At 34.9% G+C, this 72,089-nt stretch overlaps 2 protein-coding genes and 1 pseudogene across 2 annotated transcripts; 1 reads left to right on the plus strand and 2 right to left on the minus strand.

Moving 5' to 3' along the window:
* Positions 1 to 17,654: 17,654 nt before the first annotated feature.
* Positions 17,655 to 18,122, minus strand: LOC120251342 (Golgi SNAP receptor complex member 1-2-like). The gene has a single exon (XM_039259881.1). The coding sequence runs from the start codon at positions 18,120 to 18,122 to the stop codon at positions 17,655 to 17,657; it is 468 nt and encodes a 155-aa protein (XP_039115815.1).
* Positions 18,123 to 38,762: 20,640 nt separating this feature from the next.
* Positions 38,763 to 39,900, plus strand: LOC120251687 (heavy metal-associated isoprenylated plant protein 26-like). The gene is made up of 3 exons (XM_039260302.1): positions 38,763 to 38,953; positions 39,051 to 39,126; positions 39,230 to 39,900. The coding sequence occupies exons 1-3, from the start codon at positions 38,876 to 38,878 to the stop codon at positions 39,538 to 39,540; spliced, it is 465 nt and encodes a 154-aa protein (XP_039116236.1). The 5' UTR covers positions 38,763 to 38,875; the 3' UTR covers positions 39,541 to 39,900.
* Positions 39,901 to 62,928: 23,028 nt separating this feature from the next.
* On the minus strand, positions 62,929 to 65,102 carry LOC120251343 (annotated as a pseudogene).
* Positions 65,103 to 72,089: the final 6,987 nt, after the last annotated feature.

The following is a 72,089-nucleotide window of genomic DNA, read 5'->3' on the forward strand; positions in this document are numbered from 1 at the left end:
TAGTGATGAATTATTGCTAGATTCTGACATCGATTCTCTAATTGAGCACAACATTGACAATCAAATGAAAGTTTAGTGTTCTCGGCCATTACTTGGCCTTTTTTGTGTGTGGGTGAGGGTTTTTGTGTGTGGGGGATATGCATGTATACACATGAGTAGGAGTGTATGTCTATAGGTATGTATGAGTGTGTATGAGTATATGTATGTAAGTATGAATGAGTTTCCCACCTGCTTGGGAGGTTACTTAGAATATTGTCAAATACTATACCCTAGATAAGGGTTCTTATGTTTTGATTTTTAAGCCTTTGTAAAATATTTAAATGTATTATTAGTCAGAACCTACACTTAGGTAGGATGACTTAGTTACATGACTTGTCATATCTAGCATAGTAGTGGCAATACTCTATCCGGACCCACCGGTTCGGTTCTGTCCGACACAAAACAAAACAGGTTTGGACAAAAATTGTGTTAACGCGGGTCGGGTCAGGATATGGCTTGCTTGTCTGGATTTAAATTCAGGCCAGGCCTGGACATGAAAATTCAGATAACCTGGCCACAATCTAAAATTATTTTCCATTAACTTGAAACATATATTGTTTTTCCATGAAGACTTATACTTTTGTATGATTTGAGGTGAGTTTTGGATTGTTGGCATTGTTTTTTTTTTGTGTTTAATGTGAATTAAATTATTTTTGTATAATTTAATATTTGAGTGAACATAAATGTAGTTTATAGAATTCGGACTAATTTGGACATCTGGACAACCCCATTTTAAAATAAACCAGGTTTGGACAAGTTAAGTTTTCCCAGATTTAAAACCGGGCTGGGTCCAAACAACAAATTATCTATTTATACTAGTAGTTGTTTGAACTAGGTTTTATCCAAACCTGAAATTTTTCCACCCCTAAAGGAGACCCCATGTAACCATTTTTGGATATGAAATGAAAGTTAAGAAAAGCATTAGCTTTTGGTAAATAGCTTTGTGTTCTTGTTTTTGCTCTCATCCTTTCCATCTCCCAAACATTCTTTCCTTGCTTCCCTTGCTTCACTCTGATAACTCTCACAACCCTGTCGTCTACAAAAAAAATAATGATTAGCTTGGGATAATTCCTCAGCTAAAATGCTAAAATCCCTGGGTAATATTTGTTAGCAAGGGTTTTCCCAAGAATTGACATCCCTGGGTAAAAGCCTCGTAAGTAATAATTACCCAAAGATTTTATAATCACTCGCTAAATAGCAACAAATTATTCTGTTGATAAATAATAAATTTTCTAGATAACTTATGTTAATTAATTCATCAAAGACAAGGAATTTGCTTCGGAATATTTCCTAGGCAATCTCTGGATAATTTATGTTAATTGATTCATCAAAGACAAGGAATTTTCTTCGCAACATTTCCTGGGAAATCTCTTAGTAATTTTAGTAAGGTATTTTTCATCGGCAATCCGTTGATAAATTTTCAAAAAATTGAAATGTTAAATCCCTGGTTATTCCCTAGATAATATTTCCTAAGGATTGTTTCCTGGGTAATTCATTAGTATTTGGATGGAGCAGCAATGAAATATAGCCTTGGTAATCCTTGGGTAATAAAATTTGAAAATAGGATTATTCCCTGTGTAAACCCTTCCTAATATAAAACAAAGTTTTAATTATTTATTTTAAAATTATATTATAAATTATAATACAAAAATATATATTAAATTATTCAATTAGAATAATCAATAAATTTTAATACAATATGCTAAAAATAACAATTGCAATCTATCATAACCAAATATGAAAGATTATATTAAATATTGGCAATGGAATTAAAAAAACAACACAATTCATATTCTAAATAAGTGCACGCACACATAGCTAACATAAGTGGCAAGTACTAAAACTCAAAAGTATCACAAACAAGCAACAAATACAAGAAATAAGTGACAACATAAGAATAACAATTATTAAGATGGTGGAATAGGATCAACATCTTCATCATGACCTCCTAGATTTATTTGAGAAGGTGCTTCATTTTGAGATATAAATAATTGTAGCATTCTCCTCATTTCCACCAACTATGTCCGTGTGTAAGACTATTATACATCCACTCCCGATCAGTTCCCATTTATATTCTGGTAACATATTACTATATAATTTTTATAATTAACACATGTATATAGATTAAAAACATATTCCAAACACATACACTATATATGCTCACATGAATACTATTGAAAACATATATTTTAAGAGGTAAAAAAATTGCAAATTCAAAATAATATCTCTTTTTACGTAAAATTTTTTTAAAATCATAGCCAAAATAATGTTACATACATTAAAATACATAAATGAACCTACTAATAACAATATAATGAGATAGATTAGGTGAATAGGTAAATAGGTCTACAGGTAAATTGAGATAAGTTAGGTGAACAAGGCATAACTCTATGGTTGAAAAGTACAAACAAATCTTAAAGCTTTTTGTTTCATAAGACAGAATTCACCAAGCACATCACAATGCAACAAATCATTCATAATTATTTTGATGAAATCTGGTGTGAAAAATTCGGAAAGGAACTCTATACATATAGAAACATCATTTTCTTTGTAGTTATATCCCAATGCAGGTGAGTTTAGCTACTCTTTTATTATCATGATAATATATAATTAATCATTTTCAATGGTTAATTACAACTTTGTGCTATATATAATAATATTTAATGGCATGGTCTATATATATCTTATGTAACTAGGCTTTAGTCAATGACCATAGCTTTGTATCTCGTATATAAATCATTTGGATATCAAGATAGTGTGAGTAAATATCTCCATCATTATAAATTTCTTCTTCCCCTTGTTTATTTCTTCAGTGTTTATAGTTGTTTATTTAAAGTTTAATTCAAAATCATCACATGGTACTTTCAAAATCATATAAAAATATATATCAAATATTTGTGTTTGTTCCAAAATCATGGGGAGAGTGATGTGAGAAATATATATATATATATATATAGATAATAGTTATAACTTAAGACGGTTTATTTTTTCCTTTTAATGTTTACAATACCAATACAAGAACACATTAATTCTTAATATCATATAAAAAAACTAAAATTATGTACTAGTTATTATTAAAAATAGAATGACCATCTATATGAACTAAAGGTCTAATAATAATGGCACCAAACCATTCAACTCCTAATACTATATTAAAAAGAGAATACTAGTTAATACTATACTTAATATAGAGATCATACTTCAATAAGTGGAAGTCCAAGATATATATATTATGATGGTTAAAAGAAATGCTCACCCTATACTATGTTAGAATCAGTAACATCATCATTTCAACTTCACTTAAATAAACATTGTCGATAGTTTACACAATGTATGCAGAGAATAATTAAGGAAAAACCAACATGATTTAAATTCATTAATCCAACCCCCCAACTAAAAATGCCAAATAATTCAAATTCAAGTATGTATATATAAAAATAGGAAACAAATTTAAGAATGGGAGAGAAGACCCAGAAGATCCGACCTCTTGGACATATGTATACGTGAATTGAGTTTGCAGGGGAGGAATGATGGCAGATTTCTCATATGAGTTAGTAACTGGGAAGGGATGGCCCACTTCCAAATATAAACAGCTACTTAAATTCTTAGAAAGCGCGCATTCAACGGTGTTCAGCCCTTAAATCTAGAAATACCACCATAAGACAAAAACAGTTACGTACTTGAATTCCTTCATAAAAAGGCCTAATAACAAGCACCAAAGGCAAACATCTGAAAATAACATGCCTACCCAAAATAACAAGCAAAGTTTAAAAGCTGCAATTCAGATGAGACAAGATATGACCACACAAGAATTCTGATGTTATGAAATATCAAACAGTGTCGTAGATGGTTCTTGTCTGCCCAATGGATTAGCATATTGACAAGTCTCTCGCATAAAAGGCAAGGAGTGGATACTCGAAGATCAAAATTATTTGCAATAGAGTTATTTGCAATATATTATTAACATGTTCCAAACAAAGACAAATGGCAAGCCTAAACCCTATCAAGAGCCACTCAAATAAACAACCAGGAGTTCACCGAATTGAAAAAATAGATAAATGAAAACAAAAAAAGAATGAAAACCCTAATCATAATAGGGGAATCTGGAGAAACATATGAATAATCTTCAATAGTTTGAACAGGAAAAAGATTGAACTACTTTAATCAAACTAAATATCCATGAAATTAAGAATCTCGTCCATAAATGTACCATTTAAATCAAATAAAAAGAGAGGATTAGGGATTAGGGTTTTGAAACAACCCCTATTTTCAAGAAATTCTTTTCAAAATCATAAATAAAACCCACGAAAATTCCGCCTACATCTAAACAAGGAGAAAGATCAAAATTCTCCAACCTCAAATTCCATGTAATTTCAAAACCCAGATGGAGATTATTCCAAATTAAGGTGATAAATAAACAAATGATGGACTGGGGATAAGAATTCACAACATCAAACCTTATTTGAGAGGCGAACAGTGAGATCTCCGGTGAAGGAACAACAAAGACTCAAGAAATGAACAACGAGATCTCCTGTGAAGGAACAATGAAGACTCAAGATGGGGCCGGTGAAAAGCCATTCACTCAGCTAACAATCTTGATGGTATCAAACTCGTTTAACTTCTGATGATTAATGCTAGTCGTGTCACAACAATAAGAACTTCGACTAACAATCTCTCCACTGTTCAATCGTCGGAGCGCTCTCTGCCACTGGATCTGCCTCAGAAATAGTGGATGGAGGCCAACTTTGCTGAGGAAGGAGCAGCGAGAGAGAAAAGTTAGGGTTTAGAATGACTTGTGAATATGGGTAGGATCCGATAGCACAACACGTTGACTTTCAAAATAGGATAGCCATAAATCACCACCACACTTTTGAACACCGAGCAAGATTATGAACCCCCTCCGTAGAACTTAACATTCACACAACCCACTTCTATCTTCGTAAAAATCCTATATAAATATTTTTTTAATCAGAAATTTGACAAATATATATATATATATATAATTTTAGTTTATATTTATATTAACACTTGAGAGAGATTAAGATTTTTATTTATGGTTTGGCTTAATGTAGTTACGTTAACAAGCCTCATATCTTATCATCATCACAAAACTCACTCATTCATCACCATTATTATTATTATTATTATTATTATTATTATTATTATTATTATTATTGTTATTGTTATTTTTATTATTATTGTAATTAGGGAATTGGCTTTTAACTAAGAAAATAGAAAACTACCCTTGCATAAATGATATAACAAATGCAAATTTACCAACAATGATACGATTTTTTCCCCTTTTTGTTTTGATTCATATATGACAAAATGAATGTTTTGAAAATGCAAAGACCAAAATTATATCAATGGCATTGCCACTTGGCAAATGACTACCAAGTTTCCAACAAAAATATGACTTATTTTCATTTTTAGTATTTGTGGGATCGAAAATACATGTCTTGGCATCGTGTTGGTGAAGAGACACCAGGCGATATATCGAATCACAAATGTTATTTTATTTTTTCATCTTTGTGGGCTCTTCCATTCCTAATAGAGGCAAGCCTCTATTATTAATTACCCAAGACTGAAATCTCAGGAACATCCCATTAAGGGCTCAAGTACAAGTAAAGGCAAGAAAATGTGTTATTATATATATATATATATATTCATAACATCATTTATATATCAACATATAACTTTCTTTATATATATATATATATATCATATATCATTGGCGCTGCCTGTGTCTTGTCACCGCGTTGCATGCCTTATTGTCGCCTTAAAATATATATCTCGTTATTGCCTTGAAATTTATATATTTATTTTAGAAATTGCCGCTGCCTCGAAATGAGCTTTCTTGCCATTGCTTTGGAATGAGTTCATTGCATTGGATCGCTAATGTATCAATTTTACATAGCTCCAATTTGAGACATCTTGAATTTGAGACATTTTAAATTGGGTTAATATTTGGTAAGATCCAAAGTTGCAAAGCATGTGCAACAGTACATCAATGTAGTCCAGGAATATAAATAAAGGAATCAACCAGTCCATACGCCCTCAAATTTATATAAACGTTAATTATAGGCACCCATCTCACACATGATCACTTTAATACATCATTTCTCAAATATATATATATATATATATATATATTAATCCATGCTTATCCGGTTATCCCATATGCCTCTTTTGAATGGTGGAGCCCACCTTTGGATTCTTCTCTTTAGTCCACGTACACATGCATGCACACAATGGCATGTTTTTTTTTTCATTTTCCTTTTATTTCTCTTTTTTTAGTTTATTTCATTTTATTTATTTTCATATGTGAATATATATATATATATAATTGAAATTATAGGGCTTTCATCATTTCATATATACAATGGTTCTCACATGAGTATATATCCAATGCATGGACAATGGTGGGTACTATGTTCCTTGAATGCAAGCTACTTTTTGTTAGTGTAGTATGTGTGAATAATTGTGAATAGTTTAGTCCCACATCGGATAAAGAGAAAAACGAACATATGTTTATATAATACAATATAATAAAGAAATTAAATAATTGAATTTGAGAAAAGTGCAAGTAGGCCCTCTAATATATATATTTATATATATATTTATTTAATCTATGAATGAGCACTTGGGCATCTTGGGTTGAATTAAATAATTTATTATTTTTTTTAATGAAGAGATGTCAGTCATTTTCTCTAATAGACAAATCCAACCGTTGTTCACACCTCTTCATCTTTTTTAAATACAAAAAAGTTCTCACAGAAGATCATTACTTTTTCTGCAAAGTTTGATCTTCGGATTTTGTTGTATCCTGAGGGAATTGTTGCAAAACCTAGTGCAGATCTGAGGGCGATAAATTCCTAAAAGATAGTGTTCCTACACGCCTCAAAATCCACTAAATCCTACTACTTCATTCTCTGCTTTCACTAACAATTTCTAGGAATTTATATACTGTTTTTTACAATGGAGAAACACCCTAAAACATCCTTCAAGGTGATGAACCAAGACTTCATGAAGCTTGATCGTTTTGATGGTACCAACTATACTCACTGGAAGGACAAGATGATGTTTTTTCTCACTGCTTTGAAGATTTGGTAGGTGCTTGATCCAAGTCTGCCAGAAGTTCCAATCGCTACTTTTGATGAATCTGCAAAAGCTAAGGAAGAGCGTGTCAAACATCAAGAAGATGAGTTGCTTTGTCGTGGTCACATTCAAAACACTCTTTCGGACCGTCTGTACGATCTCTTCACTTCTGTTCAATCACCAAGAGAAATCTGGAAAGCTTTAGAATTCAAGTACAACCATGAGAAACAAGGAGCAGGTAAGTTCATTATTCTGAAATTCTTTGAGTTTACCATGTTCAATCATGTTTCTGTATTGGATCAAGTGCATGAACTACAAATCCTAGTCTCTAAATTGAAGTACTTGAATGTTGAAGTCAGTGAAGCATTACAAGTTGGGGTTGTCATAGCCAAACTTCCTCCAAGTTGGAATGATTACAGAAAGAAATTGTTACATTCTTCTGAAAGTTTCTCTCTAGAACAACTCCACAAGCATCTCAGAATTGAAGAAGAAACTAGAATTCGAGATGGAAAGAGATTCGGAAAAGAATCCGACTCCAATGTGAATTTCATTGATGTGAACAAGTCTAACAGATTTGGAAAGAAGAGGAAATTCATGGACGTCAATTCAAACTCAAATAATTCTGGTTCCAAGAATAACAAGACATGTTTTCATTTCAAGAAGAAAGGGCATTTCAAGAAGGAGTGCAGGTTTTGGAAGAAAATGAAGAAGGATCATGTTGCTATTGGTTCAAAAACAAAGTTAGCATTGTTGAAGAACAAGTAAAAGACCTTGTGGCTATGGTTTCAGATTTACATATCTCTATGATAACAAAAGTTAACATGGCTACGTTTTCAAACACATGGACATGAAGTGTTAATGGGCAACCATAATGCTGTTAAAGTTTCATGAAAAAGGGACTTTAGAGCTTTTCTTCACTTCTGGAAAGAAACTCAATTTGATCAATGTTCTTCATGTTCTTGAAGTTAGGAAAAACTTTGTGTCTGGAAATTTACTTTGTAAGGGAGGATTTAAGATTGTATTAGAAGCTGATAACCTTATCCTCTCAAAGAATTTAAAAGGATATGCTTGTGATTGAATGTTTAAACTTTCTGTAACTTCAAATATTAATAATAGTGAAAACGTTTCTGCTTATATGATTGATTCATCAATTACTTTATGGCATTCACATTTAGCACATGTTAATTCTAAATCATTAAAGTTTATGGCAAAACATGGATATATATCTTATGAAAATAGAGATCATGATAAATGTGAAATTTACATTCAAGCAAAAATGACTAAGTTACCTTTTCCTAGAATAGAAAAAAATTCTGAATTGTTACAAATTGTACATTCGGATATATGTGAGTTAAATGGACATTTGACTAGAGGAGGGAATAGGTACTTCCCCACTTTTATTGATGACTACTCTAAATACACTCATGTTTATCTTATGAAACATAAAGATGAAGTCTTTGATAAATTTAAATTATTTAAAGCTAATGTTGAAAATCAGAAAGAAAAACGAATTAAAATTTTTAGAAGTGACAGAGGTGGAGAATATTTTCCAACAGAATTTAATTCCTTTTGTGAACAACATGGAATAATTCATCAAAGAAGTGCACCCTACATTCCACAACAGAATGGATTGGCTGAAAGAAAGAATAGAACCCTTGTTGATATGGTAAATGCAATGTTGTTAAGTGCTAAATTATCTTATTCTCTTTGGGGAGAGGCATTATTAAGTGCTTGTCATGTGCATAATAGAATTCCCTCAAAAGTGACAAAGACATCTCCATATGAATTATGGAATGGTAGAAAACCAAATTTAAGTTATTTTCGTGCATGAGGTTGTCTAGTATTTTATAGAGTAACAGATCCTAAAAGGACTAAATTAAGGCCACGAGATATAAAGAGTGTTTTTATAGGGTATGCCGAAAATTCTAAAGCCTATAGATTATTAGACTTAGAATCTAATGTCATTGTGGAATCCAGAGATGTTTATTTTATTAAAAATAAATTTTGTCATAATTCCACAAGTGAGTTAACTCCAAATACAGCATTAGATGATCATAACAAGAAAATTAAAAGAACTAGCACAATCAAAGAAGTTGAACCAAGGAAAAGTCAAAGAACTAGAAAAGAAAAGAATCTTCATTCAGATATTATTTCTTCTCAAGCTTTAGTCTTTTTAGTCGAAGGTACAAGAACTGAAATAACAAATAAAATTCCTATTTTATTAAATATAGAAGAAGATCAAACTCCTAAAACTAATAAAGAAGCTCTTACTTCAAGAGGCTCAGCATTTTGGAAAGGATCTATTAATGATGAAATGGATTCTCTAATGTCTAATGGAACATGGGTTTCAGTTGATCCACCTCCTGGTTGTAAGCCAATTGGATGCAAATGGGTATTCAAAATTAAAGATGGAAATATTTTTAAATCTAGATTAGTGGCAAAAGGGTTTAAACAAAAGGAAGGAATTGATTATTTTGACACATATGCTCCTATTGCTAGAATTACTTCTATCAGAGTGTTATTTGCATTAGCATTTATTTATAATTTACAAGTTCATCAAATGGATGTTAAGACAGCATTTTTAAATGGTGAGATTAATGAAGAGGTATATATGAAACAACCCAAAGGTTTTATTCTACCAGGAAATGAACAGAAAGTGTGCAAATTAACAAAATCCTTGTATGGACTAAAACAAGCACCAAAGCAATGGCGTGAAAAATTTGATTCTGTAATTCTAAAATATGGCTTTAAGCATAATAGTGCTGATAGATGCATTTATTCTAAGTTCACTAATAATTTTGGTATAATACTATGTCTCTATGTTGATGATATGCTAATCATTAGTACTAATATGGAAGGAATAGATGACACTAAGGCATAGCTATCCTCAAATTTTCAAATGAAAGATTTAGGTGAGGTAGATACAATCTTAGGTGTCCAAGTAAAAAGACATAGTGGGGGTTTTGCACTCTGTCAATCTCATTACATTATGAAAGTGTTAATTAAGTTCAATCATTTGAATATTAAAGAAGCAAATACTACTTATGATGTTTCCATTAATTTGACTGAAAATCCTGAAAGAGCAATAGCTCAACTAGAATATCCTAGTGCTATAGGGAGTCTTATGTATGTTATGCATTGTACTAGACCTGATATAGCTTTTGCAGTTTGTAAATTATCACGATTTACTAAAAATCCAGGTGTGTTACATTGTAATGCAATTAAAAGAGTTTTAGGATTCCTTAAGAGGACAAAAGACTTGGGCTTATTCTATGATAGTTGGATAAGAAGTACTTGTGACAAAATGTCAACTAGTGGATGGATTTTTAGATTAGGTGGCGGGGCTGTCTCCTGGGCATCAAAGAAGCAAACATATATTACACATTCCACAATGGAGTATGAATTTATTGCCTTAGTAGCAGCAGGCAAGGAAGGAGAGTGGTTGAGAAACTGGTTATTAGACATAAAGTTTTGGCCACAACCAATGCCAGCCATTTCTTTGCACTGTGATAGTCAAGCAATTATGTCAAGAGCGCTCAATAAAATATATAATGGTAAGTCAAGACATATAACTCTAAGGCATGAATTTGTGAAACAATTGATAACTGATGGTATTATTACCATAACTTATGTGAGATATTGCAAGAATCTAGCAGATCCATTAACTAAAGCTCTACTAAGAGATTTAGTGCGAAATACTGCTGCTGAGATGGGTCTACAACCTTTTAGCTAAACTTATCATTAATAGGAACCCAACTTTTGTTTTAGCATTACCACTAATTTAGAAGTTTAAAGGGTAATAACAAGTTAGTGATAAGTGTTTTGAGTACTAGGTTTTGCTGATAAGCAAATTAGTACCATGGTCATCCAGAGGGTGAGTGTAGAAATTAAACACTCTTAATGAAACAAAACTTTGCCTATATAAAATTGAGAAGTGGTGCCACTTCTATCAAAGTTATGTACACTTTGTAAAATTCTATGAAGTCAGGATGGAGCACATGACCTTAATAGTGTTGTTTTTTCATTTGATAGAGAACTTCTGTTTGAATGTTATTAATAGCAAAACATGTGTGATAATTTTGATTTGGAAGATAGAATCACAGATTAAGCTTCAACCACTTGTGATTTTGCTAAATTCTTAAATTACTTACACTACATAAAGGTTTAAACCGAAAGTTACCTTTATAAATGTATTTAGCTATAATATGACTATATCAATTTCACGCATACTAAGTGGGGGATTGTTAGTGTAGTATGTGTGAATAATTATGAATAGTTTAGTCCCACATCGGATAAAGAGAAAAACGAACATATGTTTATATAATACAAGATAATAAAGAAATTAAATAATTGAATTTGAGAAAAGAGCAAGTAGGCCCTCTAATATATATATATATATATATATTATTATAATTATGTATTTATTTCTTTAATCTATGAATGACACTTGGGCATCTTGGGTTGAATTAAATAATTTATTATTTTTTTTTAATGAAGAGATGTCAGTCATTTTCTCTAACAGACAAATCCAACCGTTGTTCACACCTCTTCATCTTCTTTAAATACAGAAAAGTTTTCATAGAAGATTATTACTTTTTCTGCAAAGTTTGATCTTGGGATTTTGTTGTATCTTGAGAGAATTGTTGTAAAATCTGGTGCAGATCTGAGGGTGATAAATTCCTAAAAGATAGTGTTCCTAAACACCTCAAAATCCACTAAATCCTACTTCTTCACTCTCTGCTTTCACTAACACTTTTTGCCATGAATACATCATCCATTTTAGTGAATCTGGCCGCATAAACCTTCTTTGGCTCATGTTCTAATTATGTACTTGATTTAATAAGATTTTAGCTCATCATTATTATTGAGAGCCATATCTTAGGATCATTCTTCATATTTTATTTTATTTTATTTTAATGTGACACCATAAGCAAACATCATCATTAGAAATAAATACCCCTAGCTTAAAACCACATAGCCAAAGGCTTCAAATCATCACCATCGGTTCTTATATTTAGCCGTCACTTTATCAATTCTCCAATCTTCATTCATTTCCATTAAAACAATGGTTTCTGCATGTCTTTCAATGTTATATATATATTACATTAAAATTGATTCTAAAACCATGCAATGATGGGCCCCACATTCCTTGATTTTTTTGAAACAACCCTAAAACCATGCACGTCATGCATGGATAGTGGTGGGTCCCTCTTATACATAATTATAAATGATATTGGATTTTTTTTTCCTTCAGATAAGAGCCTTTAGATTCTTCTTTTAATGCACGTAAGTGTGCATGCTTCTCATATATATATATATATATATATATATATATATGTATATATTTTGTCACACAAATAGACTAGGCTCTCTCAGAAATGGCTGTCAGTATGGATGGTTATATGTATACATCCTTTTATCACAGCGGAGAGAATAAGCGTGTCTTTTGGTTTCTTGTGCTTGATAGCCCACAGGGGATTTTGGACCATTGGAAATCTCTCACTCAAATGCTTTACTTTCCCTCGTATGTCACTGAAGGTATGCCTTTGAGCCGCCAATCTGAGTAATACTTGTTGAAGAAGTGATTGAAGATGGCGAGCAGGTGGAAGATCACGGCTTGATCATGATGGAGAGACAGCATGGTGTGAAGAAGGGCGGTCGGCATGGGTGCCGGGATGGCACTATTCTGGTCCAGAATGGTTCTCTGAAGAAGTAAAGAGAAGAGCATGGTTTGACTGAATACAAACTGAAGTAGTTGAAGAGTGTTTTTGAATGAATGGATATTGTAATCAGTCAATGTCTGGGTGTTAGTGAACATCCAATACTGGTTCAATTTAAAGATTTTAAAGTGACCAATGGGAAGTTAGATTGTATGTTAACCAATGCTAGTGCTTGTTTTGGATTGGCTCCTGAAATACTTTTCTCCTTTCCTTGACTGTTTGACCCTTTGACCACGCCAGAGAACAACTCAAGCATTTCATGAAACACTTGGGATTTCTCTGCACATATCATCGAACACCCTCCTTCTTCCTCACAACCGGTGTCTGCTTCTCATCAATATGGTATCAGAGATTCTCTATGGCAACCAGTAGCTCGTTAGTGTCTGCCAACGCACTAGTGTGTCTCTCTCAGCTATCGGTTCCCGAGTTCACTTGCCAGGAGTATGGGCAGTGGAACTTGTGGATGAAGACCGACTTCAGGTCCTAGGAGCTGTGGGACTTGGTGGAGAATGGCTTGACGGAGTCGAAGGATGAAGCTGTCGAGAGGGAGAACCGGAAGTGAGACACGAACATGCTGTGTCTGATCCAGCAAGACGTGGACAGTCCAAACCTCGACCGGATCGCTGAAGCCAAGTCAGTGCACGATGCATGGGAGATCCTGAGAAAGCACTACCTTAGTATCTTCAAGGTGTTGTCGGTGAGAATCCAAGCTCTCCAGCAAGAGTTTGAGACGTTACAGATGGGAGACGATGACGGGGTTCATGGATACATCTCACGAGTCATCACTATCACCAACTAGATCAAGGCCCTTGGGGAACAAGCTCAAGGAACCCGACGTCGTGTCCAAGGTGCTTCGGAGTTTAGCACCAAAATTTGACTAGGTTGTTGTCGCGATTGAGGAGTCAAAGGAGATCACCAAGCTCACGGTGGACGACCTCTGCGGCACACTACAAGCACACGAGGTGAAAGTGAACCGTGCGGTGGGGAAAGCAGTTGAGAAAGCTCTCCATGTCAAGGGAGAGCAACCGATCACCAGTTACAGCAAAGGGGGTTATGTTGAAAGCTCATGGGGTGACGGTAGGGACTGAGGGAGGTCGTTCACTCACGGGAGAGGTAGAGCACGAGGCGGTCATGGAAGGGGCATTGACAACAAAAGCCATATCCAATGTTTTCAATGCAAGAAGTTTGGGCACATGAAAGTGAAGTGTCGAGCGCCAGAGAAGAAGCTAAAGAAGGGTGCTGGTCTTGTAGCAGAAGAAGGAAATACTAAAAATCTCTTCATGGCTAGTAGCTAGACAGGTACTCACTCAACCACAGTCTGGTTAATTGATTCGGGATGTTCGAATCACATAACCGGTGATAATATACTGTTCAGTGATCTCGATGATTCTCTAAGTATCTCTGTAAGGCTAGGAGATGACAAAGAGATGAAGGTATGTGCAGTGGGAACGGTTGCTGCTAACACACAATCGGGAACACATAAGAGACTGCAAGGTGTCCAATTTGTGCCGGGACTCATACACAATCTCTTGAGTGTGGGGCAACTGCTCATCAAGGGATATTCAGTGGTGTTTGAGAATAATCAGTGCATCATCAGTGACAATCAAGAGAAGAATTGGATGATCTCAATATCTAGATCAAGCAATAACATGTTCCCATTAGACATTACAAAGATGGAGAATCTAGTGTTAGCTATGAGGAGTCAAACTGTTGATGAATTATGGCACCTAAGACTCGGGCATTTAAACTATAAGAGTCTCACGTCCATGGCCCACATAAAGATGGTGAGAGGAATTCCTGAGCTGAAGAAGAAGACACAGTGCGAAGATTGTGTAATGGCAAAGTAGGCACGTTCCCCAGTGGAGTAGCAAGAAGAGCAAGTTCATGTCTTGAACTTGTGCACATGGACCTCTAAGGTCCTATGAGTGAAGACACTCTGGGAGGTAACAGATACTTCTATCTATTGGTCGATGACTACTGCAGGTAGTGCTCAGTTTACTTCATCAAGAATAAGTCTGAAGCCTCTGCAAAGTTCCAAATTTTTCACACTCTTATGGAGCGACAGACGGGTTTGAAGCTTAAGACTGTGAAAAATGATCGAGGTGGGGAATTCTCATCAAATGAATTCCTGGAGTACTGTAATAGGTTTGGAATCAAGAGAGAGTTCACTACTTCCTACTCACCTCAGCAGAACGGAGTTGTAGAGTGAAAGATTAGGACGGTGGTTGAATTGGCAAGAGGTTTATTAAAGAGTGGAGAGTTACCAGTGAAATTTTGGGGAGAAGCAGTGTTCACTGGTGTGCATCTTGTGAACAGATGCCCAACTCTTGCACTGCACAACAAGACACCTTATGAATCCCTGAATGGAGTCAAACCCACTGTGAGTTACTTTCGTGTATTTGGATGTATTGCATTTGCTCTAATCCCTTCATTGAAGCTGCAGAAGCTCAGTGGTAAGTCTAAGAAGTGTGTGTTTGTTGGGTACTGCCCTGATGCTAAGGCATATAGACTATACAACCCCAATACCGGCAAGATCATTGTGAGTCGAGATGTGGTGTTTCATGAGGACTCGAGGTGGAACTGGGGAGCAAGAAGTGATCAAAGCCCAGAACTTTTGATTGAAGACATGATAGGAGCCCCCACTAATGAAGTAACAGACATTGTTACAAGTAATGAAACATCTATACAAAGGCATGATCCTCAGGCTGCACAGACAGGAGATACAACACCAAAGAAGACACGATTGTTATCTGATATATATAGTACATTTACATTTGCTCTATGTGCAGGTGATCCACATGATTTCAATGAAGTAGTGAAGTACAAGGAGTGGTAAGAGGCAATGAATTCCGAAATTGCTTCAATTGAGAAGAACAACACCTGGGAGCTATGTCAGTTACCTCCAGGGAAGCATGTAGTGGGACTAAAATGGATCTACAGGTCAAAGGTGAATACTCAAGGCCAAGTGGTGAAGCTGAAGGCCAGATTGGTGGCCAAGGGATACTCACAGAAGTACGGAGTGGATTATGAGGAGGTATTCTCACCTGTGGCTCGATTAGAGACAGAGAGGCTGCTGTTGGCTCTAGTTGTGCATGCTGGATGGCCTGTGTTTCACTATGATGTCAAGTCTGCGTTCTTGAATGGAAACATCTAAGAAGAGGTGTATGTAATGCAACCTGAAAGGTATGTAATAGAAGGAAGCGAGCATCTAGTCTATAGATTGAGGAAAGCACTCTACGGCTTGAAACAAGCCCCTCATGCGTGGTATGGTAGAATTGACAATCATTTTTGAGAGCATAGTTATACAAGGAGTGAGTGTGAACACACATTATACATAAAAGAGCTGGAAAATGGTGATAGGCTGCTGCTGAGTTTGTATGTGGATGACATCATTTACACAAGTTCATCCAGTGCTTTCATTGATCAATTCAAGCTAGAAATGATGAAGACATTTGATATGTCAGATTTGGGTGAATTAAACTACTTTCTCAGGCTAGAAGTTATACAAAACTCTGATGGTATTTTCATTAGACAAAAGAGATACATTGAGGTGCTATTACATCAATTGAATATGATGAATTGCAAGCCAGTGCTAACACTAATGAGTGTGAATGATAGATCACAAGGAGTCTCTGAAGAAGAATTTGGTGATCCAAGGATGTATCGCAGCCTTGTTGGGAAGCTTTTGTATCTCACTCACTCACGACCAGACATATGTTTCTCTATAACCTATCTCTCACGTTTCATGAATTGTCCTAATGTGTTTCACTTCTCTACAGCAAAGCGAGTGGTGAGGTACTTGGCAGGAACCAAGGAGCTTGTACTGTGTTTCTCTTGAGGTGATGAGGGGATACTTGAAGCCTTCTTAGATAGTGATTGGGGAGGTTCCCTACCTGACCGCAAGAGCACCACTGGTATGCTAATTCGATTGGTATTGAGCACAATATCATCGAGCACGAAGAAGCAGGAGATAGTGGCTCTGTCGACAATGGAAGCAGAATACATAGCTGCAACTTCCATAGCGTGTTAGGTTGTCTGGTTTAGAAGATTGTTGCTAGAATCCGGGCACCCGATCAGCAACTCTACTAGACTGTGGTGTGATAATCAATCAGCAATTGCCGTGGCGAAGAACCCCCCGTACCATGGGAGGACCAATAACATAGATGTGCGCTATCACTTTATCAGAGAGCTAATACAGACATGTTTACGAAGTTTTTTCCACCTGAAAAACATACGGTCATGAAAGGCTTAATTGGAGTTCACACACTTCAATCAAGAGGGAGTGTTGAAGAAGTGATTGAAGATGGCGAGCAGGTGGAAGATCACGGCTTGATCATGATGGAGAGGCAGCATAGTGTGAAGAAGGGTGGTCGGCATGGGTGTCGCGATGGCACTATTCTGGTCGGGAATGGTTCTTTGAAGAAGTAAGGAGAAGAGCATGGTTTGACTGAATACAAGCTGAAGTAGTTGAAGAGTCTTTTTGAATGAAATGGATATTATATTCAGTCAATGTCTAGGTGTTAGTAAACATCCAATGCTAGTTCTTTTTAAAGATTTTAAAGTGACAAATGGGAAGTTACATTGTATGTTAACCAATGGAAGTTATCCTTTTTGTCTAATGGTCTGTAATAGAATAATATATAAGGAAATGCTAGTGCTTGTATTTGATTGGCTCCTAAAAAACATTCCTCCTTTCCTTGACTGTTTGACCCCTTGACCAAGCCAGAGAACAACTCAGGCATTTCATCAAACACTTGGGTTTTCTCTGCGCATTTCATCGAACACCATCCTTCTCCCTCACATCCAGTGTCTGCTTCTCATCAATCTTTCATGTATGGCTACACGCTCTCTCAATAGACTTGGCACAAGATGTGCACCACTCGATGCCTTGTGCTCATTTATGTCATTGCGAACTGAAGTAAGAAGCTCAGCATGTTCCCTCATGGATAATATGTTTCCTTTGGTGCGCTTGAATTCCTGGGTGAACTCGTGTAGGATGTCATGGTGGCGGGTGAGCTTCTGAGCTACAGTAGTGGCAGGTGTGGCGGCAGGAGTGCAGCGACTCATGGCCTCATTAACATCAAGTAGCAGCTCCAAGAGGTTCTCAATCTCCATCTCCATCGACTTCCAGTGAAACCTACTCACCAGAGCCCTCGCATTGGCATAACCCGCTCCAAGCTTAGCGTAGGAGGAGAGGCGGACGTCGAGGTCACCCCCGAGGTGGCGAGCTTCGAGGCAGAGGTCGTCCCAGTCACCGGAATCCATGGCAGCAAGGGATCTGGGTTTCTTTGATCTTCAAAAGTTTGGTGTTGACAATAGACTTTCGAGACCTACATCTTAAAAATAGAGATCAGTCATGGATGGAAGGCTTGCGATTGGAATCTGGTGGAAATCTACTATGTGAATATAGAGATTTCTGTCAGATTAGAGAGGGAGAATGACATCGTGAACGTGAGATTGATCTATGCCCGGTATAAGGTAATCTCCGTTGAATGCATTTGTTAATTGACCTATCTTCTTCTGGAAATAAGATAAGTTTGCCTCGTCTGTGGCGTTAGTCTTTTGTATTTTCATAGGTACCGGCAGTGTCATCTTCTTCGCATTAGCTGCAACTATCATTGTTTGGATATCTCTGGTGCCTTCAGGGACTAATGTCACATTCTCATCATCTTGTTCCTTCAGACGTCTCCAAGGACTTCGTCAATCTTCTCTCTCTCCGACAACATGTTGGCGAGGAGCATCGAGATAGCGTGGAGATAGTTCCAGGAGTCACAGACATCACCATCTCCGTTCTCTCTATGTGATAGCTACTGTTGTCTCATTCCTTCAGGTGTCTTGGGGAACTAGTATCACCTTCTTCGACAACCCTTCTCTCTTTCTGGTAGCGTCAGCAGTGGCGGCATCAACTTCAAGCAACAGCGACAAGCAATGGCGTTAATGTTAACAGGCAACGTCGGCAAGCAGCATCCACAAGCAACATTGGCAAACAACAATAGTAGCAGCGACAATGATTCTTTTCACTCTTTATATATATATATATATATGGGGAAGATAAACCGTGAGCACATTCTTCTTTTTCTTCTTTTTTTTTTTCTTCTTCTTCTTCTTCTTCTTCTTCTTCTTCCTCGCTTGTTGCCTCTCTGTTCTTCTTTCGCTTTCTTCTCTCCTTCTTTCATTCATACTCCTATACCCCTTTTATAAACTTTCCTTGTAACTGATCATAGGGCGTGACTGATCGTGGGGTTTGATTGTGAGGCGTTTGCATTGACTGTGAAGACAGTTGCGTCGTGAGGAAGTTATATCGTGAAGCAGTTGCATTGGACCACGCGCTCCCACAGCGAATGGATTATTATTATTATTATTATTATTATTATTATTATTATTATTATTATTATTATTATTATTATTATTCTATTATTTATTATTTTCATTATATTTATTATTATATTATATTTCTTTATTTGCCAATATTATTATTATTATTCTTATTTTATTATATATATGTATATATTTTGTTCTATTGTTATGAGTTTATTTATTTATTCATTTTTTAATTAATTAATTTTTTTAATTATTTTATTATTATTATTATTTTCTCTTTTTTATATTTTTTGTATTTTTTATATTTTTTTATATTTTTTATATTTTTATTTGTTTTATCATTATTATTATATATTATCTTATCTTGATTTGATTTTATTATTATATACTTATTTATTTTTATTTGATTTGATTTGATTTGATTTGATTTTTATTATATATATATATATTTGATTCATTGATGTTTTTTGAAAATTTTTTAATTATTTATTTCATCATCATCATCATCATCATCATCATCATCACCATCATCATCATCATTATCATTATTATTATTATTATTATTTGATTTTATTATTATTATTATTATTTTTTGCCTCGTGGTTTATATTCATGGTTGATCTTGGGATTTAGATCGCCTCTAGATATGTGCTCTTGGCTGATCTTCAAATTTAAGCATTTAAGTTCGCTTCGAGATCTATGCTCTCGGCCAATCTTGAGATTTTGGATGCTTTAGACTGCCTTGAGATATGTACTCTCGGCATATCTAAGGATTTGAATATTTAAGATTGTCTCAAGATCTGTGCACTTGGCTAATCTTGAGATTTGAGTATTTTAAACTGCCTCGAGATTTATGCTCGTAGTTGGTCTTGAGATTTGTGTATTTTGAATATTTTGGATCGCCTTGAGATTAGTGCTCTCGGCTGATCTTGAGATTTGAGTATTTTAGACCGTCTCGAGATCGGTGGTCTCGGCTGATCATGAGATTTGTGTATTTTGAATATTTTGGATCACCTCGAGATCGGTCCTCTCGGCTGATCCTGAGATTTGAGTATTTTAGACCATATCGAGATCAGTGCTCTCAGTTGATCTATGGATTTGAATATCTTATAATTTTGATTTTGATTTAAATTAGGGCATGTATATATATATATATATATATTATATAAACAGGATTTATTCGCATTAAAATGAAAATTTTGAAAATAGAAAAACTGAAATTATATCAATTTGAACATTCTTCATCACCTGAGCGCAATCCCGTTTAATCTTCTTGTTTTTTTTAAATAAATGATACAATTTATACAACATTTTATTTTTAAAACATAAAATAATATCTATTTACATTAAGTTATTTACAGAAATAAAAGTATTATTTACAATGATCATTGAGTTCTTGTGAGTAGTAGATTCAGTTTTCCGTGTAGTAGACTCAGCGGTGCGCGCCGACGACTCGACGCTACGGGCTGCTACCACAACCAATGCTTTAAATTTTGGGCCAACCATATTTACGAAATCCTAAAAATTTGTAGAAATTCAGTCCATTGTTGGGTCCTTAGCTACAACACTCCCTTTTTTGACACCTAGATGTTGTTGAGGTGTTGTTATCATATGGGATAGGTGATGGAGCCTATATTGGTCCTTGAGTGGGCATGGATAGGTCCTCAAAAGGCATTTGGGATAAACCTGTACCTTCTTCAAGTGAGATGTTATCATCTTGTTTATATTGGCTGCATCTTTCCCAATATCACCCCTATTATTGCCAAAAGCTCTATCATTGGTGAAGACCGATGTGAGATCATTGAAAAATGGAAAGGATTTTCCACACAGTATGGCGGCTTCTTTGTGAGTCTGCATTGTATAAACACCCCATAATTAATAAAATCTTTAAGATAGTGCTATTTTCACACGAGTAAATATGAGTCTTGTTTTTTATGTTTTACTTTGACATACTCATCATATGTGCTTTCGTCACATATGATAGTGTTGTTTTCAAAGTTCCAATCAAAACCACTCAGTTGTAAGATATCGTAAATGACATTCGTCTTACTCCTTAAGAGTTTCACACGAGACTAGATCTTCGGTACTACCTTCAGTTTGGTTTGTAAAATCTTTTGTTATATCATACTTTCTAACTACATGAGATGTCCACTCCGGAAGCCATTTTCAGCCCGCCATACAGCGATTGTGCAAAGTATAACCAAAGCATCAATGGCGGTTTTATCTTCCTCAGGGGGTCCAATATTGTTTGTTCTATCCCCTCCCTTTTTGTTGTTGTTCTGTCTCCATACTTAAAAAACAAATGTGGAATTATTTACATTAAACAACATGAACATGACTAAATTGAATAAGTACATAATTCACAACATGAACAAGTTTTATATTCAACATGACATTTCAACATTATTCAACCCCAAAAGATTATGTACAAATGATTATAACATCAGCAAAATAGCAAACATGGCTGGAAAAGTAATAGACAATTCAACATAGATCTAATATTACAGGAACAAGCTTTCATAAATGTATCAAAGTCGCTAATCAGAAAAGAGAACTACAAAGAATAGTCACAAGAAAGTGCTAAGGGCCTACACAATCCTTTCACTTCAACCCTACCCCTTCCATATTATGGTCTTCAAATCATGTGAATGAAACTCACATCTTGAATTTCCTATTGTAACAAGACAATTACACTCAAGCCACATCTCATAAACATCCCCATCAAGAGAAAGTACCAAACAATTAGCATCATAAAAATGGAAAACTTTGAAACTAGTGGTATCGTTGGCCACTAAGTAACTTAATAGGTATAAATGAAATCTATTAAATTAGAAATACGATATCAGAATGGTTCCATGGTTATATAAACATGTAATTAAATTGCCAGCAACTCAATAGAAATTTATTTAATCTTCATGACATTGCTTCCATATTTTTCTGTTGATTCCCTTCAGTATTTATCTTTATATCTAAGCAAAAAATAGTAACTGAAGTCTCATTCATAAATGTAAATTATTTTCCTTGAAGATTTCCACAATTCATATATACTATATATGATTTCCTTCAACCAAAACACAAACAATTCAACACAAAACCAATATTCTCAAGATAAATGTAACCAGTTTTCACATGAAAACTAGTACTGTCTAACCAAATAGTACATAGCGATCTAACAATCCAAAAGGAAGCGCAACACATAAAAATGTTGAGTACATAATGATCCAATAACTATATCAACTTGATTGCCATTGTTAAACATATCTATGGCCATCTCGTCTAAATTGGGTACATTCATCCGTTGGTTGTAAGGCTATTATGTTGTTGGTGTCATCTTCCACACTCTCATCGAAAGATGGAACACCAACTCTTCTTCTTCTGCAAGATCTTCCGCTATCTCCCTCCTAATGAAATTGTGGAGTAAAGAATGCGCACTAATAATATGCCGTTGAGTGGTTATGCTATAGAAACTTGGACTGGCTAGAATTTTCTAATGGATTTTCAAAAGGCTAAACGTTCTCTCAATAAAGTTCCTAGTGCTAGCATGTTTCATGTTGAAAACTCTTCAGGTGTTTCCGGGTGAAGCCCATCGGGCCATGAACTTAAGTGATACCGTTGGCTTTGAAAAGGTGCAAGGAATCTGGGGCAATTTGCATATCCGACATCAACTAAGTAATAGAAACCTAGATATGGATTTGTTGTTAGATGTGTAAGCAGAAAGAATGACAACATTAAAAACAACATTGAATATATAACTCACCATTTGAAACTTTTAAACCATTTGGTTTTGTAACGGCATCCCTTAGCACTCGGGCATCATGTGATGAACCTTCCCAACCTGATAGGATGTATATAAACTGCATATCTTGTTCGCAAACGGAAAGTACATTGGTGGTAATTTCAGATTTTCATGATCTAAGTCTTGGACGATCAGCGTTGGGTACATTCAGTTGTATATGTGTCCCATCTAATGCTCTAAGGCGATTCTATGTCAGATACAAGAAAACATTATTGTTTATTTGTTCATGTAATATCCCCACTAAAAAAATTAAAAAATAACCTACTAAATTTTATTTTTTAACTCAAACCATTTCGACTTAGGATCATTTGAATTTTTTAGGACTTCAATTTCTATAGGAGAACACCATAGCAAAGAATAATAGACCGCAACATAGCATGAAAAATACTAAGTAACTATTTCAGCCAATTGTACAAAATCAAACTTGATTATTCTATTTTTAACATGGTAGGCTACAATATTATGGAAACAACGTCGATCCATCCGTAGCTTATTAATACATGTTATGTCACTTTCATAAATCACTTGCCTCAAATAATCATGTTGTTTCTGCCACCTACTCGATGTTGACTCAATCTTGTATTGAATTAATCGACTTCCACCACAACGTTGTCTTTTCTCACATACAGCAATTATGAGGTTTAAAACATAAAAGTAACACATGTACATTAGGAAATATAGTTTCACTTCATCAACAATGTCCATATCTAGAATTACATATCCATGTGTCAAATTGCTGAAAACCTAAATTCATAAGTTAATAAAAAAAAAGCAATAACCTCATTCTAAAGCATATGGTTGAGCAAACCTCATTTATGAAACCGAATCAAATAGATCCATAATAATGCACATTCATTGATATCTTCTATATAAATACTAAAAATTAAAAAGTTATCTTGATGAACAATAAAATATAGAAAAAACATGTAATTATATAATAATGCACATTGATTTTATAGAGTTTTTTTGCTAGTTGTTTACCTCTCCACTGAATTGAACCGTACTATACTTGTTGTTAATTCCAGAAGTTCCTTCAAACACTTGAATGTAAAAGTAGCACATTAACTTATATTGATAAAAATAAAAAGGAAGCAGCATAAGTTCAAAATAAGAACTTTCCAATAAATAAATAAAGAATTTCCTGCACAATGAGCCATATTATGGGGGAAATTGTTTTTCAAACCAAAGTAATTGAGAGAGGGTCACATAGAATCTAAAACTCTTGGTGGGTACACTAGCAAAAACTTTAAACCTCAAGAAAAGTGTTATGCAACTGTATAATCATGAATTATATAAACAAAATAAGAATGCACTTTCAACTATGAATCAGAAATACAAGATCAGAATGTACTTTTAACTGCCATGATTATATAGCCATGTAATTAAATTGGTAGTAGCTCAGTAGAGTTCCTTTTTAATTTTTTTAATATTCATGGCATTGTTAATTAATTGAACATGTAATTTTTTTTTAGAAAAAAACTCCATAAATTAGCAAATTGCATTCCAAATGAAACACATGAGAAAAATACAAAATAGTTTTAAAGCATAGCATCAAGGAGTTCATGTAACAACCTCATTAACAAATCCACTAAGATAATTGCGATCTAAATAAAACATTAGTAACTTTTACACCTTTATGTACCTCCAAAAGAAATCTAAAAAAAAAAAGAAAAAAAAATCAATCACAAACTCTGATCAAATAACCATGTAAGATAGCTTAATTACCAATTGAAGGGAGGAGCTCCGGTGATGGCGGCATTGTTGATGCTGACGTTAGACGGACACGCGCCAACGACGATGATGATTTCAAGAAGGAGCTCACGGAAGTTGAATGATCACAATGAGGAGAGCTCACTGATGATGATTGCAAGGTTTTGATGGGGGCTAGGGTTTCATTATAATTTTTTATATGAGTCTTTTATTTTTATTTTTTTTGTTTTTTACAAGGGAAAAACAATCATTTCCATGGAGAGAATGAACCATTTCCTCCATTAACCCCCCCTCTCCTCCTCCCCCAAGACTAATGGTTACATCCCAGAAAGCCCATCCAAACATGGGTATCGGAATCTGTAATCAATGACTCCCCAAAGGGGGAAACCATTACTGCCATCCAAACGTCCCATTACAGCACTCCCACACCAACCTTTTCACTTATTTTGCTTGTCGGACGCATGAGACACCTTCGATCCTCCGCCTCCAGCCATTCCACAGCTTGGTTAACCCAAGTGACACCTCCGATCTTCCTCATCCGGCTACCACTCAACACCCCTAATCCCTCACCTATAACTACCTCCATAGCTTGGTTAATGCACACGACACCTCCGATCCTCCACCTTCAGCTACTTCCGTAGCTTGGTTGACCCACACAACACCTCTGATCCTTTACCTTCCGATTATCCTATGCCATGTATATGATCTTCTTTGATCTAAACTTAGTTAAGATGGATATGTTTAGGATTAATTTTTAGATTGAGCTTTTTGATTTGAACTTAGTTAAAATGGATATGTTTAGGATTAGGTTTCAGATTGATCTTCTTTAATTTAAGATAGTTGTGTTTAAGATGGGTATGTCCATGATAATTAGGTTACAGGTTGATGATGTGTGGCATTCATTGTATAGGTTAAATCTTGTAACAATTTTAATTGTATTGATAAATCACATGAATGAAGGAAAGTAGAGAAAAGTAAGATAGAAAAATGGTTCATGATTTCTATATTTATTAACCCAGTCATTGGCGCTAGTAACCGATGCTGGGTTGCTGGGTTACAAGAGTTTCTTTTCCTTTATTTCATGCAATGTGGTGATTGTAGTTCTTATATCAAAATAATGTTATTCTTTTTACAATTTAATTTTGTGATATAGCATTATAAAAAAAATACCATTTGTTATTCAAATTTAATCGTAAAAAATATTTTTTAAAAATATTAAATAATTTTAAATTTAATAAATAATATATTAAATTAAACTACTTAAATTATTTTAGTTTAAATTAATTTATATGAAGAGTATTAAATAATCATAATTAGTAGTGATAAAAAATAATGGGATATTCTCACCATCCTATTTATATAGTGATTAGACCTGTTAAGTTATATTAAACCTAACAAAAAAAGGTAAATACATAATTGACAAATCCAAGATGTACTTCTACATGTAAAAAGGGGTTCAATTTCAGAGGAAGTGAAGGGACGGAGATAACCTTATCCTAATAATATATATATATATATATATATTATAAGGATGTTTTCTAGGGGAAACAAAATAATTCAAATAAGAGCATAAATTTACGACTATTTAAAATGATAAAAAAAAAAACTTTTGTATTCCATTTGTATGGACTGAACTTTCTTTTATGATCAAAGTTCATGTTTTATTTATATTTTACTTGTCATATTTTTTCCTTTTGTTTAGTCGGTTGATATTTCTGTTTGGAGTAAAAAAAAAAAATGTTGTACAAGTTAAGAGTTTGGAGGGGTGAATCCAAGAAGAATTATTTGATAAGGGCATAGAAGATCAATACGTTGAAAACATAAAGTTAAATTAAAAAGAAAAAGTTGAGTTTTAAGAAACTCTTAAGGTAAAATAATACTTTAAAGTCTATCATATTAATGGCACAAAATTTTTTCTAATATTTTAAAACTCAATTTGATCTAACCAATTCTACTCTGTTCAACCCGATTTGGCTATAGCACCATATTAGGTCCTATAAAAATCCGCCATATGGAATTGGCTGTCTAGACCTAATCAAGTATTTGGTTAAACTGATTGATTCGGTCTGATCAAGTTAGGTCAACATGAGAATTATATATAAAATTTATTTTATATTCTTTTATTTTGTGTTTTGCTTGAATATCATATTTTAAATTATATTAAATTATCATAGTATTTGTTGAATTTTATTTAATATATTATATTGATATTTATAAATTATTGCAGTTATTAATTTATAAAAATATATTTTAAACTAAAACAACTTTATGAGGGGGGTTTTTTTAATAATGAAAATATTATTTTTAGTTATAAAAAAACTAGGTATAATTTTAATTATTTACTAATCTAGGTAAACCGGTAACCAAGTTCCCGTTTTTCAAGTTTTTATATGAAACCGGGATCGTTTTTCCCGTTTTCCATGACATGCACAGAAAACGGGAAAGATGATACCGTTATCAGCCTTTAACTTTTATTTTTTATTTTTTTATTTTACGTCACCTCACATCATGATTGATCCAAGTGAGTCATCTAACACACAATCAGAAAATTACTGTTTACTCCTTGTGAATTTCAAATATTCCTAAACAGCCCCTCTAACTTTGCCAAACCCCAGATACCCCTTCCGTTATTGTTTAAGTTCCATTTTACCCCCTACCGTTCACTTGAAATGGGTCCATGTTATAAAATTTCATTTTTGCCCTTGAAAATGGTGAGGAAAAAAATGCCCAATCACATCATGTGTTTGCTTTTAGTCAAATCTTCCTCTTCTTCTTCTTCTTCTTCTTCTTCTTCTTCTTCTTCTTCTTCTTCTTCTTCTTCCTCTCCTCATTTGGTTTGTTCGATTTGAATTCTTCCGGTTTCCTAATAAGTTGAGAATTTCTTCGATTCGAGTGCTAATTTTCACGGCGTTGACTTCTTGAAAATCGGTGTTAGCTTAGCTGAGAAATGTGAGCGATAGGATCTCGATGTTTCCCGTGTCAGAGTGAAGTTTATCACACCCGATGGATATAAAATGGTTTGTCCAACAAAAAACAATGTCGACTTCCAGCGGATGTGTCACATGTACTCCATCTTCAAATGCACCGTAGTCGATCTTTTCGAGACAGACGATGTGCCATTATCGAATCCTACCGAAAACAAGTTTTTCTCATTGTAAGATTCTTCTCTTTTATGTTTATCTAGTTGTATAAGTTCATTACTGTTTAACTGTGCCATTCTCTATTTAAATATATTACCTTTTCATTTAAACATTGCCTTCTTCGTTTAATATAATTGTCAGTATGTAACTATTTGAATTAACATTTAAATTTATAATTTACTATTTAAGAACTTTATGTCTATGCTTAAAATATTAATCTTCTCCATTTAAACTGAAGTGTTGGTAGGTGACAGATGGCAAGTTTATGGTATCCCATGCACAAGAATTAATGACGCTAGTAAATGTTCTTAAATTTAACATAAATATCGGAAAACCCCTTCCTCATTAATGAGAAAAGCTCGGTCCCCCGTGCATTTCCCTTTTTTCTCAGATCTGAAGCGTCAACCAGCTTGTGGGCTTCACACCATAAATGAAAAGGAAGACCCCTTTCCCTAGACACCCCCTCCTCCTCCTCCTCCTCTGCTTCTTCTTGGATGAGTTTCTTCTTCATGTGTCCAGGATTTTCGCTTCAGCCAGACCACATTCTTGAATGAGTTTCTTCTTCATGTGTCCAGGATTCTACAACAAAGGATGACGGGGAAGCAATTAAGCGGGCGTTTCGACTTGGGCAAGATAAGAAAGTTTTCACTTATTGCTTTATTGCGGAGGATTCTCCAAAGGAGGATGACCGTGACACATCCTTTAAGATGAAGTTGATATTTATCACTTGAGAATTGTTCTTATATTTTAAAATCTTTTCTATACTATGCAAACATCATTGTCGGCGTTTAAATATCTCGCTCTTCGTTTAAATATACTTTTTCCTATGTAATTATCAGTGTCTTTGTTTAACATTGTTTAAGTGTTCGTGTTCTACGTTGTATAGGTTCAAGTTGATGCACATGTTATGCAACCGCCATGAGCATTAGAAGGTAGGGATACTTGATGAGGAAAGCCGAAATCTTCATGCTGGCCTTGGTGTCGATGATCTTAATAGACGAAAGAGGATCGAGTCGTAAGTGTCCGAGGTCCGACTAAGCATTGTAAATGTTTAAATATTTAAATGAAACACGCTTAATTGAGTGTCAGCTTTTGATATTTAAAAAAAGGGCATTGTAAATGTGTAAATTATCTTAAATGAAACAAACTTATTTGAGTGCCAACTTTTGATTTTTAAACAGAGACATTCTCTGTTAACGTTTTACTTAAACATTTTGTTTAAACAGAGACAATGTTTTTCAACAGATAAAGTTAGAAATCAAACAATGAAAATGATATTTAAACAACGTCGGGGACGCATTCAATTTAATTAATAACATTAAACAGTTAAATCAAAATATTTGACGGATTACTTATGTGTTTAAACGATATCGAAACTAGTTAAATAGAGAACAAGCTGCTCAAGTGTTCGCTTGATAGAGGTTCTGTTAGTGAACACAATTTCAATAAAAGCATTCAGTTTAAACAATAACATATATTTTTAAACAGTAAAATGATAATATTTAAACACAATTTCAATATGTGTTTAAACGATATAAAAAAGTTATAAATAGTGGACCAATATTTCAAACACTAAATCACATTTGTTAAACATAAAATCTTCACGTTTAAATAGAGACTTGTGGGGCATCCTCCATCAGCCACTTGTGCGTCTCTTGCGCCCATGCATATCGTCCTATGGCAGGTAGGTTATCGACATAGTCAACTATCCCTTTCCGAACCGAGCAGGATGTATTTGGGAAGACGATTGTAACCATGAGGTACACTAACAAGAGCTTGACAAAGTTTTCTTCTTCTCCCGCTGCTGATGGAGGTTCTGTCTCTCGTAGGTTTTGGAAAAAAAATCCACCTTGAACACAATGTCATTGAAAGCATGCAATTTAAATGATAACATATATTTTTAAATAGTTAAATGATAATATTTAAAGGTTTTCCATATGTGTTTAAATGATATAAAATGGTTTTAAACAGTGGACCAATAGTTTAAACACTAAATCACATTTGTTAAACATAGTAGTGTGACATGTCAACAGAGACTCATGATAAGGTGAGAACTTTCCTTCGAGCGATGACAATATGGCTTCTATCGTTGCTTGCTTTCTTCCTGGCGCATCTCGCTTGCACTCAAGCGATCGCTTGTGGGACGTCGTCCATCAACCACTTATGCGTCGCTTGCAAGGACTTCACACTGCAAACTGATGAAATGCCAACTAATTTTCCCAGACAATGGTGGAAAGCGAAGCCAAGGATGTCCGGCAGAAAAGAAAAGCTGAAGTGTTGGAAAGAGAAAGAAATGTATAACCGGTGGCAGTAATAATTATCTATAGGGATTACCCCTTTTTGATCACTTCAAGTGTGTCCATGTTATAAAATACCTTTTTTGCCCTTGAAAATGATGGGAAAAATATCGCCTAATCACATCATGTCTGACCTTTATGCATACAATTGTGTACTTTTTCTTGTTTGCCTTTTTGCTTGCTTTTTGTAAAACAAAGTTTAGACGGCTATTTACATCATCTTATTATTATTATTATTATTATTATTATTATTATTATTATTATTATTCTTATTCTTCTCCTCATTTGGTTTGTTTGATTTGAGTTCTGTTGTTATATTATGGAGAGTTTTTGTGGTATTGCTAGATACAACGGGGAGGGAAGAGTGCTAATGTTCACGACGCTGACTGCTTGGGAGTTGGTGTTAGCTGAGATATGTTAGCGATGGGGTCTCGATGTTTCTCGTATGAGATTGAAGTTCATCACACCCGATGGATATAAAATGGTTTGTCCAGTAGAAAATGATGTCGACTTCCAGCGGATGTGTCACGTGTACTCCATCTTCAAATGCACTGTAGTCGATATTGTTGTCGAGACAGATGATGTGCCATTGTCGAATCCTACTGAAAATGAGTTTTTCTAGTTGTAAGATTCTCCTCTGTTATGTTTATCTAGTTGTATAAGTTCATTAGTGTTTAACTTTTCTAATCTCTGTTTAAATATATTGCGTTTTCATTTAAACTTTATCTTCTTCGTTTAATTTATTTGCCATTATGTAAATATTTGTATTAATGTTTAAATTTTGATCTTATCATTTAAACACATTTTTTCTCTACTTAAAATATTGATATTTTTTGTTTAAAATGAAGTGCTGGCAGGAATTCGGATTCTACGAGCGCGCCCGGTCAACCCCATGGCGATCCTGACGGTGTGGGATGCCTTCCTTCCTCGTCAGATCATTCTGAAGTGTTGTCGTTGGATATCGGACAACGTTTTGAAGGCGTTGAAGATTTTAGGGATGCACTTTGAAATTTTGCAATCAAACGGAATTTTCACTTCAAATTCATAAAGAACGAAAAACACCGGGTGACTTGGAATGCGTTGCCGTTGGTTGTGAATGGCACCTTCATGCATCAAAATAATATAATAAAAATACTTTCAGAATAAAGACAATCAATCCGTCACACACTTGCGGTGGTGGACTAGGATCGGCCTCACATCCGAAAGCGTCGAAAAATGGGTAAGCGCTCGAGTGATTCAGAAACTCAAAGACCAGCCCTTGTACAAAGCTATCGACATTCAGAAGGACATGTTGCAGGAACATGGTGTCCACATTCAATACAAGCAGACTTGGTTGGGAAAAGAGCATGCCCTGGTGGTCCTCGACTATAGCGACATCTCTAGCTATGATTTGTTGCTTTGGTATGTGGATATGGTAGTTGAGACAAACCCCGGCAGCATTGCGATTATGGAAAGAGACGGTGAGCATTTTAAACGTGCATTCTTTTTCTTTCAGAGCGTATATTGTGGGATTCAAGATGGCTTGCAGGCCGCTGTTGTTTGTTGATGGTACTGACCTGCTTGCAAAGTATCAGGGTACTCTACTGGGTACCACAGGCAAAAATGGAAACAATGGTTTCTTCCACGTCGCCTTCGGTATTGTCGACAACGAGACTAATGGCAATTGGACTTGGTTCATATCCTAGTTAGGTGATGCTCTATACGAGGAAGGAGATTATTATAAGATAATTACATTCGTGTCAGACAAGTCTAAGGGCCTTGTGAACGTTATTGCAAGAGTCTTCCCTTCTTCTCCACATGCATACTGTCTTCGTCACTTCAAGGCCAATTTTATGAAAGCCAACGTCAGACTTGGGAAGGCATTGAGGGAGGAGTGCTGGTCTATATACTTTCATATTGCGTAGGCATCCACAACTAAAGAATTCGATGATATTGTGAATAAACTACAGGCACATCACCCGAAGCCCATCACTGGTTGATTAATAAATCGGATATGGCACATTGGTCAAATTATCTGTTCATAGATGAACTTTGGGGTGAGTTATATTCAAATGTCATAAAGTTGTTCAATGCTTGGATCAAAGAAGCTCGGCATTTACTGGTGACGAAAATGGTTGACTCCATAAGGTATTCGAATGTTGATTTACACTTAAGAATTGGTCTTATCCTTTAAAACATTTCAGAAATGTTCAAATATTATTGTCTGTGCTTAACTATCGGCCTCATTGTTTAACTTATAATAATAATGTTTAACCAAATGTGTTTATGTTTAACTATCAATGTCTTTGCTTAAGCTTGTTTGAGATTTGTGTTCTACGTCGTACAGGTTCAAGTTGATGCGCATGTTATGCAACCGCCGTGAGCAACCAAACAAATGTGAGACCTACTTATGCCTAGACATACATTCAAAAATAGAGATACTTGTTGAGGATAGCCGAAATCTTCATGTTGGTCATTGTGTCGATGATCGTTATGAAGTGATTGACCAGTGCAGCAACTCTATAGATCTTGCCATCAAAACATGCTCATGTCGTAGGTGGCAAGTTTATGGTATCCTGTGCAAACACGCTTGTACTGCAATAATGCAGACAGACACCAACGTTCATCGATATATTAGCGGCTACTTCACCGTCGACAATTACAAACTGGCATATAAGGAAGCTATATTCCCTATACCCGACGATGACAAGCCTAGGGACGAAAATCGTGAACTGCATTTACGACCGCCTGTGATGAGAAGGCAACCTGGGTGTCCTAGATGAAAGAGGATCGAGTCGCAAGTCTTTGAGGTCCACGAGTTACATTGCAACCACTACCACGGCTCCGACCACAATCACAGATCTTGCAATGAAACTGTCACCGACTAGCCATTGTAAATAAGCTAATTTTTTAACAGATAAACTCTTATTCTTAACAGTTAACACAAATATTTAAATAGAGACATTGTCAGTTTAGACAAACAATACTTATTTTAACAAGTGACTACATTATTTTAAACAGAAACACTGATATTTAAATAATGGAATTGAAAGTTAAACAATGAAACTGTAAGTTAAACAATGAAACTGAAAGTTAAAAAAAAAGAGTCATGTATATAAGTATAGAGACTAGTATATTTAGATTGACAAAATTTGTCATGTTCTTCGAAAACAATGAATTGAATTTAAACTGGTTTACATATGAAAACAAACGAAAACAAGAAATTCTATCAACCTGCTTTCGAAGAACCCCCTTTGTTAGTGATGCCGGCTGCCCTCCCCTCCTTAAGTATGCAGGAAATGTACTTTAATCTCAAATAAGGGATGTCCATCTGCGGTAGCCGTAGCTTCTCATCGGCGAGTAATTGCTCGATAAACCACATGACATAGACAGTGTAGTCGACACTTCCTTGTTTTTGTCGTGGGGTTTCAATATCATGAACTAGTTGGTACTGTACGGTCACTGACTTGCCGAACTCCATATCGATACAAATGTCGAATAGCCTCCGCTGTGGAGGTATACAAGTTGAGATTAGAATAATGATTATTTACCAAACACTATTAATCAAACATAATTTATTAAAGAACTTACCATTTCTAACGCGTCTTTATCATACTCCTTGCTTTGGCATGAAGAATAATGCATGTATTCTTGTTTGTTATTGTCAGGGACCACAACATGGAAGTGGCCATTTATGATTATCGGGAGGATGACAATTTCAACATCATGCAAGTTGTGCGCGGCATCTCCATAGTGGTTTCATGTGCGTCGTCCTGGTTTGACATAAACAGCGCCAATGGTCGTGTGATGAAAGGCGTACTTCTTATAAGGATATGGCCCTATGCTCAGTCGACTTTTGTATTATGCATACGAAAGCGTCCATCACATCGTCTGAGACCATCTCCTTCCCCTCAAGCAGAGTGAATAGTCTAGACTGTGTGGTGCTGAGAGAGTCGTTGTTCCACACGACAGTGCTGGGATTAAACGAGTAACAGAGATACTTAAATTATATTGTACCTATTTAATTGATATAGCAAATTTTTAAATGATATTACAAATAATTAAACGGTATATATATAAATTAAAGATTAATATATAAGTTTAAACTATAACATAAAAACTTCAAACTTACTTATCCATAGGGCAGTTGAGGAAGATCCTTATCAACTTCTGTTCGTATTTGTTGAGGCGCGATTGTCCAACGTATTTTTTCTTCTTCAAAATAAAGACTTTCCAAATTTTGTCTAATATTTTATTGGTAAGGATCATATCTTTCGTTGCCATTGCGGTGGCGTTCCATTACCTTTCATCAATAGTTGTTTTGAGATCATCATGAGGAACTGTTGTTAACAGTTATCGGTGTTCAGCACCAGCAGCATCTTCCTTTGATGTGGGCACGACGACAGCATCAACCGGAGACATATCCTTACTTGCTTCCTGTTGTTGTGGGATTGTGTCTACTTTGGATGCGGCACTATCGGCCGTTGGTTCCACCGTGGCAATGATTTCGTTGACAACAGAGTCAACGACCTTCTCAACTGTGGCCACCGCAACAACATTAACGGGAGACACAACCTTAGCTGGTTCTTGTTCTTCAGAGATTGTGTCCGTCTTTGATGTCGCACTGTCGGCCGCGGGTTCCTCCGGATCGGGGATTTTGTTAACAACAGAGTCAATGATCTTATCAACTGCGCCAATGCCAACATCATCTACAATCTCCTCCACCGTGACGGCCATGTCATCAACGGCAATAGCATCAGCCGCCGATGGTGCTGTTATTGTTTCATCGTCAGCCGGTGGTGGATATAGAGGCATTATTGTTTTCCTCTTTTTCACAAGTCTCTTCGAATGTGGCCGTTTTGGAATGGCCAGCCCGATGATGTCGTCATCATCAAATTCCGACGCCTCATCCGTCCCGGGTGCTTCATTTGTTTGGAGGGATGATGCAGTCGATTGTGACCGTCCTTCCAATGCCTCAACCTGAGCGACAAGCCGAGAGAACTCGTCATCAATATCTACCAAGCCTGCATAAGAGTTGCAGTGACATCGTCGCCTAGTGCTGTCAGGGGGGCTACCACGGTCGGAGGGACTGTCGTTGTCGTGGTCAGGGGGTGTCGCAATCTGGCGGGGTAGGGGAGGTCTTCTCCAGTGTTGAGGAATGTGTGCGCATGTTGGGCTGCAAGTAGAAAAACGGCGTCGAGCACGCACGGAAGAGGTTACCTTCTCATCTTCCCTTTAAGCAAGGGGTTTCGGAGTAATAGCATCCACTCGTCGGTTGGCCGGAACAAATATATCTTCATCAGCATTCGCCGGAACTAGCTCAGGAAACTAACATATGTAAACCAAACAATCTTAGCGAAATCATTCAGTTTAAACAATAAAAACTATATTTAAACATTATAGCATAAAAGTAAACAGAGAACAAAATGTTTAAACTTTTAATAATACGTTTTAAACAGTAAATAAACATAGTTAAACGCTAAATAATATGTTTAACCATTACCAACTATTGTTAAACACATTGTTCATGATTTATTACCTCTTTTCGTTCGAGAGATGACAAACTGGCTTCTATCGTCGCTTGCTTCCGGTATATATTTTCACCATAGCACAACATCCTTGGGATCTTGCGAAACGGACTTTCTTTCCGGTTCTGGTCAGCTCGTAAAATCAGATGTTAAGCGTGACCGAGCAACCCTTAATATACCCTATGTTGGTCTTCTTCCCCACGTATCTAGCTTGCACTCGAGCAGCTGATTGTGGAATGTCCTCCACAAGCCACTTGTGCGTCGCCTGCGCCCATTCATAATTGAGCATGAGGTATTTGGGAAGAGGATTGTACCCATGAGGTACACCATCAAGAGTTCGGTAAAATTTTTTTCTTCTCCCCTCTGTCCAACGAGTTGCTCAAGAGTGCTCTTGATGGAGTCTCTGTGTCTCTCGTAGGTTCTTGATAAATACCTATCTTTGAAAGATGAGCGTGTTTTTTTCTTCTGAAACACGACTGCATCTCCATTGCAACGCATACTAAGAACGAGGCCCACATCATCAGGCCTGAAACTCAGCAGGCTTTCTCCGATCCTGAATTTATTGGTGCGGCCATCGTATCTTTGCAATTGAGAATCAAGAAGGGTCCTCTCTTGGAATATAGCTTCCAGCTCAGTAAATGCTTCAAACGGTGTCCTTCGGAAGATCTCCCAGTGTCGAGGGATCATGTGAACTTTCAATTCAGCCAAGGTCTCCACTACCGATATCAAGTAGCATCGCCCATTAACTAGGTTGACCGCCATAATCACAAGTCTGTGACAATAATAACACATTCAGCCAGCAGTAGTCACAAATGTTTAAGCGGAAATATAAGGTTTTAAACTGTAACCCATCAATTCTTAAATAGAGATATCACTTGTTAAATAGAGACCTAGTTTCTTAAACAGAGACAACAATATTTAAACGGTAACCTCTCATTTATTAAACGTAAACCTCATTTGTAAAACTGCAACCATATCAAATAAAAGGGGAAACTTACATTATAAATATTACACAAAGCATAATAATAGAAAAAAACTATTTTGATAGTGTATACAGACGAAAATGCAAAACAAAACAAAACCCTAGCCGAGAAATCGCCTTGCAGACTAACAAAACCCTAGCCGAGAAATCCCCTGCAGACTTCAATATCTTCCAATAAAAACAATACCACAAAACAAAACCGAAAAATCTTTCTTTGTAACTGAATAATTAACATAAAACCATAATCAATACCTTAGATTGCAAACTGATGAAATGTCGAATACTAGCGCGGGACTTCTCATTCGAGACACCGATAGAAAGGGAAAAACTGAAATTGTAGAGGATGTGCCGGTAGAGACAACTTCGGAAAGGGAAAAGCTGAAGACGCAAGTTGAGAAAAAACAAGTATACGACTCCAGTAAATTCGTCTCTTGGGGTTACCTAAGAAAAACCCCCCACTTCCTCTCAAACCGCCGAAATGGCTACAGTCATGACTTCCCATGCAAATGAATTTTCATCCATAAAATTTAAAAATCACTCCGTTAACCACCGTTACATGCTTTAGGGGTTTGAAAAACATTGAGTTTAAAAGGAAGGGGTTTTTTGGGATTGTAAAATTAAAGGGGTGTTTTTGGTAATATTGCAAACTTAGGGGGTTTTTTTGTAGGTAATTTCCAATTTTTTTTGGTTTAATACAAATTTTATATTTTAATTTTTAATTACATTTCTGTTTTAATTACTGTTTATATATATTTTTTGAATTTTTATACTTTTAACCTTTTAAATTGTTTTTATTATATTTTTGTTTTGAATTACTAATTTTTGTACTTTAACCCCATATTTCTTTTGTAATTATTTAAATAATTTATTTATGATCTTTTTAAGACAGTTTTTAAGAAAAATGTTATTTAAATATTAAATATTATTTTATAATAGAATTATTATTTTTAATTATTAAAATGGGAATTTTTTTAAATTTTTTTATTGACAATAATTAATAATTAATAATTAACAATAATAATTCTAATTTAAATAATATTTTATATTTAAATAACAAATTTTCTTAAAAAATTACCTTAAAAAGAACACAAATAAATTATTAAAATAATTACAAAAGAAATTTTGGGTTAAAATGCAAAAACCAGTAATTCAAAACAAAAATATAATAAAAAATATTTAAAGGGTTAAAAGTATAAAAATTTAAAAAATATATAAATTTATATAAACATTAATTAAAACAGAAATGTAACTAAAAGTTAAATATAAAATTTGTATTAAAACAAAAAAAATATGACGATGTATTCAATTATGTGTTTGATGACAAACTTGGATCAGTCATGCATGTGAGGTGACCTAAAAGTTAAAGGCTGAAAACGGGATCATCCTTCTCATTTTCCATGCATGTCACGGAAAACGGGAGAAATGATCCCGGTTTCCTATAAAAATATGAAAAACGGGAACTTGGTTACCGGTTTATCTAGATTGGTAAATAATTAAAATTATACCTATTTTGTAATTAAAAATAAAATTTACATTATTTAAAAAAGCCACTTTATGACACACAAAACTTGGCAACCAAGAAAATAGCTGCAGTACAACAAGAATCAATTAAGCCTTAGGCCGCCATTCCCAAGGCAGTTGCCAAGAAACATACCAACGAAACGAATAATGATGTGGGCCCCCTTTAACAAATTCAAACTAAGTCGGTGCCTCGGATGGCCCCTTTTCCCACACACGCTGTTCTCCCACGCTCTTAATATGAATGAAATCCACCGCAAATTAGCCTCGAGTTACATAAAAATATACTAATCTCGAGGCTAGTGTCATTATCATCTACCACGTGTTTAGCAGAACAGCCAAACCAGCCCAAGCAAGCAAAAGATCCAGCTTCAATGTACTGGCGCTGTGTTGGTCATCTAGCAAGTCAAACAATCATATATAATCACCGAACCAAAGTTAATATTAACGTGTTCTTCTCTTATTGCTCCACGCTTAACACTTAAACTCTGAGCACTACCCGGGAGTGACACGTGTGATTACGCGTCATGAAAACTTAGCTGAAGAAGCAACATCGGTTGAATAGATGCTAGACATGTGGCTAGCTTCTTCTGTTTCAAATTCAATGGAACTGTCCTTATAAATTGAGAGAGCATGTATTAGACTCTTTTCAACTCATCAGATATACATTGTGGCAGCAGTACTTCTCTTATATTGAGTGTTATATATCTTTGTGAAAGCCAAATTGCACAGGCATAATTGATCAGAATGGGTATTTTGGATCATGTCTCTGAGCTTTTCTCCTTTGAGCACAATCACCACAGCAAGAAGCGCAAGCAACTTCAGGTATATTTATGTTTCTGATTAATATCTTGTGGCATCTCTTTCATTTCTATATACCCTTTTTATATAGCATATTATAACAGCTTGAAATTGGATTCAGACAGTTGAGATCAAGGTTAAGATGGACTGTGAAGGTTGTGAAAGAAGAGTGAAGAAAGCTGTGAAAGACATGAAAGGTACAGATTAAGTTCCCTCATGTTTAATTAGGTTTACTTAATTATTAATTTTTTTTCTTATATATATATATATATTTAGATTAAAAGTTATGGATGGATGTAGGAGTGAACCAGGTGGAAGTGAATCCGAAGCAGAACAAGCTAACTGTGACGGGGTATGTGGAACCTAAAAAAGTGTTGAAGAGAGTCCGGAATAAGACTGGGAAGCATGCAGAGTTTTGGCCCTATGTACCATATGATGTGGTATACCATCCTTATGTTGCTGGGGCTTATGATAAGAAAGCTCCTCCAGGGTACGTGCGGAATGTCCTTGATGATCCTAAAGTCTCAAACTTGGCACGTGCCAGCTCCATGGAGGAGCGCTATTCCACTGCTTTTAGTGATGAAAATCCTAACGCTTGCACTGTTATGTGAATTATGTGTGTATATATATATATATAAATATATAGCATGGATATTTAAGTTGTAGACTATTCTAGTTTATTTATTTATTTTTTCTTTTATTAGGAATTTTGGTTTTTGAATTTCAGGGGGTTCTTATAAGTTGCTTAGTTTAGTAGTTGTGCTGCTGGTGCTTTTGTTTCAATTTGATGGTTCAGTAAAATTTTGTATGTATATCTATCTGTATGTCTATATTTGGTTTGAGAGTCATGTTTGAAGGATCTTGGATAAAGTATGTTTGAAGGATCTTGGATAAAGATTGTTGGTTTGTAAGATTTTATTTTTTTAAAAAAATAGATATAATGAAAAAGCAGAGATTTTGATGTTTCAAAAGGTGAATTTAGCTGCCTACTAATCGTGCACTATTTTTATTTATTTATTAAAAAGTTTTTGACTTTTTGAGGAGTAATCTTAGTTTTTTATCAATACAAATGTTAAAATAAAAATTTATAAATATTTTAAATATTTAAGGATAAGTAAAAAAAAATTGTAAGTTCTGTTTTAATATGTTATTCTGAAATTTGAAATGGTATTTTTTTTTCCCATGGATGATGTCTTGAGTAAGATGTGAATAGCTTGCTTTTTCGGATTTTGTAACCTTTGAGCTTGATTTTCTGTCTCTCTTTTTTTGTTTATTTTAATCTTTTTTTTAATTTCTATTGCCTTTTGTATAATCTTTGAAAACATATTAAAAAAAATATGAGGATTTTGTTAATTTTGTTGATTTGTAATGCTTGCTTTTACATTTTAAAGTTTGATTTAATTATTAAAAATAAAAATTGAATGATTTCAAATTAAAAAAAATTAAAAATAATAAAAATATTTGTTGGTATTTATTTTTTAAATTAATTATTACATATATTTTTAATTTGATAGTCTGTCCTTTTCAAAAACTGGTATGGATTGTAATCAGTGAATTACAGATTGTATGAGATTCAACACTAAATATATGTATCTACATAAAATCCTTTCTAGTTGGAAAAAGGCTTATAGATTTACTCATTGTTAGTGATTTTTAATTAAGTTTTCTAGATGAGGCTTCACCTAATCGCCATCCTCTACTTTGTTAGATCCTTTCAAAAGTTAGGAGTGGGTCAGAGTGAGAAGAGAAAAATGATGAATGGGTCTTTGGTCCTAAGATAATAGAATATCAAGTGTGGTTTCTCTTGACCTTGAGTGTGTTGATCCCCTTTTATAGTTATCAACATCCATAGACTTAGTTTTTTTCCTATGGATTTAGTTTTTTTCCTCATTGAGATTTTGCTTGTCCTATTATTTTATTGAGCGAACTTTGTCATTTTTAAGAGAGTTCATCCATTTTTCTCTATATAATGATAATGAGAAGGAATAGTAATAGGTAAGAAAATTGTGTTTGGTTGGAATAAAAATTCATTGGGAATGGGAGAAAGATAAAAATAAAAATATGGTAAAGTTACTATTTTACCCTTGATGCAAATAAATAATACTGAAATATTATTTATGACAAAATTTTAATTTATGAAATATTTTGTATATCTTATTTACTTAAATTATTGCTGAATATTAAATAAATAATTCATTTTAATTATTTTTAATTTTATCAACCCCACTGATATTTAATGCTAGTCGTCGATGTTATTCGATTATTTGATTTTGTCTTATCTCAACAAATTTTATTTTTGTCAATTTAGCCTTATCCGTTTTGCGTAATCCCTTGATTGTCGTAACCCTACACCACGATACTCGAACCTGATCTTATAAGAAGCTAAAATGAGAAAAAAAAAATTTTAAGCCGCTCTTCCCTGCCATGACCTTGGTAGAGTTGACAGCAAGGTTAGGAGATCCTCTGATAGGAATTTGGTTTCAAGTATTCAAGGTAGATGATTTTTTTTAGTTTGGTTCATCAGTTTCAATTCAAATTTAGAAATTCTTACGGGTGATTAACTTGTAATCTAGTAATTAGATTGTAGGTGAGGCTTGGTGAGAAGGTTTAGATTTATTATTGTGAATCTTATATGTTTTGAGGCGTGGATGTAAATTTTTAGTTTTTTGCTAGGTTGATTGTTGGGTTCTGTCTCATTGATGGTGATTAATTTTTGACATTTTACCATTTGGTAAAGGATTGAAATAGCCTAATAGTTGAAATATCTTGATGACTTGAGTTTTAGGATTGTTGATTATGTGCCTTTGTGTTAACTGTTAAAGAATCCTCTCTATGATAAGCCTGTGATGCATCAACAGAGCCTATTTCCTTACTAACACTTGTAATTATACTTAAAGTAAGCCACAGATTTTAGTTGTTGTTTGGGCGCTATATAATCGAGAAGTGTTATACTTTGATCTACTTATGTTGTGCTGTTTAAACCATTTTGATTTAGTGGTTATGGTGCCTTATGATGGTCGAATAGGGTTAACCATAGTTGCTGCATATGAATTGTTTGTTGTAATGTTCCTATTGTGATGCCTTCTTATGGTCGAATAGAGAGGTGCATTATTGCATAAGTTACAGATTTTATTTCCTCATGTCTGTAGAAATCCATTATTTATTCTTGGTGCTTGACAGTCTATGAAAGCGCATGTCTTAACCATCCATGTTTGAGAGTTGAGGGCTAAGAACTTGATTATGAGGGCTTAGCATATGACCACTGCATAAATGTGATTTGTTTTTAATTGTTGACTCATTCAACCCATAGGATCCTTGGTCTAATCAATGCATACTCATGTCTCTATTTTACCTTTGTACGTTAAGTGTTTCTTCTCACATGCTATTAAACTTTAGATGTTAGCTATCTTTCTTTTCTTTTGTTTATTGTCTTCCATGCATTCTCCATTAAATGCTTGGACTTAGTAGGCGGGGCCAATTCTCCATGCTTAAACATTTCCAATTGCTGATGTTATATAAGTAGTATGCAATGCCTTGTAACTTTAGCAAAACCACTGTCTTATATGTGGATATTCTTTATAACAGGTGGCATCTTTTCATTATTAGAATCACTTATCTAGTGTATTGTTGTTCGATTAGGAAAATTTTGCAGACATATTGTAGGATTAATTTTGACTCGGTTTATGGATGGTACGATACTAGGGAAATCCTAAGTAATTGGAGTTTGTTTTGTGTTTTTAAGGCCCTTCCTAGAGGGTTAATTTTGGCTATCAAGTGTGGATTAGAATGTGAAGGCTTCACGGTAACTAAACCATATATAAATTTGTATATATATATATAAGAAATTTTCAATTACCGTTCATTATTTACATTATTATTTAATTATTTTAGTTTTTAAAATATATATATAATATTTAATTATTTGGATATTGATTTCAGGGGCTATTATTTTTATTATTTGATTACTCTTATTTTAGTTATTAAATTAATTGTTAAATTGTCAGCGTATTACTTAGTTTGGAACAACTGAATTATTTTAGTATAAATTGGGATCATGTGAATGTTGGTATTGCTTTTTGCTCACGGATTACTTTAAAAAGCCTGCTCTGCGATTTTGATAGTTTGTTTGACTTTTGAAGATTAAACCTTTTTTGACATAGATATGTTAGTCTCAAATTAATAATGAACTATTCCTATAAATACTAACCATGTCGACATGAAACTCTGTTAAGAGACTATTGATAAGTGTATAATTGCACATGATTTTTATATTATGGTTTACACTTAATTGCCATGTATTATGGTGTTTATTTGGAGGATTGTGTTAAACATGGTTTAAATTGTGGTTTCATGCGACGGGAAGAGCATAATGAGGGGAGAGAGCAAAATAAAGCAATTTGGAGACAAAATAAAAAAGATAGAGCTCTCTTGATAGTAACAACTAATTAACAAGAATAACACCTTATGGACGGACTTAAGGTCATAAGCTTCATCCAGGGAACTTTGCGGGCTTGCTTACGCTGGTAAGAAAGAGCATAATGATCATCGAGAGAGACTTATGGACACGACTTACGTTAGTAAGCCGGACCATAAGGGCCAGCTTGAGGAGCTTACAGGGGGTGTACATGCCTATAAGGGGTTGCAAGCACCATCCAGAGAAATTTGCGTTCCAGCGCTTATAGCTGTAAGCTAGACCGTAACACCAAGACAAAAGACCTTATAGGTGAAGCTTACGACTTTAAGTATGCCAGTAAGGCACTTGACTCATAATCTCCAGCTTCTTAAGGTCTTATTCTTATACCCTTAAGGAGCCTGTAAGTGATTAGGTATAAAGCATTTTGTTAAGGGTTTTAGGGAAACTTTTGAGGCCAGTCAAAGTAAGAAAGAGGGGGAGTTTTTACAGATCATCTACAACAATCCTTCGAGGAGAAGAGGCTCACCCACCATCTAGGAAACCATTGGAGCCATCGAGGAGCATCTTTGGTGACATTTGTGGAAGATAGGAGGGGAGTTCATTGGCATCCTAAGGGTCAAAGAGAAAAACATAGTTTTCATGTTTTCATTTAATTCTCTTATCTCTTTTGGACTGTGTGAGTGTGTTCCTCTAATGGAGAACTAACTTATTGGTGTTTGGACATATATGGAACCTAGGGTTTACATTTTAATTGATAGTGATTGTCGATCTTGGATGCTTTTATATTGATTTGTCAATTGTAATCTTTTATTGTTGAATTCAATTGCGTGTTTATGTTGTTTTGTATTCTATTGTAATGTGAGCCAAGAATCTATGTTTGATGTACTTGTGTGATGAATCGAGAGATCCACCAAGTATAGATAAGCCACAATTGAAGGGGATCCCGAGTTTACCTAAAGATAGGGTACTTTGGAGTTAAGATTTCTCCTCCTGTGATCCTTGTGAGGGAGCTAGCATAGAATTCCATTCTTAATGCAATCATAGGGAGTAGCTTTTGGAAGAGATTTTGATTCTACTTTGTATACGATTAGGGACAATTGCTCTGAGAGAAGATTTGTCTACCTTTTGGATGTATGTTTTCTTTAGAAAAAGTTCATAGAGTGCATTGAGGTAATAGGATAGTCTGTATCAGTGCTGTGTGGGACCAGTTGCTAATCAACTTGAGAAAGAGGGTAGTATGCTTTAGGAACTCTCTCGGTTCAACTAGATTGCAAGACTTTATACACCCATTGTGCAGTATCTAACAAACCCTAAGGGAAGTGTATGCCCGAACACCCTTTGTTCATGCTTGTTTAGTTGTATTTTTCTACTTGTGTTTTGATTCTCAATCTTTACTTTGCATCTACATTCCACTATTTAGATTTGGTTGATATTCTGATTAGAGTTAGTATTAGTATTCTCTAGTGCCTTGTGGACCCATAACCTTACTTTTCAATACACTTTATTACTCAATCTGCACGTACACTTGCTACAATAACTGACTATAGTTTCTCTATCAACTATAGTTTCACATCGTGTCATTGGTGAAAGAATAGGGGTTTTTGATAATCTCACTTGGGCCACTAAGGGTAAACAAATGAACTTTGAATTTTTAATTCGAGTCACCGAGTTTTAATAAATGATCTATGATATTTTATTTCTACAATAGTGAATTGGGATACATATATTTTGGATTATCTCACAAAATTATATTTTGCCAAATTATTCTATTCTTGAATTGTATTTTGACAAATATTGTACTATATTATATTATTTGTAATTACATTTTAAATTTTTGAGAATTGCTATGATCCCAATATTTTTAGTGGTTACTTACTAGATTGTTGAGCTCTTAAATGTGTTTTAATCATTTTTAGATAAAGTGTAGGGTCATTGGCGGATAGCTTAGTCGGGGTCATTGAGCATGGCACCATTTAGTTTGGCAAATTAATAATGTTCTACCTTTCTAGTAGACCTAAACTTTGTACTGAATAATTGTTGTTTTGTTAGCCTTTTTAGTTTTCATTTATTGTATCCTGACAATGTAGTATTTTTTCTTTGAAATCTGCACTTATGTTTGTTGTTATCTTCTATTTTGAGACAGGTTTTGAGGCCTTCCGTGCTCACTTGGTCTTAGCTTCTTGTGTATGAGGCCGTTTGTGGGTGCATTGGGCTCCTTGACTGGGCTAGGGTGCATGACAAATTTTAATTAGTACAATTACGTATTATAAATAAATATTTGGTGTATTGTTTTTTTAAAAATGAAATGATGAAACTTCTTCATTTCAAAATAATTTAGATATTATTATTAGCAATTATGGGAAGAGGGTAGATGTGTCACATGCCTTCAATTCCTCTCTACTCCAGATTTGGGGGTAATGGAGACCAACCTTCAATTTCACATACCTGAATTTAATTCCCATTCCCATACATATCCAAACGAGTGTTAGCCTTGGAATATATGTCTACTCCCATTCCCTAGTAATAATAATCCCAATCAAAATGCATTGATTGTTGTTGTTATTATTACTTTGTTTATTTATTTATTTACTATTATTATGTGACAATGCGGACAAGTCATTTCACTTGTACGCCCAAAATATTCAATTATGCATTGGAAAGGAGTTGAATCTTCGGCTTTCTTCATTGGAGTTAACCATAGTAATACTTATTGCAGTGATAGTTTCACAAACAAAGTATATAAAATGAATGAAAAGGTTTAAAAAATTATCAAGACTTGATTTCACCCTAAAATTTCTTAGATTAAAGATTTAATTGAATTTTAATAAGTTGGAAATAATTCTAACAATTAATGACATTCAAACTTATTTAGTAAATTTCTACCACAAGATCAAGAACCCCAATTGGCACACTTCAAAACCCTACCTTGGTTTGGCTCTAGTAGACTTTAATTATGAAAATTTCTTTATTAGATGTATAAATTTCATGATCCACAAATCAATTATATAAAATTCAGATTTAGAAAATCTATGAAATGATTTGAAATATAGCTGACCAAAACTTGTATAATTCAATGATTTCCGCTTTCTCTCATCAAAATCTCATTAAAAGATTAATTCATCCTTCCAAACATGATTTCAATTAGTTTTTAAAGATGAATTGCATCAACTTCAAAAATTCAATGAAATTTAATGCCCATTATAATCTTTTGGTATTAGGATTTTTAAGATGAATTGAATAAGCTCAAAGACTTTTAAAATATGTAAGAAATCAACGGGATTGATCCAAGTGATAAAAATTTGTTAAACAAGTAGTTTTGAATTTAAATTGTTGTTTTTTTCAAAATAAATAATCAAAGGAAGATATCACTCCAAAAAATCTATGGATTAAGACTTTGTCATGGGCACGACCAAGGTGTTTCGGTACTTGGCCATGTGAGCTTCACAACCCGTTGGAACAACACTCCCAAGGACTTAGCTCCATCAAATGCAACACTAGGAGTCAGGGGAGTATTGTTTTGATTGCTTCTCCCACATCTGAATTTAATTGATTTACATTATGAATGAGCTTGCATGTGTACATTGGGGACAATGTACAACTTAAGTGTGGGGGGGAGTTTCATGGTGCACGCATCTCTTTTATAGTAGTTTTGATTGATATACATGCTCACATAGCCAATGGCAGTTTACCTTAGTTGCATTGATTGTATTCTTGAGTTTAGGAGAACTTTTCACACTTAATGTTTTCATGCTCAAGTTCTTGCTTGAATTTCTAGGAATTTTTGCCCGATTGACACTTGTTGCACTACTCGCTCATTAAACTCTTTTGGAAACTCGAGTTTGATGTTAAAGGGACTAGTTTTAGTTTTGTTTTTTATGGTATTTTGTTGAAAAAAAAATGGAAAAATGAAAAGAAAGAGCAAAATAGTTTTGTTGTTTAGTTGTGCTTGTTGGGTGGAAAAAGCTACCACTCATGATGTATGAAGCTACTCTCATAAGTCGGATACTAGTTATGCCCTAATGAGAGAAAGAGCTATCTCATGGGATGTGTGAAAGCTACCACCATGGTAGAAAGAGCTACCACCTTAAAAGTGTGAAAGCCACCTTAACAGCCGCTTTGGAAAGGGCTACTTTAGAGGATATGTGAAGCTACTACCCTTTTTAAATTTTTGTTACCTTTTGTAGATAAATAAGTCCCTTGTACGTAGAACTTTGAGGAGTATACTTTGGGTTGAGTTGAGTGAGTTCACACACTTACACGATTTTGGGTTTGTTGTCCTTTTTTATTCAAGTCTTTAACTAGAGCATTGATTTTTCGTATTTAGTGTTGAAATTTCCCTTACTTGTAGAATGCCCACTTTGTATGCTTTGGTGAACCTAAGGTCAAGCACTTCCAATATTTCCTTCATCCATGCACATAATTGTTTAATTTTTGCTTGAGGACAAGCAAAAGCTTAAGTGTGGGGGAGTTTGATAAGTGCTTGTGTGATAGGAATGTGAAGTGTTCTTTCCTTATGTTGAGCATTACTTTTTCTCGGGTTTTAACGCTAATATGGGTGTATTTATGTTACTTTTATGCAGGTAGGGTTGTGACGCCGATTATGAGAGAAAGAACCCAACGTGGGTCGTAATGCACTAATTTGGAGGAAATCCAGCTAAGGTTCAAACGCGAAGACATAGGTCGGGTTCCAGATGCAGGAATGTGTGCCAACCTCCTCGTACTCGAGTTAGCACAACTATTTAGAGGGGCACAAGGGCAATCACATTCAAGCATTCCGACTTGTGCATATAGAGCAAGATCTCTACCAACATGTTTGTTATTAAAGAAGCAAGGCGATGCACGACGTAAATGTGTGCCTGTTTACGTTACCTAGATGAAAGTATGGATTCGGGAGTATTTCAGGCCAAGATCATGTAGCGGTATTGTAGAAAATCATCGTAGTAAAAAAATATCGCAGCGAAGATTGCTTACTGACCGGTCGAGAAAAGCAAAGAAAAGCAGAGAATCCACACAGGCAGTGGAAATTTCCACTACTGCAGTGAAAAATCCACAGGGGCTCCCACATGGGCGTGTGGATTCCCGATTCCAGCACTTTATAAGTCGATTTCAGCCCCGATTTCAGCATTCTTTTCTCTATCATTTCCCCAACTTGAGAGAGGACGGCGGCTAGGGTTTTGAGAGGTATTGGCTAGGGCTTTGGAGAGGTTCTACGGCTCTGACATCAAGCGCCGTTTGAAAGAAGGTTAGTGGGAGAGCTTTCGTCGACACCAATCCGGTGAGGTGTATCCTAGGCCCGACAAAAGGACCCTTGCGACGAGTAGAGGGCTCTCCACAAGACCATCGCCACGACTAACGAGGGGGTTTTCTATGAATGCTTTGTTTTTACATTCGATTTCATTGATTGTATCTAGCTCCATGGAGAGCTAAACCCCTAGTGGGTACTTGGGTATTTGTGAACCCTAGGATGTATTCGTTTTATTGAACCTCTTTATTATGCTTTCAATTAATTGTTGTTTATTGTAAGTTACAATCTTAGAGACTTGATTGTATGAATACTCCCCTAGAGTGACACTAGGGTTGAGAGTTCTTCTTGGTAACTCTTGTGAGTGAGTAACACACCATGAGAGTTAGACAAAGCTAGATTGGAGAGGGTTGAGAGGGTGATTCGAGAGGTAGCGGAGCGTCCCCTTTCCCTCCCGTGTGATCTATCCTACCTCCATGTTCCAAGAGTTCTTTGCGGCCATAGTAGAGTGAATTGGCTAAGGGATGACCTTCCGCTGGGGCTTAGTTGTGAGTACAACAGAGTGAAGCGTTGAAGTGATTTTAGCACCTAGGGCTTAATTGTGGCTAGGGATCTTCCACCTGGACCAAAGGGTTAGGTCTATACATAGGAATAGGGTTTATCACTTGGAATCCCTAGAGCTCATTGCAATTTTATGCGAGTGCGAGGTTGAGAGGTTATTCAATCTCTCCTCCGGGATATATATAGAGTTAGGCATGGTTGATCTTAGATTTGGGATCATGTATTTAAGGATTTCCATGACTCATTGTTACATCAATTAGGAAGTATAATAGAGGCTTCTTGCACTTGAAATGATTATCCTAGGCGGATCAATATCCGGGTACCCCATCTTTATCGATTACCTTACCTTCTCCTTTACTTGTGCCCTCTATCTTATTGTTTTTATTTTCCTTATTTCATATTTTGTCACACTTATCAGTATTCATCTTGCACATTAGTTAAGAAACAACTTAAGTGTCTTTATTCCCTACTCTCTGTGGATACGATAGCCACTCATCTTGGATTATTACTTCGACACCCATGCACTTGCGGTTTACACCCATATACGGACGTGCCAATGTCCTAGTTGCTAACACTCCACATAGCATGGTGCTCTGGGAGGAAATGGCAAATTAGATCTCTCCCAAGCTTCACCTTGAGCACCTGAAAAGCCAAGTGCTTCAGGTTCCTAATGTAAGAACAAGCACAAAGATGACAAACGTAATTCCCAAACAAAGAAAACATGCGCAAAGACCTACTAAATTTGTGGATTTTGTGATGTAGGTTTGGTTATCATTAGAAGCATAATGATGTTATTAGCATCTCACTAGAGCTAGAGGAATAGCTGACAGGAATGGTCGAACAGCTCTCAAGCCATGATTCCGTTCCCTCGAAGTTTGACTCCTTCTATTCTATAGTCCAACTACATGCAAACACATTTGAGATAGTACAAAAATCACATGCCGAATCATTTGAGACGATTCAAAAATCTCTCACCTTAAAACAATCTGCCGTGGCAGAGATGATGCCGAAGATAGCTAGGTTAGACAAACCAACAACTCCACCACCCTTGTTGCTATTTCTGGTAACACCATCCTTAGTTATCTCTCAATCATACATGATGATCTAATTGACGGCGGGTTTTACCACTACTCAAAGGTTGCCTAAACTTGAAGTTCCATCCTTCAATGGGGACAATATTTTGGGATGAGTTTGCCAAATCGAACAATTTTTGACTTATCTCCAAATACCAGCTGACCAAAAACTCACAATAGTGGTGTTTTACATGACAGGACTAACACTCCAATAGTACTCGATGGGACAATTAACAAATTGGAAGGAATTTTCTCCGCAACTGGAACTCCGATTTCATCCCTCCTCCTTTATCAATGATAAAGCTCAGCTATATAAACTTAAATAGACATCGTCGGTTGCCACCTACCTTAACGAATTTAAATGCTTGTCAACTAGGATTCCAGGTCTTAGCCAACACAATCTTCTTAATTGCTTTCTTTTAGGCCTCCGGGAAGACATACAAAGATAGCTCTTTCTCTTAAAACCTCCTACTCTGCATGATGCCATGGGGATGGTGAAGTTGGTGGAAGACAAATGCAACACCAACCAAATGAACCATCTACGACGGATAACTTCGAAACCTGGCAATCCTTCACCAACACCATCTTCAGGAAGCAGAAAAACAATCACATTACCCATCAAAAGATTAACTCCTGTGGAGATTAAGGCAAGACAAAAAAAAAGGTTGTGTTATAATAGTGAGTCTAAATTTACACTAAGGCATCGCTGTCGACCTTCACGCTTTCTCTCTCTCCTGGCGAAACTGGATGACAATAGCGAAATGGTTGCGGAGACATGAGAGGAAGAACAAATGTCTTACCCTCCTAATGTGCAATAGCAAGACACACTATGTATCTCCTTTCATGCACTCACCGGACAGATGGTGCTGGCTACACTCAAGTTCACCGAATCACTAAAAGGGCGGGAAATGGTTATATTGGTCGATGGAGGCTCTACTAACAATTTTATTCAAATATGGTTTGTGTCACACTTAGGATTACCAGTTCAACCGTCCACACACCACCGTGTACAAAAATGGTAAAATAGTAACCTATGGCAGTACCTACGTTCGAGTCCCCTTGAAGATTAACTAGACTTCATTTCATGTTGACTTACAACAGCTTCCAATAAACGGTGCTGATGTGGTACTCGGCATCCAATGGATGGTGTAGTTAGGGCCAATACTTTCTGATTGCCACAAATTATGGATGGAATTTGATTAGTTTCATTAGCGGATTAGACTTCACGGGGTTAAACAAGCTCATTACAATTACATTTCATCATCATGTTTAATCAAGAAACGGGGCAATTTGGGCATAGCCCAATACTTCCATCTTACTATAGAGCCCGAGATACCACAACCAACACCCAAATTTGTGTCAGACATCCTAGCTAAGTTCATAACTCAATTGCAAGTCCTTCTCTTCCTATAGGATGATATCTTCACCACTCCCTCTGGATCACCACTACTGCAGAACTTGCATCACCGAATTCAGCTATTTCCTAAATCATCTCTTATCAATATACGGCCGTACTGCAACCCACACTTCCAAAAGTTTGAAATGGAGAAATTGGTCAATGAAATGCTTCATTATGGAATCGTTCGGCTGAGCACATGCTATTTCTCATCCCCGGTCCTGTTGGTTAAGAAGGATGACTCATAGTGATTTTGTGTGGACTACCGTGCACTCAACGACATTACTCTCTAAGGTTGTTTCCCTATCCCAATGGTCGACAAAATCCTTAATGAGCTCATTAGAACATATATCTTGATGAGCACATGTATCTTCTCTAATTTGGATCTCTATGCAGGTTATCACTAGGTTAATATCCACCCCAACGATGTTGAGAAGACGACGTTCCGTACACATGAAGGGTATTATAAATTCCTTGTGATGTCATTCGGTCTCTCCAACGTGCCATTGACATTTTAGGCCTTGATGAACACCATCCTCCGCCAAACACACCGAAGGTTCTCTCTTATCTTTTAAATTTGATGATATTTTAATTTATAGTCCGTCATGGACACATATGGAGCATTTGCACATTGTATTAACTTTGCTTCATTCTCGTCTTCTATTCACCAAATTGACCAAACATGAATTTGGATGTTCAGAGATTGGCTACTTGGGCCATAGGATTTCGAGCAAAGGTGTTGTTATTGACTAAGAGAAACTTTTGACCATCCAATCTTCGCTGATTCTGGAATCCATCAAAATATTGCTGAGCTTCCTTGGACTTACCGGTTATTACTGTCAATTTGTGTCTTATCATTCCTCAATTACTGCACATCTCGTAGATCTACTCAGATAGAATGCTTTTGTTTGCAGTCCATTAGCTAGAATTACCTACTAGAAATTAAAGGATGCACTTGTACAAGCTCCTATACTGCCGATGCCTACTTTTTAGCCTCCCAATCATTATACAGACTGATGCTTCGAGCTCTAGCATCAGTGCAGTGTTGACTCAGGGAAAACATCTAATTTCCAACTTTAATAAACAATTATCACCAAGATTACAAACTGCCTCAGTTTATGCACAGGAGATGTATGCCATGACAGAAGCCATCCGTAAGTTGAGACATTACCTTTCACACCCTAATCCATGGGCCCAACACACGACAACTACCGTGATAACTTGAGGAGGGACACTTATGGCACTCAACCCTCGAGTTGACGCATGGCTGACAAAAACCTGAATTTTCACAATTCTGAACAAAAACCACATATAAGAATATCCAAGCCTATGGAGTATAATTATACATAGAGGATGCTACACACTCAACAACAGGGTAAAAGGAATTCAAGAGTTAAAAAAGACATTATACAACCAATTTTTTCAAAAAAGTAGAACAAGCATCAATAGTACTAGTTTTAAAAACCAAAAAAAATGCTTGTGGATCCATGTAGTTTATATAATGCAAACATGCCCAAAGATACACATATACAAGACTATAGATGAAGAAAGATGAACAATAGGAGACATGCCCAACACTCCACCTCTCCAGGGGCCTCTAGAATCTAAAACCTGGAATGGAGGAGAGAGGGTGACTAACAAGAGCTACTCAGTGAGTGGGTTAGAGCAATAATAAAAGAATATCAAAGCGAGTACAATAAACATCAACAATTAAGCTTTTTCATAAGTACACAAATTTTGAAAGATATGATAATTTTCATAACCTGTATATATTTTGATTAAATCCATAACCATTAAAAATGATACATTTGCCTCAAATTAGGGTTCCACTTTCAAAACAATCCTTTTCAACAATAATATGAGTTATAAAACATCATGCTATTAAACTCTTCATTAAATTCATTCATTTCAAACATAAGAAGGAACATTGAAAGAAACTCTTTTTTTCATAATAATCAAGAAGTCTCAAATAATATACTGCATAACAGTAAGTTGATGAATGTTCTAGAAAACCCTCTAAGCTGTAGCCATGGCCCGACTAAGCTCAGAGCTGTCAAGGTCCTCATGTCCTTGACATTGACCCACCGGTTTTGTATGGTGACTCTAGAATCCTGATGCATCATCCAGTTAGGGCTCTAAGTGCCACCTGAGATGGATAAGCAAAACCAGGCCCTCCGCACCATCTCTATAAGCTGGCCTGTGGGGACCCCCTACTGTAGCAGGTGGGTTACAAACCCATCACCATCAACCACCAGTAGGTGTAACAATAATATAAATCATAACAATTTAACAATTGGTTAAAAACCAAGATGATGTTCACATGCAAGGAATGAGCATCGTTCCACATAAATGTAAAACACAAGTATTGTATGCATATAGAGATTTATCAAAACATTGTTTTAATATAATAAAACCCCAGAAAAATTGTAATCAAAACCATGAAAAGCCACAAGTGATATTTCAAGAGAATTATCCAATCTAAACCTCACTCAAAACTTAGGTGAGAAAGCCTTAGACTCGCTACTCCTCCACCTGCTCGTGACGAGCTTTCACAACCTAACCAGCTAACACAAGCACAAACAAGCACCAAGAATTACACAAAATGATAAACATGAAATCCTAAGTTATAAATGTCATGAAACACTAACTCGATCCTAGGGTTGACTCAAGACTGGCTTCCAAGATTCTCAATGAATTCCTACGGGTTTGAGCTTCACTCAAAACCAAAGAATTCTAAAAAACAACTAAGTTTAACGGGTGTTACAGTAAAATTGGGATTGGTACAGTAACTAAGAATTTTTATAGTAAACCCGACCATAACAATTTCTCTCAATTTTACAGCATTAAACATGAAAATTTCTTTACAATCATCAACAACAAAGAATCACAAGATCAATGGCTTCATTTTAAGCCCATTATCTCCCACACATCAAGCATACGTTGTGAGTTCAATCTAGGTTTTCAAATAATCAAGTACGATGAAATATGAACAATATACAGGATAAAAACTCAGATCAAAGCTCCTACTGAATTCAAGAGTAAGATATGAAGATTTTTCAGGCTTTGGTTCACTGCAATCGGTTAGCGAAATCAATTACCAGAGATTTTCTAAAGAAGAAGAAGCCAGATAGATTTTCTCTCACATTTTTTTTGGAAATGATAATATACCATTTTGCCCATCTACTAAAAGAATAAATAAGAAATGGTCCAAATGATTGAATTGCATCCGGTTTTGGTTGGATTTCACACAGAAGCCATTGTGCAATCATGCAATAAAGACACTGGTGCTAAATAACTATTTTACCCCTATTGCATGCACAAAAATCTAAAGAGGTCTGAAGTTCAAAATTATTACCGTGTTTCACATTACCTCCTTGGTCAAAGGCTCACAATGAAAACTGATCCCCAAAGTCTGAAGTCGCTTCTCACCTAAACCATACTGACTCCCGAGCATCAACGGTGGATAACTAAATTGTTTTCTATGAATTCATCATTGAGTATACACCCGGTGTTCAAAATGGCCCGGCTGACATGCTGTCATGACGGGATCTAGTCACCTTCAACTCACTTCTCGCAGAATCCAGACCTTTGACAACTTTATGGGAAAACTTTGAAGACATTTTATGAGACAATTAGAGATTTTCATGTTGATCACCCTCATTATACAATTCATGATTAATTGATATTCTTCACGGATTGTGTCAGCTTTGCAGACTATCCTCCTCAATGAGTATCACAATTCTCCATCAGGCGGCCATGCTGGGGTGTAGAGAACCCTTGCATGCATTTCCAATATTTTTTATTGGTAGTGAATTTGACAGACAGTACGTGACTTTATTTCTAAATGAGCGGTTTGCCAAACAGTGAAGCCGTTTAATAGAGCACCACAGGGTCTCTTGCAACCGCTACTGATTCCCAGGATGATATGGGATTCAATCTCTTTGGATTTTATCATTCATTTATAATCGTTGGTAGGAAAATACACAATTTTGGGCATTGTTGATCACTTAACAAAACATGCACATTTTTCGGCTATGGGATCATAAATTACATTACCACAAGTGGCAAAGATTTTTGCTCATGACATAGTTTCGGCTTCATGGTATACCATCAAACATTGTATCTAACAAAGATCCTCTGTTTCTAAGCTCCTTTTAGCAAGAGTTATTCAAGTTTCAAGGGATGGTCTTGGCAATGAGTAGTGCATATCATCATCATACTGACGGTCAGGTTGAAGTGCTCAACAGATATCTTGAAGACCATCTCTAATATTTTTCCAGTTACCATCCCCACCATTGGTTTTGTTTCCTGTATTAGGCAGAGTGGCATTACAATACATCCTGGTTTGTCAATCTAATATTCACTACATATTGCAATACAATCTCCGATGAGCCCAAACATGTATGAGAAACCAGGAAAATTCAGGCTAGACAAAAGTTTCCTTCAACATTGATGATTGGGTCTACCTCTGTTTCCATCCGTATCATCAATGCCCAATTTCTAGTCACCACAAAACTCACAAACTCTCCAAGCACTTCTATGGGCTATTTCAAATCCATCCAATGATTGGGCTAGTTACATTTAGGCTAGTTAATTCTCTAGCTCATGATTCCACAATTTGTTTCATGTTTCTAATTGCAAACGGTGACACGGTGTCAATCCTGACAAAGCCATCCCTTTACCTCGTGACTTTGTGGATCACATGCCTCTAGAATAACCAGCATGAGTTATGGATATACATATAATTCTGCAGTAGGGTAATCCCCAAACCAGAGTCCTAGTCCAATGGGAGAACCAATCGATGTACGATGCCACCTGGTAAGCAGTCATTGACTTCCGACGAGAATTAGCTAACTTCCATTTTGGGGACAAGGTGGGAATCACAAGGGGAACTACTGATGCAAGAACAAGTACAAAGATAACAAACATAATTCCCAGATAGAGGAATATAGAAGACATAATTCCCAGACAGAGCGGACGTGCATGAAGACCTACTAAATTTGTTGATTTTGAGATGTAGGTTTGGTTATCATTAGAAGAATGATGATGTTATTAGCATCTAAGAATAATTATTAGTTGTTACTTTTGTTATGGTGATGTGGATTAAGTTTATTAAGATGCTAGAATTTGTTACTATCGCATGATGCTGTTTATTATGAGATAGCTATATGAGCTATGAAAGCAATTGGAATGGCATGATAATTGCCATCGCTTTTCCCTAATTCTCAACTCCTCTTCTATATTTCTTCATCCTCTCCACTCCTCTTCTCTGAATCCCTTCATTGCCTCTACCTGTCTTCCTGGCTTCTTGCTTGAGCAAACCTCTTGGAACTCCTTACTTTTTCCGGAAGCTTCACCTGTGCTCCATTGGCATCAGTTCTACTTAGTTGTATTAAGATAGTACAAAGCCACAGCCTCCATCTTCATCCCATCATTCCCTTTCAATGGCAGCTTATGCCTTATTGTTCACCTTCCCATGGTAGTTAAACACTGCATACTAGCACAGTTGCGCATAGCACCCAACCAGCTTCTCTTCGCCCAAGACAGACTCCCCCGCCCAGAGCAACGCTGTGGGTATTTTTCACGTCAGCATCACCATTCTTATCTTTTACTACTGTTGAGCATGCTTGCATGTCTCTCGTTCCCAAACTCATCATGCTGAACTCCAACATGTATTCTAATAATGTAGCATAAAGCTTATCTGCCAGTCCATGGCTAGCTCCTGACACTTGACTATGATCTTCTTCATGGCTTCAGCTGGTACCGAGCTTGGCTCAACCTAAAAATGGGTTAGGATCTTAAGCAGCTTGTTTGATGAGAATGGATGGTGTTTACTTGTGAATGACATATAAAGAGTGACCCGGAGGTTATCTTGGTGAACCCGAGGATGACTTTGGAACCAGGACTCAAGTCCCTTTCCAGGAAGAACAGTGCTGTGTTAGGGTTATCATGGGCTTGAGTCTTAGTGGCAGAGTATCTATAAAAGACGGGGCACCAGCTTTCGCCATGGTTATGCATTCCTTTGTGGCTGGCGTTCTCCAGATAGAGCAAACGCACGTGAAGACCTACTAAATTCATGGATTTTGTGATGTAGGTTTGGGTATCATTTGAAGTATGATGATGTTATGAGCATCTAAGAATAATTATTAATTATTATATCTTTTTTTCTGCTGAGCATTAAGTTTGTTAAGATGGTCAGATTTGTTAATGTCACATGACGCTGTTTGTTATAAGACATCTATATGAGCTATAAATGCAATTGGAATGGCATGACAATTGCCATCTTTCTTCATTAATTCTCAACTCTTCTCCACATCTTCTTCCTTTCTACTCCTCTTCTCTGTTTTCCTTCTCTTTCTCTGCCTCTCTTCCTTGCCTCTTGCTCAAGCTAATCTCTTGGAACTCCTTTCTTTTTCCTGAAGCTTTAGTTGTGCTCTGCTGTTATCAGTTCCACTTAGTCGTATCAATATGCACACAGCCACAACCTTCATCTTCGTGCCATAATTCCCCTTCAATGCCACCTTGTGCCTTGCAGTTCCCTATCCCATGGTAGTTAAACATTGTGTATTGGTATAGCTATGCATGGCAGCAACATTTTTTTCCGCCAAACACATGCACAATGCCTAGAGCAATGTTCTGGGTCTTTTTCACTTCATCATCACTATTCTTCTCTTTTACCATTGTTGAGCATGCCAATCACGTCTCTCGTTCCCAACCTCATCATATAGAACTCCACCATGGATTCCAATGACGTTGCACAAAGCTTAATCTCCCGGTCTATGGCCGAGTCCTTACATATCGACTAGGATCTTCTTCATGCCTATAGCTGTTACAAATCTTGGCTCAACCTGAAAATGGGTTAGGATCTCAAGTAGCTTGTTTGATTACAATGGAATGGAGTTTTCTTGTGAACGAGATATAGAGCGTGACTTGAAGGTCGTCTTGATTAGCTCCAGGTCAAATTTGGAACCAGCATTGAAGTCCTTTTCCAGGAAAAAAAAGGTTACATTTTTTCATCATGGACTTGAGTCTCAGTGAAAGAGTATCTATAAAACTAGGGTGAACCAACTTTTGCCATTGCCACAACTGTCATTCCTTTGTTGCTGGCGTTCTCCAAACAGAGCGAACGCTTGTGATACCTACTAAATTCATGGATTTTATGATGTGCATTTGGTTATCATTAGAAGCTTGATGATGTTATTAACATCTTAGAATAATTATTAGTTATTATATCTATTATGGTGATGAGGATTAAGTTTGTTAAGATGGTAGGAATTTTTAGTGGTGCAGGATGTCGTTTGTTATGAGACATCTAAATGAGCTATGAATTCAATTTGAATGGCATGATAATTACCATCTCTTTTCCCTGGCTCAACTCTTCTCCTCTACCTCTTCTTACTCTCTACTTCTTCTCTCTGTTTCCCTTCCCTACTTCTACCACTCTTGATTGTCTCTTCCTTAGGAAAATCTTTTGGAACTTCCATTTTCCTGAAACTTCAGTTGTGCTCTACTGCCATCATTTTCACTTAGTCTTATCAAAATGGCACTCAACCACAGCCTTCACCTTCATCCCATCATTCCCCTTCAACACCACCTTATACCTTGCTATTCCCCATCCTATGGTAGTAAAATATTGTGTACTGGTATAGCTGCACATGACATGCCACCAGCTTCTCTACACCCAACACATGAATAATACCGCAAGCAACAATGTGGGTCTTTTTCATCTTAGCTTCACCATTCTTCTCTTTCACCATTGTTGAGCATGCTTTTATGTCTCACATTCCCAAAATCATCATGCTAAACTCCACCACTGATTCAATGATGTAGCATAGAGCTTACTCTCCCCGTCCAAGACCGGGTCCTCAAACTCAATTAGTGTCTTCTTCATGGCTTCAGCTGTTACCGAGCTTGGCTCTACTTGAAAATGGGTTAGGATCCCAAGCATCTTGTTTGATGAGAATGGGATGGTGTGTTCCTAAGAATGAGATATAAAGAGTGATCCCAAGGTAGAATTTGGAACTAGGATTGAAGTCCTTTTCCAGGAAGAAAAGTGCCATTTTTTAGTCATCATAGACTTGAGTAACACTAAAAGAGTCTCTACCAAACAAAGGAGCACCAGCTTTCACATCAGCCACAACTGGCATTCCTTTGTGGCTGGCATTCTCCAGACAAAGCGGACACAGACAAAGACCTACCAAATTCGTGGATTTTGTGATATAGGCTTGGTTATGTTTAGATGCATGATGATGTTATTAACATTTAAGAATAATTATTACTTGTTATATCTATCTGTTATGGTGATGAGGATTAAGTTTGTTAAGATGGTCAGATTTGTCAGTGGCGTAGTACGCCGTTTGTTATGAGACATCAATATGAGCTATGAAAGCAATTTTAATTGCATGATAATTTCCACTTTTATTTTCATTAATCCTCAACTCTTCTTCTACACCTATTCTTTCTCTCTACTCCTCCCTTGTGTTTCTCTTCTCTGCCTCTACCTCTTTTCCCTGCCTCTTACTCATACCAATCTCTTGGAAATCCTTCCTTTTCCCTGAAGCTTCAGCTGTGCTTTATTGCCATCACTTCCACTTAGTCGTATTAAGATGGCACACACTCACCACCTGTAGTAACGCTATGGCTATTTTTCATCTTAGCATCACCATTCTTCTCCTTCACCATTGTTGAGAATGGTTTTACACCTCTCATTCCCAAGCTCATCATGTTGAACTCCACTATGGATTCCAATGAAGTAGCATAGAGCTTACTCTCCCCTTGCACGGTCATCTCCTCACACATGACTAGCGTCTTCTTCATTGTTTCAGTTATCACCGAACTTGGCTCAAGCGAAAAACGGGTTAGGATCTCAAGTAGCTTGTTTGATGAGAATGGGATGGTGTTTGAATGTGAAAGAGATATAAAGAGTAACCTAGATGTCATCTTGGTGAACCCAAGGTCGACTTTGGAACAAGGACTGAAGTCCTTTTATAGGAAGAAGAGTGCCACATTAGGGCCATCATGGACTTGAGGCTGGGTGGCTGAGTATCTATAAAATAAGGGGACACTAGCTTTCACTACGACAATAATTGGCATTGCTTTGTGGCTAGTCTTCACCAGACAGAGCAGACGTGAGAGAATAACTACTAAATTTGTGGATTTTCTAATGTACGTTTGGTTATCATTATAAGCTTAATGATGTTATTAGCATCTAAGAATAATTATTAGTTGTTATATCTATTATGGTGATGAGGATTAAGTTTTTTAATATGGTTAGATTTATCAGTGTCTCATGACGGCGTTTTCAATTTGGCATTTATAGGAGCGATGAATGCAATTGAAATGGCATGATAATTGCCATCATTTTTCCCTGATTCTCAACTCTTATTCTCCGCCTCTTCTTCCTTTCTACTCCTCCTCTCTGTTTCCCATCTCTGCCTTTACCTCTTTTTCCTGAAGCTTCAGTTGTGCTCTATTTCCATCAGTTCCATTTAGTCATATCAAGATGGCACACAGCCACATCCTCCATCTTCGTCACATCATTCTCCTTCAACACCACATTGTACACCTTATTGTTTCTCATTGCATAGTAGTAAAACAATACATACTGGAATAGCTGCTCATCGCACGCCTCACTGTTCTTCTCCTTCACCGTTCTTGAGAGTACCTGCATGTCTCTCATTTTCCAAACTAATCATGTTGAACACCACCATGGATTACAATAACATAGCACAGAGCTTACTTTACCTAATCCTGGTCGAGTCCTCACACTTGACTAGCGTCTTATTCATGGCTTCAGCTGTAATTGAGCTTGGCACAACCTGAAAATGGGTAAGGATCTCAAGAATCTTGTTTGATGAGAATGGAATAGTGTTTGCCTATAAACGAGATATAAAGAGTGACCTAGAGGCCGTCTTGGTAAACCCGGGGTTGACTTTGGAACCAAGACTCAAGTCCTTTGCTAGGAAGAGGAGTGCTACATTAGGGTCATCATGGACTTGAGTCTCAGTGGCAGAGTATCTATAAAAGAAAGGGGCACAACTAGCATTTCTTTGTGGCTAGCGTTCACTAGAATGAGCAAACTCGCGTGAAGAACAACTAAATTTTTGGATTTTTTGATGTAGATTTGGTTATCATTAGAAGCTTGATGATGTTATTAGCATAAAAGAATAATTATTTCTTGTTATATCTATTACGGTGATGATAATTAAGGTTACGTTTGGTTCGCGGATTGGGAAATGGAAAGAGAATAAGACTATAGCAATAGGAATGAAAATAAAAACTGTGTTTGGCTGGAAGGTGTGTTATTGGGAATGAAAATAAGTAAAATGAAAAGATATGACAAAATTACCTAAATGCCCTTAAAACAAATAGATAATTTTAATATATAAAATAATGAGTAATATTAAATCATAATTTATTTATTTATCAAATATTTTAAATATCATTATTCAAAATAATTATCATGATTAAATATTAAAATTAAATATCTCTTTCATTATTATTAGCTTTAACTATTTTAGTTAACTATTTAAATTAATGATTTTTATTTAATTAAATATCTCTCAAGGGTAAAAGTGTCATTTCACTATAATTGTAAAAATTAAATGTGTAAATTAATGATTTTATTAATTAAATATCCATTAAGGGGAAAAAAATGTTATTTCACTTTGATTATTATGATTAAATATGTATATTAAATAATCCATTTTAGTTATTACTTTTAATTATTTTAAGTAAATATTAAAATTAGTAAATTTATGTTAATTATTATTTATTTTAATAATTATAATTAATTATTTAAATTAATTATTTTTATTTAATTAAATCTTAACTAGTGGTAAAAGTGTCATTTCTTGATAAATAGTGTTCATTCTCCTCATTAACCCCAATTTTTAGGTTAGCACAATTCTTTACTTGTAGATAACATGATTTTCTACCGTACTCATTCCCATTATAATAGTCATGTAACCAAGCATAGGATTAAATCACTATACATAATTAATCCTATTCAAATAGTAACCATGCATGCCATTCAAACGCCTCCGAAGTTTGTTAAGATGATAGGATTTGTTAGTAGCACAAGACACAATTTGTTATGAGACAGCTGAATGATCTATGAATGCAATTGGAATGGAATGATAATTGCCATCTTTTACCCCTGATTCTCATATCTTATCCTCTACCACTTCTTCCTTTCTACTCCTTCTCTCTATTTCAGTTCTCTGCCTCTACCTCTTTTCCTTGCCTCTTGCTCAGCCTAATCTCTTGGAACTCCTTCCTTTTTCCTAAAGCTTCAGCTGTGCTCCATTCCCATTAGTTCCACTTAGTCGTATCAAGATGGCACAAAACCACAGCCTCCACCTTCGTCCCATTATTCCCCTTCAATGCCACATTGTACACCTTACTGTTCCTCATTGCATGGCAGTTAAACACTGCATACTGGTACGGCTACACATCGCACGCCACCAGTTTCTCTCCGCCCAACACATGCACACAGCCTATGGCGATGCTGTATGACTTTTTCACCTCATCATCACTGTTCTTCTCCTTCACCATTCTTGAGCATTCTTGTACGTCTCTCATTTCCAAACTAATCATGCTGAACTCCACCATGGATTCAAAAGATATAGCACAGAGCTTACTTTGCCCAATCATGGTCAGCTAATCACACTCGACTAGCATCTTCTTCATGGCTTCAGCTGTAACCGATCTTGGCTCATCAGAAAAAGGGTAAGGATCTCAAACACCTTGTTTGATAAGAATGGATGGTTTTTGCTTGTGAACGAGATATAAAGAGTGACTTAGAGGTCCTCTTGGTGAACCCAAGGTTGACTTTATAACCATGATTCAAGTCCTTTTCTAGGAAGAAGAGTGTTACTTTAGGGTCATCATGGACTTGAGTCTCAGCGGTGGAATATCTGTAAAAGAAGGGGGCACCAGCTTTCACCGTGGCCACAACTAGAATTCGTTTATGGCTAGCATTCACCAAATAGAGCAGACGTGCGTGAAGAACAACTAAATTTGTGGATTTTTTTTATGTACATTTGGTTATCATTAGAAGCTTGATGATGTTATTAGCATCTAAGAATAATTATTTGTCGTTATATCTGTTATGATGATGAGGATTAAGGTGGCGTTTAGTTCATGGAATTGGAATGGAATAGGAATGGGAAATGTAAAGAGAATAAGAATGTAGCAATAGGAATGAAAATAAAAATTGTGTTTGGTTGGAAGGTGTGTTATTGGAAATGAAAAGAAGTAAAATAAAAAGATATGGCAAAATTACCTTAATGACCTCAATGCAAAGAAATAATTTTTATACATAAAATAATGAGCATTATTCAATAATAATCTATTTATTATAAAATGTTTTAAATATCATTATTCAAAATGATTATCATGATTAAATTTTTAAATTGAATATCTCTTTCATCATTATTAGCTTTAATTATTTTAGTTAACTATTTAAATTAACATTTTTTATTTAATTAAATATCACTTAAGTGTAAAAGTGTCATTTCACTTTAATTTTAATAATTAAATGTGTAAATTGATTATTTTATTGAATTAAATATCCATTAAAGTTAAAAATGTCATTTCACTTTAATTATTATAATTAAATATTAAATAATTTATATTAATTATTATTTTTAAATTATTTTAAGTAAATATTAAAATTAGTAAATTTATGTTAATTATTATTTATTTTAATAATTATAATTAATTATTTAAATTAATTATTTTTATTTAATTAAATCTTAACTAGTGGTAAAAGTGTCATTTCTTGATAAATAGTGTTCATTCTCCTCATTAACCCCAATTTTTAGGTTAGCACAATTCTTTACTTGTAGATAACATGATTTTCTACCGTACTCATTCCCATTATAATAGTCATGTAACCAAGCATAGGATTAAATCACTATACATAATTAATCCTATTCAAATAGTAACCATGCATGCCATTCAAACGCCTCCGAAGTTTGTTAAGATGATAGGATTTGTTAGTAGCACAAGACACAATTTGTTATGAGACAGCTGAATGATCTATGAATGCAATTGGAATGGAATGATAATTGCCATCTTTTACCCCTGATTCTCATATCTTATCCTCTACCACTTCTTCCTTTCTACTCCTTCTCTCTATTTCAGTTCTCTGCCTCTACCTCTTTTCCTTGCCTCTTGCTCAGCCTAATCTCTTGGAACTCCTTCCTTTTTCCTAAAGCTTCAGCTGTGCTCCATTCCCATTAGTTCCACTTAGTCGTATCAAGATGGCACAAAACCACAGCCTCCACCTTCGTCCCATTATTCCCCTTCAATGCCACATTGTACACCTTACTGTTCCTCATTGCATGGCAGTTAAACACTGCATACTGGTACGGCTACACATCGCACGCCACCAGTTTCTCTCCGCCCAACACATGCACACAGCCTATGGCGATGCTGTATGACTTTTTCACCTCATCATCACTGTTCTTCTCCTTCACCATTCTTGAGCATTCTTGTACGTCTCTCATTTCCAAACTAATCATGCTGAACTCCACCATGGATTCAAAAGATATAGCACAGAGCTTACTTTGCCCAATCATGGTCAGCTAATCACACTCGACTAGCATCTTCTTCATGGCTTCAGCTGTAACCGATCTTGGCTCATCAGAAAAAGGGTAAGGATCTCAAACACCTTGTTTGATAAGAATGGATGGTTTTTGCTTGTGAACGAGATATAAAGAGTAACTTAGAGGTCCTCTTGGTGAACCCAAGGTTGACTTTATAACCATGATTCAAGTCCTTTACTAGGAAGAAGAGTGTTACTTTAGGGTCATCATGGACTTGAGTCTCAGCGGTGGAATATCTGTAAAAGAAGGGGGCACCAGCTTTCACCGTGGCCACAACTAGAATTCGTTTATGGCTAGCATTCACCAAATAGAGCAGACGTGCGTGAAGAACAACTAAATTTGTGGATTTTTTTTATGTACATTTGGTTATCATTAGAAGCTTGATGATGTTATTAGCATCTAAGAATAATTATTTGTCGTTATATCTGTTATGATGATGAGGATTAAGGTGGCGTTTAGTTCATGGAATTGGAATGGAATAGGAATGGGAAATGTAAAGAGAATAAGAATGTAGCAATAGGAATGAAAATAAAAATTGTGTTTGGTTGGAAGGTGTGTTATTGGAAATGAAAAGAAGTAAAATAAAAAGATATGGCAAAATTACCTTAATGACCTCAATGCAAAGAAATAATTTTTATACATAAAATAATGAGCATTATTCAATAATAATCTATTTATTATAAAATGTTTTAAATATCATTATTCAAAATGATTATCATGATTAAATTTTTAAATTGAATATCTCTTTCATCATTATTAGCTTTAATTATTTTAGTTAACTATTTAAATTAGTAATTTTTATTTAATTAAAAATCTCTCAAGGGTAAAAGTGTCATTTCACCTTAATTATAATAATTAAACGTGTAGATCAAATATTTTATACAATTAAATATCCATTAAATGCAAAAATGTCATTTCACCTTAATTATTATAATTACATATGTATATTAAATAATTCATATTAGTAATTATTTTTAAATTATTTTAACTAAATATTAAAATTAATAAATGTATGTTAATTATGATTTATTTTAATAATTGTAATTATTTATTCATATTAGTAATTATTTTAAATAAATATTAAAATTAATAAATGTATGTTAATTATGGTTTATTTTAATAATTGTAATTAATTATTTAAATAAAAGATTATTTTAATTAAATTCTTAACTAGGGGTAAAAGTGTCATTTCATAATAAATAATGTTCATTACTCCTCATTCCCCCCAATTTTTGGGGTAACACAACTCTTTAACAGTAGATAACATGATTGATTATCTACAGTGCTCATTCCCATTACGATAGTTGTGTAACCAAGCATAGAATTAAATCATTGTACATAATCAATCCAATCCTAATAGTAACCATGCATGCCATACAAACGCCTTTGAAATTTGTTAAGATGGTAGGATTTGTTAGTGGCGATAGTAGGATTTGTTAGTGGCCCAAGACACTGTTTATTATGAGACAACTAACATTCCTTGGTGGCTAGCATTCACTAGACAGAGTAGACGCTAATGAAGAACTACTAAATTTCACGATTTTGTGATGTACGTTTGGTTATCATTAGAAGCTTGATGATGTTATTAGCATCTAAGACTATAAAAAAGAAATGAGAATAAAAACTGTGTTTTGGTTGGAAGGTGTATTATTAAAAATGAAAAGAAGTATAATAAAAAGATATGGCAATATTACCTTAATGCCCTTAATACAAATAAATAATTTTCATACATAAAATAATGAGTAATATTCAATCATAATTTATTTATTTATAAAATGTTTTAAATATCATTATTCAAAATAATTATTATGATTAAATATTTAAATTAAATATCTCTTTCATCATTATTAGCTTTAATTATTTTAGTTAACTATTTAAATTAATAATTTTTATTTAGTTAAATATCTTTCAAGGGTAAAAGTGTCATTTTACTTTAATTATTATAATTAAATATGTATATTAAATAATTCATCTTAGTTATTATTTTTAAATTATTTTAAGAAAATATTAAAATTAGTAAATTTATTTTAATAATTATAATTAATTATTTAAATTAATGATTTTTATTTAATTAGAAGATATGGCAAAATTACCTTAATTCGCTTAATACAAATAAATAATTTTCATACATAAAATAGTGAGCAATATTCAATCATAATTTATTTATTTATAAAATGTTTTAATTTCATTATTCAAAATAATTATTATGATTAAATATTTAAATTAAATATCTTTTTCATCATTATTAGCTTTAATTATTTTAGTTAACTATTTAAATTAACATTTTTTATTTAATTAAATATCACTTAAGTGTAAAAGTGTCATTTCACTTTAATTTTAATAATTAAATGTGTAAATTGATTATTTTATTGAATTAAATATCCATTAAAGTTAAAAATGTCATTTCACTTTAATTATTATAATTAAATATTAAATAATTTATATTAATTATTATTTTTAAATTATTTTAAGTAAATATTAAAATTAGTAAATTTATGTTAATTATTATTTATTTTGATAATTATAATTAATTATTTAAATTAATTATTTTTATTTAATTAAATCTTAACTAGGGATATAAGTGTTATTTCATGATAAATAGTGTTCATTAATTGTAGGCAACACGATAGTTGTGTAACACAATTCATTAATTGTAGGCAACATGATTATTTGCACTAGTAATTCCCAATACAATAGTTGTGTAACCAAACATAGGATTAAATCAGCCATATATAATCAATCCCGTTCTAATATTAACCATGCATGCCATCGAAATGCCTCCTAAAGGAAAAGGAGTAATAATTAAAGAAGCAATTGAGGAAGAAATAGAAAATTATAAAGAAATAGTAGAAAGTGAGGAGCAAATAACATTATCCCAGATAGTGATAACGATCTCTTGAACTTAGATTGTATTATAGAATTTAAAGATGGTTATAAAGTTGATGTAAAAGGTATTATAGATACAGGAGCAAGTAAATGTTATATTTCCCTAGATTTAATTTCTTCAAAATATATAAAAAATGCTTTATACACAGTAGAAGTTAAAGATGTTTTTGGCAAAATAACTATGTTGGAAAAGAAACTGGTAGATTGCACAGTAATATTTAATAATATTATATACCCTTTACCATTTGTTTGGGTAAAATCATCATTAGGTAAAAAAGTAGCTAGACTTCTAATAGGAATGAACTTTATAAAACATAGAAATGGTGGACACATAGTCCAAGGAGAAAAAATTAGTATATGTAAACATATGGATAGTATTTTGACATCACCTATAATTAATAATGCAGAATATCGATCTTATTGAGGAAATAATTCCAAAGGTAGTAGAAATCTATGAAGAAGTCAATCTAGAAATAGAAAATGACCTTGTAAAGCAAAAATTAGAACCCTTAATTGAAAATTTGAAAAAAGATGGAACTATAGGAGAAAACCTTGTCAAAGATATTAACCGAGTCAATATCATCTGTAAAGTAGAAATCATTAATCCTGACTTAAGATTAACATGCCTGTAGTAAAAGCACCCCCTTACAAACAATAGGAATTTCAAAACCATATAAAAGAGCTAGAAGAGTTAAAACTAATCACTAAAACTCAAAGTCCACATAGAACTAGAGCATTCATAGTTAATAAACATAGTGAAATTACTAGAGGAAAAAGTAGAATGTGTTTAATTATAAGAGATTAAATGACAATATTGAAGATGATAAATATCCACATCCTAATAAAAAAGCCTTAATTAAAAATAATAATAACACCTATATATATAGCAAATTTGATCTCAAATTTGGATTTTGGCAAGTCCCTTTAGCAAAAGTAAGCAACCTTGAACAACCTTTATTACTCATAATGGACATTACGAATGGGTTGTTATGCCTTTCGGTTTGAAAAATGCTCCACAAATATTCCAAAGAAAAAATGGATGATATATTTAGAAAATATGCAGATTTTATTATAACTCATATAGATGACATTTTAGCCTTTAGCAAGTCTATAAAGGAGCATGTGCAATATTTAATTATATTCTTAAAAGAATGTCAAGAAAATGACTTAGTATTATTAGAAAAGGAAATCAAAATGGGAAGTAGAAAAATTGAGTTTCTTGGTGTTATAATAGGACAAGGAGAAATATATCTCCGAAAACATATAGCTTCTAATATTTTAGAAATGCCAGATAAATTAGAGAATTTAAAGCAAATTCAATCATTCTTAGGAAAACTAAATTATGCTAGAAATTTTATACCGGATTTAAGCCAATTGGCAAGACCATTATATAAGTAAAACTAAGAAAATAGGAAAGGACATTTTCATAATGAAGATATAAAATTAGTTCGCCAAATTAAGGACAAGATAATGAATTTAAAACCATTAGAATTGCCTCCCCCTAGTAGTTATTTTAATTATAAAATCAGATGGAAGAATAGGCTGATGGGGAGCTGTATTAAAATATAAATCTACTATATTTTCTAGTATAAAAGAAGAAAAAATAAGCAGATATGATAGTGGCACTTATTATACAAAAATAACTAGCAACAAATGCTGAAATCATAGTAGCAATAAAAGCAATGGAAAAGTTTAAATTATTTATAATCTCAGAAAAAAATTTTACATTACAAACAGATTACCTAGGAATAATAGTATTCTATAATAAAAAATTAGAAAGTGAATTATCAGAAAATAGATGGTTAAAATTTATTGATTACATAATAAGTAATGGGTTCCAAGTAACAATGGAACACATAAAAGGAAGTAATAATTTTTAAGTAGATAATCAAAGAAACCACTTGATTCATCCATATGCGATGACAAAAATGGATATTACAAAATCATTAAGTTCCTATGAGTTTTTGTTATTGTGGGAATCAAGAAACCTTCTTCCTGATAAACCCTTGGCTTGTATTTCTGAATGTTTAGAACAGTGACTGCAAAGCCAGTAGGATCATTCTCATTTCTAAGCATAGGATAAATTCAAATTGATACCAAATTCCCTTTAGCATATGATCATAATATTTTAGCTAAATAATCCTCTATTATCTAACCATGTTTTATTTATTCTTGTAGATGGAAAAGAACTTTCCTTTAGAACCAACCCTCAAACTTCTTATTTTCATTTCAATACCCCTTTATCAATTACTGATCACCACCACATCCTTTTGGATAACTTTTGGGCCTCTTGAAATAATCCAAAAGGTGTCATACCAGTTCTCCATACCCTTAGTTCTTACTTTCATAACAAAAATACATCCCCAAGCCCCAGTATTCTTGCCTCGTCAAGAATTACTTCTCAAACCTTGAAGCCACATACAGTGGAATATTTCATCAAACAAGATAGAAAAATCAAATTCCTTGAAAGAAAAGTAAAAATCTTGAAGGAAAAAGAAGAAAAACTAGAAAAAGAATTAGCAGTAAAAAATGATAAAAAATGAAGAAATAAAATTTTTCATCCAAAAAGTAGAAAAAAAAAGAAGAAAAATTTGAGATCTATCTTGAAAAAATCAGCGAAGTTAAAGAAAAAATTCTTGAATTAGTTATGCAAATAAAAAAATAAAGGAACAATAGTTAGCTAAACAAAAAGCTATGAGACAAGTCCTGCACAATGAAGCACACATTTTTGATGGATTTTCTCTCAGCGGAATTGCTTTCTGTGAAGCTAAACATAAATATGCTGAATGTCTTTGTGAACAAGTTTTCATAATCTTACAAGGATCATTCAATCTTGCCTCATGGAGAAACCAGACTATTGAAAGAGTCCAATTCAATTTAGTTGACTTAATTGAGAATGGTCATGTATCACCCATTATCGTCACCGACTCCTCCTAGATCAAGCTTCTCAACCGATATTCACAACTAGTTCATGTTCTTCACCGACTCTTCAAGTACGGTAATTTACAAGGAGGTTTCATCAATTTGGAATTCCTCACCATTCCACCTACTTTTGGACCATATCCTAACAATGCTCGACACCATATCAAACTCAAAATCACTTTAGTTCGTCTGCATGAGCCTTACCAACTTCGCATGCAGACTAATGATGTTAATGTTTTATTAACTCTGTGTGAGATTCAATAGCAAATCATTTTATGGAGGGCACACATGGTTGCCATTGACTGTAAGCATACTCAATTCCACCAAAATTGCTAGCTCATTTTCGAGACAACTATCATAAAGGTCTACACTCATCCAGACCTATCTTTTCCTCTCTACTCATTTTTCCCTAATCTACATATGACTATGCCACCTACTACACTCCATATGAAGAAGATCAACTCATGGGCTAGAGATTATTCTTTTTAAGATCATGTCATTGCCAGCATTTCTAGCAATGACTTACTGCTAGATCCTGACATTGATTCCATGACTGAGCACATCATTGACAATCTGATGAAAGTTTAGTGTTCTCGGCCATTACTTGGCCTTTTTTGTGTGTAGGTGATATGTATGTATATACATGAGTAAAAGTGTATGTCTTTAGGTATGTATGAGTTTGTATGAGTATATATATAAGTATGTATGAGTTTCCCACCTACTTTTGAGGTTACTTAGAATATTGTCAAACCCTATACTCTAACTAAGGGTTCTTAGGTTTTGATTTTTAATCCTTTGTAAAATATTTAAATGTATTATTAGTCAAAACCGACTCTTAGGTAGGATGACTTAGTGATATGACTTGTCACATCTAGCATAGTGGTGGCAATACTTTGTCCGGACCCGTTGGCCCGGTTCTGTCTGACCCAGAATAAAACTGGTTTGGACAAAAATTGTGTTAACGTCGGCCGGGTCCGAACATGGCTTACTTGCCTAGATTTAAATCCATGCTAGGTACAGATATGGAAATTCGGATAACCAGGCCACAATCTA

This window comes from Dioscorea cayenensis, chromosome 20, assembly GCF_009730915.1.
Source record: "Dioscorea cayenensis subsp. rotundata cultivar TDr96_F1 chromosome 20, TDr96_F1_v2_PseudoChromosome.rev07_lg8_w22 25.fasta, whole genome shotgun sequence".
Taxonomy (NCBI): Eukaryota; Viridiplantae; Streptophyta; class Magnoliopsida; order Dioscoreales; family Dioscoreaceae; genus Dioscorea; species Dioscorea cayenensis.

Bases quoted from the DNA above. Each gene is read 5' to 3' on its own strand.
- LOC120251342 (XM_039259881.1), bottom strand. From the start codon at position 18,122: ATGGATTCCGGTGACTGGGACGACCTCTGCCTCGAAGCTCGCCACCTC.
- LOC120251687 (XM_039260302.1), top strand. From the start codon at position 38,876: ATGGGTATTTTGGATCATGTCTCTGAGCTTTTCTCCTTTGAGCACAAT. The intron at 38,954-39,050 runs GTATATTTATGT...AATTGGATTCAG, and splicing joins AGAAGCGCAAGCAACTTCAG to ACAGTTGAGATCAAGGTTAA. The intron at 39,127-39,229 runs GTACAGATTAAG...GGATGGATGTAG, and splicing joins AGCTGTGAAAGACATGAAAG to GAGTGAACCAGGTGGAAGTG.